The sequence below is a fragment of the Nanorana parkeri genome, unplaced genomic scaffold (genome assembly GCF_000935625.1).
Source record: "Nanorana parkeri isolate BGI_ZX_2015 unplaced genomic scaffold, ASM93562v1 scaffold1362, whole genome shotgun sequence".
Taxonomy (NCBI): Eukaryota; Metazoa; Chordata; class Amphibia; order Anura; family Dicroglossidae; genus Nanorana; species Nanorana parkeri.
The window spans coordinates 392,690-456,598 of record NW_017307630.1 but is presented as its reverse complement, the minus strand read 5'-3'; the positions used below and the strand labels follow the sequence as shown (position 1 = coordinate 456,598).

Genomic DNA, 63,909 nt, shown 5'->3' with positions numbered 1-63,909 from the left:
CACATAACATAATATGCTCCTCCCTGTTTCCTTCCCCCCACACATAAAATAATTTGCTCCCCCCTGTTCTCTGCCCCCCACACATAAAACAATATACGCCGGCCCCTGCACACACAAAAATAGAACAAGTAGCCCCCTCACCTGCTTACATTTTTGCAGGGAGGAGGCACATCCTCCCCTGGTGATCCAGTGGTGATTATTAAGGTCTAGTGCAGACCTTACTAATCCATCCTTTCGGCCAGAGCTCAGAGTTCCGGCCAAAAGGAACTGAGTGCATAGCCAGCAGCAGCTATGCCGTCTGCATCTGACAAAGATGACAACCGTGTAGCTGCTCATGCAAGTCAGATACGTGGTCCATGACTTGTCAGGTGGCTGCGAGTGACATAGTACCAGCTCGCGGGCCACAATTGGCCCGTGGGCCAGTACTTTGAGACCCCTGGTCTAGAGAAACATGGGTGGAAGTTGCTAAAATAATATGCAAGGTATGCCTCTGCAGATTGACATTGTAACTTACAATTACAATTGTAGGTATTAGACATGTGCACTGGCAAAAAATTAGTTTAGTTTCGTTTTGATTCGCGTTATTTTGTTTTTCGGGATTCTGGTGCGAAATTCAATTCGTTTCGGGATTCGGACAAAATTTGTTAGCGGTAGTCTGGATGAAATTTTGTTTGTTGGACAAAATTTCGTTGCTGCAAAATTACATTAGAATAAAAAACATTTTTTTTTTTTCTGCAGAAGAGGGGGAAAAAAAGCTTGAGGTTCCCCCCAATTCATACCAGGCCCTTTGCGTCTGATAGGAATGTTAGGAGGGACCCCCCCCCCCAAATTGAAAAAAAAATAACAGAAAAAAAGTGCGTGGGGTTCCCCCAAAATACATAACAGGCCCTTTCACCCGCCGACCCGCCTAAATAAAAAAAGTTCCTCCGCACGACGACCGTCCTGCGCGAAAGTAAACAGATGGGCGGAGAGAGCCGTGACGTCACGACTCGCTCTGCCCATTTGACATTTTCAGCTGTCCAATACTATAGCATTCGGGAACTCCCGATTGCTATTCGTGAGTTTCTGAATGCCATTCGGGTCTGTGAGCCAACGTGTCATAATACTTTTGATATGACACCTCGGCTCACAGACCCGAATGGCATTCGGAAACTCACAAATAGCATTTGGGTGTTCCCGAATGCTATACAGTATTTGACAGCTGAGATCTGTGTACTTTCGAGCAGGAATGTAATTTTGCGGCGAGTTTTCGTTGGGTTTGGACGGTCGTTGTGCGGTGGGACTTTTTTTATTTCGGCTGGCGTAGTGCATCGTGATTGACGCTGGATTACATCGATGGAGCCATTTTTTTTTTATTAAAGGAATAGTAAAACATTGGCTCTTTGTTTTTTTTAATTAAAGATTTTATCAAAAGTCTGGACTTTTTAATAACTATTTGATTTAACCCTTTAGTGAATGGGTAGGGGTACAAGTACCCCTTACTCATTCACAAGGGGGGGCGGAATCTGGGTGCCCCCTTAAAGGAGTACCCCGATGCAAATAAGCCCCCTTGCCCGCAGGCCCCCACAACCACCGGGTCAGGGTTGTTGGGAATAGGCCCTTGTCCCCATCGGCATGGGGACACCCTCCCAATGCTGAGGGCACGTGGCCTGGTAAGGCACAAGGAGGGGGGGCGCTCTATCTCCCCCCCCTTTTCTGCCCTGCCGGGCCAGTGCTCGGATCAAGGGTCTGGTAGGAATGTTAGGGGGACCCCACATTTTATTTTCCCATTTTTGGGGGCTGGGGTTCTCCCTTAAAATTCCTACCAGACCTAAAGCGCCGGGTATGGATTTTGGGGGAACCCAACGCACTTTTTTTTGTTTTAACTTGGGGGAGGGTCCCTCCTAACATTCCTACCAGACCTAAAGGATCTGGTATGAATTGGGGGAAACCTCACACTTTTTCATCTTCTCCAGACTAAAAAAAATTAAAATGTTTCTAATGTCATTTTGCTGTAACAAAAATTCGTCCAACAAACTAAATGTAGTCCTGACTACCACTAACGAATTTCAGAATCGGAAATTCGGATTCCGTGCATTCGTTATATCTGTAATTCGGAATTCGGATACATCCAAATGTCCGAATTTCCGAAATTTCGTCCGAATTTCGATTCTGAGCTAAACTAATCACACATGTCTAGTAGGTATATAAAATATAAATGTAGAGGGTTATTGACTATTGAGCCGAAGGATCCATCCATAGCTTCAGCTGATCTTTCGGCTCTCTTTGGCCGCCGGAGTCCTTCAGTTCAGTTGAATCGAAGGGCTGCTGTACAGGCTATTCACAATAGCCAATATCCCAGTTGTAATGACAGATCAGTGTCCCCAAATGACCTGGGAACGCTGATCTGTCATTAAACAATAACAACTGGGCGGAGCATGCGGTGACGTCATGGCCGGCTCCGCCCAGTTGCTATTTATTGCTGGCCAATAGGAAACAGTTGGGCTGAGCTAGCTGTCACTGATAGCTCCGCCAAATCGTTTTTCTTTTTTTCATTTTTTTTAAATATCTTTATTTTTTTTGTAATTTTACTATTTGTTTACATTTTTTAAATATTTTTTCAACCTTTTTTTTTTTCTTCACTCTTTTTTCACTTATTTGCTATTTTGCTTGGTACCACGGAGGTACCAAGCAGAATAGACGAGCCGAATGCCGTGAATGGCATAGCCGAGAATAGGGGCGAACTGCAGAAAGTGAACTGCCGTAGCTTCGGCTCAGCTGATCCAGATGTTGTGATTGTAATGTCTGCCCTATATTGTAAAGCGCTGCGCAAACTGTCGGCGCTATGTAAATCCTGTATAATAATAATGTTGGACCGGCTGAGTTGAAGTCCCTCTGCACTTCGGCTCAGGTGAACATGCAGAGCATGTTCGGCTGACCGAAGGCAGCTGCACAGAGCTGATGTATGGCTGATTTCAGCCGATGTATTTCAGCCGCACAGAGCTGGAGTGAATAGGCGAACCTTGTTCGGCTCTGTTCACTTTGGCTTGGTTATGCACTCGGCTGCCTTCAGCAGCTTTGTGAATAACCCGGATAGTTTTCATGTGTGATTACAAATGTTACTGTTTGTGAACTTTATGAGTTATTCAGCCTTATCATAAGACCCTGCAATAAAGGACTGTAGTGAACTAATTTTACACCACATTCTTCTACACTGCTTTTTCAGTATAGTTTTTTCGCACAAAAAGTTTACATTAGTTTTGATTGACTGTAATAGACATAATGGTAAGAAATAGCACTTACGGTAGGTTCTTTGAGTCTTTTGAAGTCTATATGAAGATATGCACTAATGCCTTTAGAAGAGCCAGGCAGTGTTATGCCACGAATGAGAAGAACAAAAAGTACCACATATGGTAGCGTTGCAGTTATCCACACAACCTAAAATGTAAAATTACTGGATAATAAAAGTCATAAAATTACAAAAATAAATAACAGTAATGAATTTTGACATGACCATGGAAAACATTTGGTTGGCAAATAAAAGTATACATGCTAAAAACTGTTTCTGTGTCACAAATGGTCCATTTTATAGTATATTGCTTAGTAAGGTTCTCACATGGATGTTTATGAACTGTTGACAATTATCTTTATATCTTTATTGTACAGATTGCATTGTATACCTAACAATTGCATTACCATGTATCTAATAAAAAATGCAATTTATTGCAGCTTACCAGTTCTTAGATGTGATGGCTGCATTAGTTTTTTCCTGCTCTTTTTCCCTTTACTTTGACCTGGTTATTCTACCGGTAACATATTTCAAGTCCTAGGATGAGAACACTCACTCACCCTTCTGTATTAATACAGCAGAAACAAGATAGGACAACACAATCCTGCCCTTGTTCTATTGTCCATTACATTGAGGGGAGTGGTTCTGTAGTCCTCAGAACTAATTTTAAACACTGTAACTAATTAGAGTCAGCACAGGCAGAGAACACAAAGTATGGTATGTTTAACAGAACAAAAGAGACAAAATAAGAGAAGTTTATTGTTAGGGTTTAGATATACTTTAACACTTTCACTGCCACAGCTAAAAGCAACAGGCCTATAGAACACAATGATGGCAATTGTAATTTTTCATGTTGTATGGTGTTAGTGCAACCATTTATTGAATCTGTATTTTTAAAATTTAAAAAAGACACAAATGAATTTAAGTGCCTACAAACACAAGTGATTAACTAGACCACAAATGTAAATGTTAAACCTCATAATTGAGTGTGTCTGAGGAACAGTGGAAAACTACAGTACCCAGAATTGTCCAAAAAGCCTTTCCAGCTCATCAATTTTGAGTTAACCATAAATGTCGGCCCTTGTTCCTCCTATTCCAGCATATGTAGTAATACCTATATGTGTTGCGCATAAATGGTGTATGTGTGTAAGCCACAAGATCGCATTAAATTGCATTTGCATAAAAACATAATCCCTTTATGAACATTGTGTACTCACTTTACCTAATGGTCACTAATAGGAAGACATTGTGACTATGGCTTATGTTTAAAAATAAAGTGGCAAAAATATAATTGAAAAATGTAAAAAAATAAATAAAAGAATTGCAGTAGGTGTAAAAAAATAAAAGATCTTTGTTCTATCACATCAAGCAAGATTAGTGATTAAATTTAAATTTTTTAAAACCTGTAAACCCACATTTCTTGTCAGAGAAAATGTATTTACTGTATAGTTGAATTTAAACATATAATTTATGTTAAACTGACATTTTAATGTCTCTGAAAAAAGAATTTGTATGTTTTCAATGCCCATGCTAGGCTGCCCCTCCAATTATAAGAGTGCAAATAGTTTTATGCTAGTATGTTACACAACATGCACATTTTTTTCTCCCAGAATGATTTTTTTTTTTTTAAATAATAAGGCTAAACTATAGACAAATACAATGTTTACTAATGTAAAGTATTATTGCTTTCACTGGATAATGGAATGGTGTTTTATTTCCAGTGTTATATTAATAAAGATCTACATAACATGAAAGAATAACTTCAGGAAAAAAACTAAGAGGGTTATTCACAAAGGAGCCAAAGGATCTAGACGTAGCTTTGACTGATCCTTCGGCTCACTTCGGCCGCTGGAGCCCTTCGGTTTAGTCGAACCGAATGGCTGCTGTAAATTTTAAAGGAGAACTATGGGGTCAGTGTTTTTCCCCATAGTTCTCCTTAGGGTAACGGGAGGACACAAACTAGCGTCCTCCCGTCACCCTAAGCTCAGTATACTGAGACGCCGCACCTGGAGCGGATCCCGACTTAGATGACGGGATCCGCCCAGCTGCGTGAGTGACAGCTGACTCTGCCTATCTAGAGGCAGAGCCAGCTGTACCCGCCCCCTCCCCCGTCCGTTCCGCCAGTCAGCGCTGGCAGATCAGAGCGGGGAGAGGGGAATCCAGCCCCTCCCCCTGTCACGGCAGAGAGCCGTGATAGTATCGAGAGGTGAGGGAACCCGGTATGTTTTCCCTCACCTCCCGATCTACTTAGCCGACCTGTGACAGTCTCATTGTCACAGGTCGGCTTAGAACTATGACGTGAGTGGAAATCACTCATGTCATAGTTCTCCTTTAATTAAAGGGGTACCCTAATGAAAATAAGCCTACATGCCTGTAGACCCCCACAACCAACACCCCAGGGCTTGTGAGGAAGAGGCCATTGTCCCCATCGGCATGGGGACCAAGTGCCAAGGGCATGTGACCAAGTGCCAAGGGCATGTGGCCTGGTATGGCAGGGAGGGGGGCCTCCCTCGCCCTCCCCCTTTCCTGCCCTGCCAGGTCTGTGCCTGGATCAAGAGTTTTCCCCATTTTTGGGGTGAGGTTCCTCCTTAAAATTCCTACCAGACCTAAAGGGCCTGGTAGAACATTTGGGGGGAACTCCACACATTTTTTTTAATAGGGGTCCCTCCTATCTTTCCTACCAGACCGGGATTGGGAAGGAGACCCCGCACTGTTTTTTTTTTTTCTTTCGTTTACATTTTGTAATTACTTCTTTAACATTTTGTTTTTATTTTTTTGACATTTATTTAAATAATTTTTCAAAATTTTTTCCAGATGTTGGATCAGCTGAGTCGAACGGCTTCTGCACTTCGGCTCAGATGAACATGCAGAGCATGTTTTGGCTGACCGAAGCCAGCCGAAGCCAGCCGATGTACAGCTGATTTTAGCTGATGTACGGCTGAAATCAGCCATACAGAGCCAAATTGAGTAGCCGAAAGCCGTTCGACTCAGTTCACTTTGGCTCGGTTATTCACTTGGCTAAGTTTTAAAAATCTGCTGTCTTAAGTGTTAAGTGCAAGGAGGTTATGCCACTGCCTCTCTCTCTCTCTCTCATTTGTATACAATTTACTGGTTCAATGAGCGCTAATTGTATAGCTTACACCCCGCTCTGACAGGAGAGCTATATGTCACCTACACTTCAGGCGCACTGCAGACTCTTCCCATATTTATATAAATAATTAGATTAGAATTAGATATAATTAGAAGTGCGTAATGCTGTATATTACAGTTGCTGGGTTCTAAGTAGTTTCTGACTATTTTATGATGTTCATGTAGGAGAAGACAAAGTGTTAGCTCTTTTGTCCATATTCTGTTTAATTTTTTAAAGATGATCCTTTATGTGTGTCTGTAAAAGTCTCACCTCAGATTTAATTTTGAAAATCTGGTAACTTTATTACAGCTTGCAAATAATTTTGTGATACAAATACTGTTAAATAGTTGTATTGCCTTCTTGAAGTTCAGCGTTCCATATATTTATTACAATAATAAATGAGGTAGTAAACAAAATAATCAGGTAATTAAGTCAGTGGCCAAGATAAATACTGCTATACTAACTTAAAATATGAACTCACCAAAAATCCTCTCCACTTTGCTTTTAACAAATAATACAAAAAAATTTACTCACTTTTCCTGATGTCTTTACTCCTTTCCATAAGCTGAAAAACAGGACTATAAGAACAGCAAAAAGGCACAGAGTTAACTGCCATCGTGGGAGACCAAGGTCATGAATTCCAGCACTTTCATGCAGATGCAGCACTCCACGTCTATGGTAAAAGATAAATAGTTGTAACTCTAAGATTTCCTGAAAAACAGCCTTTTCTTATTACCGAAACAACAGCTGGAACTAATAAAAAGAAATCACACACAATCTGTGCTTCACATTTTAATGATTATTTTTACAAAGCAAAAACAAAAAACAATTAAAATACATTTTTAGAGAATACATTACAACTTTACATATATTGACAAGATTTAAAGGACTGGTGCAAACAATATTGATAGTTTACTAGTATACTAGGTTGAACTACCCACTGGCTTCTTACACTGTATCAGGACGTCCCAGGCTTTTTCTGTCCCCCCTGAAGTTGTACATGTTCTTGCCACCTATTGTTTAATTATTCATAATAGAAAGTATATTGAAATTGCCTTAAGAACTCTGGGAACAAAACTCTGAGAACACTGTCAATATGATCTTCCCATCAGAGTCCCTAACTATTTTAATTCTATAGCACTTGACAAAAACTGAAATGTCAGTTTTAGCTGTACTTGCCCTTTAACTCTGAGAACAGGATGTTCCTGACATACTTGCAGCAGTGTATGTCAACAGACACAAAATTGTACATCTCTATGCATTTTTTGCCTACTAGAGGACAACATGAGGGCTGGTGGAGGATAATGGCTATGCTATTGTCCACCATCACGTGGGTCTCTTTGTCTTCGTTGTTCTGCACTTAGTTTATTGAGTTTGAGATTGTTTGCTGATGTTTGAGATTGTTTGCTGATGTTATCTGGACTGAACATGTGACTAGGATGGAATTCTGATTTATACACTCTGTTTTAATAAATGGAGTAAGTGCTGTTTCTTTTATCTCTTTTTTGTATTTTTTTACTATCAATTCCTTTTTAAGGGACATACATATGAGACCCTATCTGGGGAGGGGCAGATGCTACGTGTAATTGCGTCTTCACACAGTTACATGCAGACCCAAACCTGCATATCCATACGGGTACAGGTGCCCATACTTGGATGCACACTGTCTGTATCCAAGTGCGGGGACACCCAGACCCACAGTTAGGTGCAGGTTTGGGTCTGCATGTAACCATGTGTAACTGCGTGCAGCTGCATCCACCCACAGAAGGTACAGGCTGCTGTACGAAATTATAAGCAGGACTGGTCCCTGATAGAATTGGGCCTTTGCCCAGACGTGCACGCTGTACAGACATGCGCTCCCCCATGTGAATGAGCCCTTATAGTCCAAACTAACCACAATATCAAAAGTAAGAAATTCACTTCATTGTTTTCAAGGCCATCTCATGCACATACCCCCTTGCAATACATCATCTAATGACAAACTAAAAAGCCACAAAATTCTGCCAGTTCTCACTGAGGTGCATGGCAATAAGGACCCATTCACACCAGATGCATTAGTGTTCTCTGCCCAGCACAGTCCAAATGCATAGACAAGGCAAGACTTATTTACAATGGAGTCAGTTCACACCACCGCATTGCAGTGATGCGCGATGAAAAAAAGTACTGCATGCATATTGCAACATAGTACACTACATCACAATGTGGTGCAGTAAATAGAACTGAATGACATGTCATTTTGTGACATTTCAATACCATTAAAAAAAAAAAAAAAAAGTTAGTGTGATTCACTATTTTGAGTGCATAAGCCTCACTTCTCACATGCCACAAGTGGCTGCTGTCCAACACAGATGCCAGCATGAACAAACCCTAAAGCACTGAAAACAGGAACAGAGTGGCTTTATTAACCTGATATGTTACCTTATACTGTACACTGTATATGAATAATACTAAGCAAAGCACAGAGGCTTCCCATGTAACTTTGTTATTCAGTGAGACTTAACCAAACTTCCATACGTTATGTTTATGCCTGTGTATCTTTTCTTTGTAAGTCATCTGTTCATACCAGGTTTGGAATGGTGATATGATATAAAGTTAAGTTGATTACTTAAAGTGACACTAAACTCAGGAGTTAAAATCTTAAAATGCATTCAAGTACCTTACCTAGTAAAAAAATGTAGCTTACCGTATATACTCGAGTATAAGCCGTCCCGAGTATAAGCCGAGGTACCTACTTTTACCCAAAAAAACTGGGAAAAAGTATTGACCCGAATATAAGCCGAGGGTGGGAAATGAGGCAGCTACTTATCACTTGGCTTCAGATACTCAAATCATCTCTAAATCCATGCTGACATTGTCCTTTCTTCTGGAGGGTGGCTTTACGGTCCCTGTGTTTGTCGTAAGGTAGCAACCGCTCCAAGCTCACTCCCGTGATGGACTACAATCTCACGTTTAATTTACTTTGACTGGTAGCTACCTTAAAACACACACAGGGATCATGAGTAACAAAGATAGCCAACCTCCATAAGGCAGGAGAGAATCAGCACAAATTCAGAAATGATTTGAAGATCTACAGCTAAATGACGCACAAATAAACTACATTTGTGTTAATAGTTAAGGTACTTGAGTGCATTTTTAAGTTTTAGCGTCTGAGTTTAGAGTCAGTTTAAACATTTTATCATATTGTACAAAATGCTTGGTTTGTGCTAAATGGCAAAAAAGGAATAGCAGTATAGACTGCCAGTGATGATCACTATTAAAGTGCAGAAGAGTTTAACTCATTAAGAATACTTACTCATAAAATTGTGCAGCTGGAGTTAATTTGTACTTTGAATATTTTGTTCCATTTTCAAAAAGAGAAGCATTGAGAAGACTTGGGTCAGTGCAATTTGCAGTGTTCCACACATTTCCACATGTGGTCCAAGGAAGCTCAGAGGTGAAGGAAGATGCCAAATAGTATAATGACCATGCAATGATGACATTGTAGTAGAAGCCCACATAAAGTGCTATTAATATCACAGTGTAGCCAACACCTAGTGAATAAAATAAGATCTGTAAGACAAACTTGCGCTACATGTACAACACAAAATTCCCTAATATTAACCATCAGAATAACTTTACACATGTTTTGTATACTTAATTCTCTCTTATAACTTCTCTCTTATAAGCAACAGCAGATATATTGTCTTGTAGGTTATCTTGCTTTTAAAGGTAGTAATCTTGGACTTTGCTGTCTCATGGGGCACATAAGCCCATAGGGAGTTTGTGCAGGTATCAAGAATCCACACAACAGCGCGGGTTGCAAACAGGCCGCAATTAACTTTATTACATGTGTACATGAAATGGGCATATGCAGTTGATGTACATGAAAACAGAAACTTACATTTTTGTTAGCTTTCCTCATTATATCCACATGGAATTTTCTGCCTCTGTGCTGTGCAAGCAGTGTGAAAATATCCCCACTTCCCTGGACAGTGTAAAGGCAGAGCTAGTGTTTGCTGATCATGTTACAATGGGTGACAGGGAGAGGGGGCAGCTGATTATAGCCTAATTACCATCTGATCCTGGTGTCTAACTGAAGTTCCTTTGGAGAAAATTTTAAATTTTTAGACTTCAGGCCTAATAAAATCTTCATAAAAAATGAAGAAAGTCTGCAATGTGAGTCATGAAAATGTGTACATGTATACATCATCACTGCACCTCTTTATTACTACAATAAATGCTAATCACTTACAAAAGGTGGAAATGCACGTTAAACCTAGCTCTACAAAATATAAACTTTTGTGCTCACAAGCAAGCATACCCTAGTTCCTCCCTAGGGGCCACAGCACATAATGTATATGGCAAACCAAGTACCCTAGACCAGGGATGGCCAAACTCCGGCCCTCCAGCTGTGGTGAAACTACAAATCCCATGAAGCATCTGTCTCCGGAAGTCATGTATGTGGCTGTGAGAATCTTGCAAAGCCTCATGGGATTCGTAGTTCCACCACAGCTGGAGGGCCGCATTTTGGCCATCCCTGCCCTAGACAATGCACTTACATTTCCTATTTGGAACACAGGTCCAGCTTCAGCAGAAAATTAAATCCTGTATTGGTGGGGGGGGGGGCGTGGCCGACCATGGAGGAGTGAAGACGCACGGATTTGAGCTCTGCCGATCCGGGGCTATTACTCAGTAGACTGTTCAGCTCAGGTATTACCTTTTGCCCTATGCCCGGTGCCCAGACCTCGCCCGAGACTCCTTCCACTTCCTGGACCTGGGACATCGCCTCTTATTTCAGGCACAGCACGATCGAGACCACATCACAGGCCGGCCGCACCATGGCACCAAAAGCCGTCCCGCCTAAGGCCGCGGCTGCGCCCGCTCCCGCATCCACTCAGGGGCTCCGTTCCTCCACCTGACCCTCGGGACCGAAGGCCCTGGGCCCCACGTTATCCCCCACCCAGCCATCCTCTCCGGTCTCAGTGGCCTCACAGGCGCCGTGTAAGGAACCAGGACCCTGATGTTTCCCCCACTGAATGTGAGACACTACCAGCCTCTCTAGAGGACCGTGAGTCACAGCCACCTGCGGTGCCCCTGGACCCAGATCACACTACAGGGGAGGTACGTGAACTGTTTACAGCCTTTAGAGCTGACTTTGATTCCTGGGCCCTGAGGTTAGAAAGCACCCTGAGGGGTGAGGTGAGAGAGCTCCGCCAGAGGGTGACTACCGCAGACACTAACATCTCGGCCCTATCAGACTCGGTGACATCCCATGACGCCCGCCTGGGGGCACTAGAGGCTGCCCAGGCGTCTCATCGCACCCAACTCCAACAGCTGCAACTGAGAGTGGAAGATGGTGAGAATCGCAGTAGACGCAATAATATTCGCCTGCGGGGGATCCCTGAGGCTACTGACGGCCCCAATCTACACGCTCCCATCACCGCTATCCTCAATCTGGCCCTAGGTAAACCTTCCACCACCTTCATCGAACTGGACAGGGTTCACCGTGTATCCGGTGCCACTCCGGGACCCCTGAACCGTGTTAGGGATGTCCTATGTCGGGTACACTTCTACGCTATTAAAGAGGAGATCCTTCGCTCAGTTTGGAGAACAGGTCCTATAGACTTTGACGGCGCCTCCATCCAACTTCTCCCAGACCCCTCCCGCCTAACCCTGGCAATGTGCAGGACCGTGAGACCTCTGCTAGATGTTCTCCGTCAGGTGGGAGCTACCTATCGCTGGGGTCACCCTTTCAGCATTCAAATTCGTAAGAGCTCCGGGTCCTTCCATCTCCGCTCCCCAATACAGCTGCCTGAACTTTTTGAATTCTTGGAGACAGACCCGATCCTGGTGCCGGACTGGCTGGACTTGCCTTTCACTTGAGTGAATTCCCGGCCTTTTGACGCCTTACCTCATCGCCGCAGCAGGGCCCGTTCGAGATCGTCCCGTAGAAACCGGGGACCGGTTGGGGCCGGGGCCCCGTCAGCAAATGAGGGTTAAACTACTGTGTCCGGCATACCCTCGGCTGTATCCTCTGTCAGGCGCCTTGTTATTCGTTTACCTGAAATGACTTTGTCTTGTACTATATTGCCTTCACTAACCATTTCTCTTTCATAGGCTTACAGGGGCTGCGGCTGGTCCATCTTGCTCCTGGCGGGCTTCGGATGTGGATCGGTTCCTCATGGCGACCCCCTTCCACCTTTAGCGGTTTGGGGGCGCTGTGGGGGGCTGCTGGACTCCTGGGATTTACCTGGCCCACTCGAACAACCGGAGGGCGGGGGGCCCTTGGACGACCCCTGATCCCGTGGCACACCGGATGGGTGTCTACTGGCTCACGGGTCAGCTCACCCCCCGTCATATATACTAGGCCGTGCCGTATATTACATTGTGTTTTTTGTCATCATAATGCTGATCCCCCGAGGAACGAATACATGCCTTATGTCTCAGGGGCCTGTCCTATTGCCTTTATCCCATATTGTTGCCCGGGACCCCACCCAACCAACTTTTCCTTCCAGGTCATTGTAAGCCGCGGTTGACCTGGGCCGTCTGGGGGTGAGCTGACTGTTCCCATTCCCTCTTGGCCTTTCGGGACTAGCGGGGGGGCTCCGGTGGACACCCCCATGCTGCCTGACCGACGGCGAGGTATTCTGAATGACCCCCTGACCTGGAGGGCTCCTTACAAGGCTCCCACCAGCTCACGGGTTGCCTCATAGTATATTCAGGGTTTTGCTATGCCCTGGCCTATGCCTTTCATTTTCCGGTAGGCATACTGTTTGACCTGTTTTTACTGTTGTGTGGTATTACTGTTTATGCTCTTTGTGGTTGTGGGGTGGGGGCTGGCATGGGTAGATCAACTTGACGATCCCCCCTACCCTGAACAGAGGTGGGAGGGGTCCGCTCTCCTCTTGTTGGCACTCTTCCCGATTGTGGGGGGGGGTCGCGGACGTGGGGACAGAGAACACCGGAATGACTACCTGCCCACTTGCCGCAGGAAGTCTGTTGGGATGGAATTGATGTTATGCTTAGTTCTAGTGGGTGTCGAGACCAGTTGCAGTATTTTATGTCATTTTCATAATTGGGCCCTGGTAGGCACCTTGTTCCTTCATTCTCGACCACTTCTCCCCACATAGGTATTACGTCTCCTATTGGAGACTGTTGTATTCTAGCTTTGACTAGACGCTTATCCTTCCCGTAGCGGCTCCGGCTGCGCTTTTAGTTTTGTATTTTTTTCCGTCCCTTTCCTGTGTCGCTTATCTTACTTTTCTCACCTATCCCCCCTACCTCCTCACCTCCCCCTCTAGTTCTATTTCAGCTTTTTCTTTTTCTATTCCTCCATTATATCCTTTATACCCATCTAAGGTTCCTCCTGTCTCTGCCCCCTGTGGCCCTGTCTCCTCTACCCTCGAACTCTGATTTGTTTCTTTTTTCCCCTTTTCCCACACTCTCTGCCATGGCCACGCCTGTAGTTGCCCCCGCAGAGCTGCGCCTATGTACCTATAACGCCAGGGGTCTGAATGTCCCATCCAAAAGTGGGCAGATCCTGTACCACATGCACAAGTCCCAGGTGCAAGTTGCCCTGTTTCAGGAAACACATTTCCAGACTGACCACGCTCCATTGTGTGCCAAAAGGTATTTCACGTCCTGGTACCATAGTACCAATGCCATCCAAAAGTCGCGGGGGGTCTCTATTGCTATCCACAAATCTCTTCCAGTAGTGGTTCTCGACCATAAGGCAGACGAATTTGGACGATACCAATGGCTCAAACTGTCACTTTGGGGTCGGACCTACACCATCGCTAACTTCTATCTCCCTAATACTGACCAGACTGCATCCGCGCTCCGGCTTCTGAAGGAGCTGGAGGCTTTTGCGGAGGGCATGGTGATAGTGGGGGGGGATTTCAACTTGGCCTTGGAACCCAGTCTCAACCCGTCCACGGGACGGGCTGCCCTTTCCTTTGCCAAACTTCATAGGGTCTGGGTTCAACTCTCTCGCCTACACCTGATTGACACTTGGAGAGTCTTACACCCTCAAACTCGGAACTACACTCACTTCTCCGCACCGCATCACTCCTATAGTAGAATAGACTATTTGTTCACCTCCCATCCACTGTTGGACTGGGCTGTCTCCTGCGACATTGGCCCAATGATTTGGTCAGACCATGCTGCAGTTACACTGTCCTTGCAAATCCCGCTGGCTCCCGCCCAGGAATGGACATGGAGGCTGAATGAATCCTTGCTGTCTGACCCGAGTTGTGTCGCTGCTCTACAGGAGGGTATTGCCCAATTCCTAGATGTCCATGCTTCTGACCCCACTCTTCTTCCTCTTCAGTGGGAGGCACTGAAAGCGGTCCTGAGGGGCACACTGATTCAGCAGGGTTCTAGATTGAAGAAGGAACGGTCTAGGAAGATTAGTGAGGCCATTCAACACCTCACTGACCTAGAGACTCTGGCGAGCTCCCCCTCGCCAGAGCTCATGCTGCGCACCTCTAAGCCTCGTCTGCACCTACTTAGTCTCCTTGATTTGTCGACGCGTACATACCAGGGTAAACTTGAGACCAGGGCTTATGAGAAACGGAACAAGTGCGGAAGAGCTCTGGCTAAGATGCTGCACCCAAGAGCTACACATACCTATATTCCCCATGTTCGTTCCCCGGAGGGGACCCTAAGGCACTCGCCTACAGAGATCCAGGGTGCGTTCGTGGAATTTTACACATCCTTGTATAATCTTACGGGATCGGAGGCTTCATCCTCCAACCATGACGCACGGGTGTCGGCTTATGTTCATGACACTGCCCTCCCTGTGTTGGCGGACTCTGAGGCTGAGGCATTGGAGTCACCTTTCACCATAGAAGAGTTACTTGCGGCCCTCAAATCCGCACCCACCGGCAAGTCTCCCGGCCCCGACGGCTACACGGTGAAATTCTACAAACATTTTAGGGACTCGCTTGCCCCCTTCATGCTTCGGGTCTTTCACTCCGTGTCCCAGGGTGCATCGTTCCCACAACAGGCGTTGGAGGCGCACATCTCCTTGCTCCCTAAGCCTGACAAGGATCACACTCTTTGCACATATTTTAGGCCGATCTCTTTAATCAATGTCGATGTGAAACTGTTTGCCAAGATGATTGCTACCCGACTGAAGCCTCTTCTTCCAGGAGTGATCCACCCTGACCAGATGGGCTTTGTCCAGGGCCGAGAGGCCAGGGACAACACTATTCGGACCCTACTCCTGATGCACTATCCCCAAACGTCTCACACCCCTCTGTGCCTCCTATCTGTGGAGGCTGATAAGGCGTTTGACCACGTGGATTGGACCTTCCTCAGACACTCCCTGTTACAGTTGGATGTGCGCTCCACTATGCTGAGTAACATCATGGCCCTGTACTCGCACCCATCGGCATGGGTTCGTGTCAATGGCTCCCTGTCTCCCACCTTCCGGATTGCTAATGGCACCCGACAGGGCTGCCCCTTGTCCCCTCTCCTTTACGTTATCACCATGGAGCACCTGGCAGTAGCCCTCCATCAAAATTCAGCTTTTCAAGGCTTGCTTGTAGGCCCCCATAGATCTAAACTTGCTTTGTTTGCGGATGACCTTTTGCTCTATGTAACTCAGCCCCATGTTACTATGCCCACCAGACTGCTGATCCTGAACAACACAGACGGTGGGATTTTCTGCAACAATCCCCGGTTACCTCCCACCTGTTCACCTGTTTGGTGATTGCGAGACAGCATGTGGGGCCATAATCCCTAATGGTTCAATTCAATTCCTATGCTTTAAACATTCTGAGGGAATTTGAACGGTTTGGGGATCTGAGTAATTTTCGAGTTAATATCTCTAAATCAGAGATCCTTAATGTGTCTCTGGAGGACGACGATATTCGCCTCCTTACCAACAACTTCTCCTTCCGCTTATGCCCCGTTTCCTTGAAATATCTGGGAATCCGTCTCCCTAGGAACCTGGCTGATCTATACTCCCTGAACTTCTTCCCCATGCTTGCGGGAATATCCCGAGACCTGACGGCATATGACCGTAAATTCTTATCTTGGCTGGGCCGGATCAACGTGCTGAAAATGGACATTGTCCTGAAGTTCCTTTACCTATTCCAGACGCTACCCATCGCCCTCCCTACTATATATTTGAGACGTGTTCAACAGACATTCACAAAATTTGTGTGGGGCTCTTCTCGACCCAGGCTCAGCTACAAAACACTGGCTCTGCCGAAACGCAGGGGGGGGAGCCGGTGCACCAGACGTCTTCCTCTATTATGCCTTGGCGGTGTTGGTCCGCATTGTGGACTGGTTCCACCATGCTGGAGACAAACAATGGGTACATCTGGAGGCAACCCTTACAGCTGCTTACCTGTTGGCCTTGCCTTGGATACCACCTGGCTCCAGGGTCAGGTCCCCAACCTTTCCTCTTTTGACCTCACACACCCTGAGGTTGTGGGATCGATATGTCGCTCGCTTGGGCATCTCATCTTATTTAGGCCCAATGACGCCACTCTTCGGTAACCCGGCATTCCCTCCGGCATTGACAGAGTCTGTGCTGGGTCGATAGGACAGAACAACACACCATCGCCTGACCTCAGCCCTGAGGGCCCAGCCCAAGGACTCCAATGCGTCCTCAGGCACATCCCGGGGAACTTGGTTGGCGGAGGGGCAGTTCCGCTCATTTGTCGCCTCCTTCCCCACGACGGAATGCTTCCGGGCGGATCCCACTGCCTTTGACTCTTTATTATTGGCCTCCTTGCCTCCAACACATTCGGTTTCTCTTATCTACTCTGTCCTCTCCGCTGCGACTTCCCCTACTCTACCGACCTACACATCTGTGTGGGAACGGGAGATGGGGGTCTCCGTGACGGACGCTGAGTGGGATCGGTCATTCGTACTTACCGATTCCCTATCTATTGCCAGTAAAGCTCACGAGAAGAACTATCTGTACCATCTAGTTAGGAAAATCCTAACTAGATGGTACAGATGCCCGGCAGTCCTCCACCATATTTATCCGGCTACCCCACATTCCTGTTGGCGTTGTGGGGAACCCCTGGTACACATGACGCACATCTGGTGGAGCTGACCTATGCTTCAGGAGTTTTGGCGGGGGATTCTGGGGATCTACCTCAGAGTGACAGGTACTGCAATAGCTAATGATCCTAAGATACTGCTACTCTCGATGCTCCCTGGGTCCCTGAAGTCAGCAAAAAGAGGCCTCCTGCGACACTTTCTAACGGCTGCTCGGGCAGTTATCCCACGACATTGGTGTACACCGGTGGTCCCCACTCTCACTGAATGGGCTGTAGAGATGGACCACATAGCTGATCTGGAGGGCCTCTTGGCAGAGGAGCATGGGAATGGCCCTGGATATGTGCACACCTGGTCTGCCTGGCTCTTATTTAGGGAATCGGCTGCTTTTCCGGAGGCTGTCTCCTCTTGACTCCCTGGTGTTCTGAGGTAGCTGGATTCCGTGACAGAGAGTGGGCCCTTTCTTTTACTCGCCTTCTCAACCCCATCCTCCCTCTTATGCTTCTCTTATGCCTAGTCTATTCCTCTCACTCCCCTGTTTTCCCATTTTCTTATACCCTTCCTCCCATTAGGGGCTCCACCCTGGTTGACTCATGCCTCCTGTCCGACACCCATATCTTTTGTCCTGCTGCATATGAACCTCCTACTCGAGATATCTCACTATAGTGGGAATTCCGGTTGGCTGTCATATATACATGGCCTTAGAGCTCTCGAGTGGGGGCACCTGAGTAGTGTACCTTGATGACAGGCTCGCCCCATGACTATAATGCCGTTTGCTTTACATGCCTAGCTATCTACAGCTACTGACTCTGGGGCCTGCACTCTTGCTCCCTGTCTGGGTCGGATAAGAGAAGAGCCTTCTCTGCACTGTGATATCCCTATCCGGGAGTACCCCTTCACCTCCCCTTTTGTATTTGTTGTTATACTTATAACTGTTTCATCATAAGTATGATTGTTTTCCTTGATTTGTACTGAAAATTTCTAATAAAATCTGATTGAACCAAATCCTGTATTGGTGGGAACTATCTGTTTTTCTTGCGGTATAATTTGAGGTATAATAATAGTTTATAAACCAGTTGGGTCCAGATTAGTTTCTTATGTCTGATATGGTCCCATACAAAAAAATGTGCCTGAAATATGCGAGTGTCCTCATATTACTGAATGAAATTATAATAAACCACAGGGGCAGATGACATGCCAAACATCAGTCAATTGTAATAAAAGAGACATTTATGGCTAACAAATGAACTAATGACCCTTTAAGCTGGGGTCATCCTGTATGCTGAGGTTGGTTTACACCTAAATGAAAGGGGTCTGTTGTGCTGTGGCTGTTCAGAAATAAAGGGTGCCAAACAAACAGGTGAAAGAGTCCAAAAGTACCTTCAATTGTTCACAATTCAGTCAAACAAAAGACAGCCAACAGGTTTTGGGTATAACAACACTCCCCTTGCATCAGGGCTTGGAATGGGATAAGGATCTGATTGGAATATACTATATACTATCCCCTTTAGGGCTGGAGTTGTAATTGGCAGCAGCAGATATGCTGTGAAATGAAAGCTTTTTTGGAAGGCTGAAGGAGTTTTTAAACTAGCATTGAAAGGTAGAAAGTAATGGGGCAGATAGATCAGACTCTACTGGACGAGAAACTACAAGATAGGGGAAGGGCTGCAGCAGATAAAAAGGAGAGCCCTCCTCAAAAATTGATGAATACAATCCTAATTGTGAAATAAACATTATTTAGTAAACTTAAGTACAAAATGTATCGATGATTACAAAATGTAATGATGTTTGAATATATTCTGGGGCAGAGAGCTGAATACTTTATGTAACGCCTAGCCAAATATGTTGGATTAAACAATCAATTGATTACTTTGCTATATGTAAATTATTAATAGGGTTATTCACTAAGCTGCCGAAGGCAGCCGAGTGAATAACTGAGCCGAAGTGAACAGGGCCGAACGACGTTCGGCTATTCACTCCGGCTCAGATCGGCTGATTTCAGCCGTACATCAGCTGAAATCAGCCGTACATCAGCTGCCTTCGGTAATCCGAACATGCTCTGCCAATCCAACATCTGGATCAGCTGAGCCGAAGCTCTGGCAGCTCACTGGCTGCTGTTCGCCCCTATTTACACAGGGGCGAACGGCAGTGAGTGAATAGCAGAATGCCGCCGAGCGGCATTCGGCTTGGCTATTCTGCTTGGTAGCTTTGTGGTACCGAGCAGAATAGAAAATCTGTGAAAATAGTAGAAAAAAAAATATTTTAAAAATATTCTAAAGATGGGGGCGTGGCTTGGCAATGGCCGTTTGAGGCAGCAGACTCCTATAGCTCCGGACACAGCTTCTTCTTTACTGGCACCCTGAGCCACTTCATCGCCTGCCTGCAGCATGTCAAAGAAGGGCAAGCAGAAGGGGCGCAAGTCGACCCCAAAATCGGCTTTCCACCGCCAGTTCGCTGGGGCCCCTTCCTCGGGGGAGAGGAGGCCTCCATCCCACCACTCCACAGTACAGAGAGGGCCGCTGGATACCACTCAGTGTCAGGCGGATTTAGCTCCTCCCACTCCGCTTCGGGAGACTCGCCAGTCAAAGAAAGCGGAGGGGTCGGAGCTCCGACACCTAGAGAGCCCCCACTGGACCCAGCAGCAGGACCTGCGGACATCCCTAACATGAGCACGGGACCCGGAGGAGAGGAGGCCGTCGCCTCCTGTTGACCGGGCCGCAGGACGCCACCCCGCAAGGGACAGACTTGGCTCCTCCTACCCCGACTCCTGGAGCGGGCCGAGACGGGGAACTGGAGGACATGGACTCACAGCGGACGGAGGGGGACGACTGGGCCCAACAGCAAAACCCACAGCTGATCCCCCCCACTACCTGGGAATTGCCATCCATGAGGCACTGGCGGCCCTCTTCGCCTCACACAGAGGTAAGCTCCTCCCCTGTATTCACTCGGGCACAGGCCGGAGAAGCCCCGGCCTCAATTTCTATGCTACCCAGGGGGGAACCCACTATGGCACAGTTCCCATCTCCAAACATGGAGACCAGCCCTAGCCATGGGCTATCCCCACTGCCGCCTCGCACAGGCTTCCAACGGGCCCAGACACCCCCAGCCTCCTCAGTACGCCAAGATGCATGGGCTATACCCCCTATCGTGTCTGGGGAAGAGGGCTCATCGAGCTCCTGGCGCTCGGCTTCCCCTAAACTGCTGCCGACGGGGGATTCCCACTGGCCTGCGCTGGGTTCGCAGATGGAACCTCAAGTGGAAGCTGACCTTAGAGCCTTGCTTCAAGCCCTGCCGACAAAGGTTGACATTGCAGCACTCATTCCCACTAAAGCAGACTTTGAGGCTTTCACGGCCCGCATTGAATCCATATACAAACAAGACTTCGCTGAAATCAGACAGGAGATCACGACCTTTACATCTAAGCTTACGGATGTTGAACGATCCCATTCGGATCTATCAGAGAGAGTCGCCCTATTGGAGCGAACACAGACGTGCCACCAACAACAGACGTTTCATGTCCTGCTTTCCACCGACGACCAAGACAACTGGGGTCAGCGGAATAATATCCGCATCCGAGGCATTCCGGAATCCACTGCCGCAACTGACCTCAAGCAGACTGTTTGTGAGATTCTCAATCTGTATCGTGACAGCCCCCATGGATCCCCGATCGAACTGGATGGGTTCATAGATCACTGGGACCCCGCTCCACGGATGTAGCCCGCCCCAGGGATGTCATATGCAGAGTACACTACTATACTAAAAAAGAAGACATAATGACCCACGCTTGGAGGAAAGGTACGCTGGATTTTGATGGTGCCCAAATTCGCCTGTATCCAGATGTCTCCAGACATACGTTACTGATGAGATGCATTCTCCGTCCTCTCCTGGAGAAGATCCGTGACTGTGGTGCGACCTATAAATGGGGTTACCCGTTTTACCTTATTGTCCAAAAGACAATCCTCCACCTGTACCTCCCGGCGCTCTTCTCCTTTCTGCAAACGGACCCCATCCCTGTGCCTAATTGGCTGCAAGATCTTTTGGATCCTGGCAGCAGACCCGATGGGACCCGCGCCGCTGGACGCTCATCCTGTGTCCCGATCTCCAATCGATACCATCCATCGGATCGGTCAGCTAGACGACCCCTACAGATACCCAGGGAACGGGGTCCCCAACACCTGGCCCCATCACATAATGAACCATAGACGGAATGCAGTCGCATGGGCGGAAACCAGGTCATCACACCCGGGAACTCTGGGATGGTGACTTTGCGATTGCGTTTTTTTTTTCACCCACGAACCTGAACGTGGCAATTGACCGAGGGCATACCACTGTTAACTGTGCTCAATGTCTAACATCTCGGGGTTGTGTTCCTCGAGAGCCGTTTTTCCTTGCATTAGGGCAGTTGTTTTAGATACGCTTGTAAGAGAAGTGATTTACATGACTACCTCTCGCATTAACTTGTTTGTGCTGGTCCTCCCTGGGGATCTCCCCGGGCCCCTTGCTGGCCTCCGCCTGTACGGGGGGGCCTGTGGGGGGGCCCGGGGTATCCCCGGGAGGGGGGTCCCTGTGGGGACCTGGTGCCTAGTATCCTCAGGTCATATTCCTATGCCATGTTATATGCCTATTACCTTGGGAGTGCTTATTCTTGCTTCAGGGCAGTCCCTCTACATATGCCTGTAGGATAGAGATTTACATGATTGCCTTTTACATTAAGCGTGTTCCATGTCCAGCATCTCTTGGATGTATTCCTCGAGAGGAGGTATACTTGATCTAGGGCATTTATTCTAGGTACATATGTGGGATAGAGATTTATATGTATACCCTTAGCATTCCCTTGTTTATACTGGACCTCTCGGGGGCTCTCTCCGGGCTCCTTGCCGCCCTCCGCCTATATGGGGGCATTTGCGGGGGGGCCTGGAGAGATACCCGGGCGGGGAGTCCCTGTGGGGACTTATGGCCTAGTATCCTCAAGTCATATCCCTATGCCATGTTTTATGCCGATTTCCTTGAGAGCATTCATTCTAGCTCAGTGGTTCTCAACCTGTGGGTCGGGACCCCCGCGGGGGTCAAATTACAATTTGCCAGGGGTCGCCTAGTGGCTCTCGGCCGCCGGGAGATAAACACTTTCTCCCGGAAAGGTCGGGACCTTTCTCTGCTCTGTTTTTTTTTTTAGCCAATCACTATCAGTGACAGTACTGCGGAGTATGTACCTCATATGTTATATAGCCACACACTTTAAATCCAATCCTTCTAGTTCCAGCTGCAGAGCCCAGTCCCGTCTTGGCCTATAGCAGTGGTTCTCAACCTGTGGGTCGCTGTGCAAGGTGAGAGTCCTCCTCAGCTCTCTTCTAGCGCAGCAGTGTCAGTTCTCCTGCCACGCCTCCAGATGTCGCTGCAGCAGCCGCGTCATCCCTAAATTTTACCTTTGGGGGTCTGCAAGGTTTGATTGGGAGGCGGGCGCCCTCCTCTCCCGGCGAGGGGCAATCCCGTGGAGCTTTCGGGTGTGGGTTGGCCACCCTTCCCCGACTACACATGATACTCTGACAGACATGTATATATTTTGTATGTTTAAACTGCTCAGGTGCCAATCATTTACCTGTATTTACTCTCAACTGAAGCTGTGAACCCGGAGCTGGTTGGGACTTAACCTCTCCGAGACCCATTGCCAAGCCTATTCGTTTTTCGTTTTTGTTTTTCCCCCCTTAGGCCAGGCAATCCCTGGACCCCACGGTCTGGAGTTTTTGCCACTGAGGGTTAGACCTCCCATAGACAACCCCCTGTTCTGCTGATCTAGCAGGCTTTGCCCAACCCCTGTTGCCTTCCCCTCCCACATTCTCCTCCCGTCCCCTCTCTGCTTCATCCTCTTCTTCTTTCCTTTCTTCTCTCTCATACCTCCCCCCTCTCTCTTTCTCTTCTCTCTTCCCCTCCGCCTCTCTTCCTCATCCCTCCTGGTCGCCCTATACTACTGTCCTCCATTCACTTACTGCTCCCTCTAATCGCCAGGACATGGAGGAGCTGAAGCTGGTCACCATTAATGCCAAGGGCCTTAATACCCCTGAAAAAAGGAAAACGCTGCTGCACGACCTCGGGAGATGGGGATCCCATTTGGCTTTCATACAGGAGACCCACTTTAGAGCTGACGCTACTTCTTCGCTTAAAGATTTCCGTTACCCATTCTCCTACCACTCTTGCAACGAGTCTTCCAAATCCAGAGGGGTTTCTATAGTGCTTTCTAGACAGGTACCTTGGACGTTCACGGACTGTCAGACAGATGCTGAGTGACGGTATTTGCTTTTGAAGGGCAAAATTGGTCTCAAGGCGGTCATGTTCGCAGCAATCTCTCCCTTCTGACCTTGCTCCTCAGGGCACCTTACAAGGTAAGATCGCCTCTTACCTATCCTCGAGCGCTCTGTCCTCTCTGGCTGCACAGGGTAGGGAGGCTCCCATAACCTCGGATGAATTCAGCGCGGCTCTCAAAGCCACCAAGACAGGGAAGTAACCGGGCCTGATGGCTTCACGACCCACTATTATAAGGTTTTGTCCGCAGATCTGGCAGGCCGCTTTACGAACGCATTCAATGCCCTGTCCTCTTCTTCGCGGCTTACTCGAGACTCTCTCTCTGCTCATATCTCAGTTATCCCAAAAGAAGGCAAGGATCCCTCTTCTTGTGGCAGTTACCGCCCTATATCTCTCCTAAACACCGACCTGAAGCTATTTACCAAAATATTGGCGACTAGACTGAGCCCCCACATGCCTGCCTTGATACACTATGACCAAGTTGGGTTCATTCCAGCAAGGGAAGCTCGTGATAACACCATTAAGACCTGTCATCTTGTCCATTACGCGGCGAGATCCAAACTGCCTTGTCTCTTCCTCTCTACCGATGCTGAAAAGGCCTTTGATCGGGTCTCATGGGACTTCATGTTTGCTACTCTGAAGCACATTGGTCTGGGAGAACACATGTTATCCTGGATTTCAGCGGTGTACTCCATCCCAACAGCATGTGCCAAGGTGAATGGCGTTCAGACCCTTTTCCAATCACGAATGGCACCAGGCAGGGCTGCCCCCTTTCACCACTCCTATTCGCCCTCTCTCTGGAGTCATTCTTGGGCCACATTAGGTCCAATGTGGACGTGACTGGGGTTAAAATGGGATCAAAGGAGTACAAAGTATCTGCCTATGCGGATGACATGATGTTCTCTCTGACCAACCCGGTAATCTCCCTACCTAATCTTATGCTGAAATTTGCGGTGTATGGTGAGCTGTCCAACCTGAAGATCAACTTCAGCAAATCCACTGCCATGGGAATCTCTCTCCCACCTCTGCTCACTCGCTCTCTGCAGAATAATTTTCATTTCCAGTGGACAACCCGAGCGCTGAAATACCTGGGCACGTTCGTACCTCCGGACGTGAAAGATATCTTCACTTACAATTTCCCACCTCTTCTGGCACAGGTACGCGTGCTACTCTCCAACTGGCAGAAGGGCTTCTTTTCCTGGTTTAGGCGGTGCAACGCTATCAAAATTACTATTTTGCCTAAATTTCTGTATCTCTTTCAAGCACTTCCCATAGCGATCCCGGATAGGTACTTTCGGCAGGTTACCTCATTACTGATGAAATTTGTATGGGCTAACCGCCACCCTCGCTTGAGCCACTCCCTCCTGACTTTACCCAAAGACTCGGGGGGTCTAGCCCTTCCTGATTTACGAAAATACTATATAGCTAGCCATTTGGTTCGCTTAGTTGACTGGTGCAGACATTCCTCTACCAAACAATGGGTGCCCTTGGAGCAATCCATGTCGCCCTATCTCCTGCCTATGATGGCATGGTGTCCCTCGACTCTTCCCCCCTCGCTTAAGGCCCACCCCCTGATCGGGGCGACTCTGGCAGTAAGCTCAAAGGCACTTAACAGGTGTCGTCTGATTTCCGAGGCTTCCCCGCTTTACCCAATTATGGGTAACCCGGCCTTTCCGCCAGTTAACTTGTCTGGTCCTTTCCGACTCTTGCTCGCCAAAAACCTGTTTCAAGCATCTCATTTTCTAAGCAGAGGTACATGGCCCTCCATGCAAACCCTTACTGATGCCGACGGAGTCTTTGGCTTAGATCAATGGAAAGCTTACCAACTGAGACACTTCTTACTTACCTTACCGCCAGCGGCATGTTTTGGAAATACGCCTTTTGAAAGATTATGCGATTCTAGGGGACCGACGCGACATACTCTATCAGAGATCTATGCTACCCTTTCAGCACCAACTGACCTCGGGAAACCTGCGTTTCTGACGCACTGGGAACGAGACCTAGGGATCACCCTCTCAGAAGCCCAATGTCGGGAATATCCTTATCCTTAAGATCCTTATGAGATGGTATCGCACACCGGGGCTCTTACACAAAATATATGGTGGAGTTGCCGATGTCTGCCGGAGATGTAACGCAGATGGGGTACTCTACTTTATGTTTTTTGGCCTTGCCCTGCCTTAGCACAATTCTGGTCTACGGTCTGTGACATTGTAAAGAAGTTTCTGGAATCTGACCTCCCGTTGGACCCCTCAATCTTCCTGCTACACAACATTCCAATGTCCAGGAAAGCTTACTCCCAATCTGTGGTGCGCCACTTGCTGGATGCGGCTAAATCCTGCATCCCGAGCCTCTGGAGAAACACCTCCTCCCCTGCAATTTCTATGTGTGTGCGCCGGGTGGAGGAGATTAGTGTAATGGAGGACATGGTTCTTTCCTCCCAGGGCAGGCAGGAGCGTTACTCAAAGACGTGGTTCTACTGGCTGGAGTACATGGCATACTCTGTACGATCTGTCCCCCTTACACAACCATCGAGGGAATACCCCGTGAGTGGCCCTTTCAACAGGCTCTACCATGTCCCGGCAATCTCTACCTTCCCTTCCATGCCCCCTTGCTGGCGATGCCTTCCCTTCTTTTTGTCTGTCTACCCCTTCCCTCCTCCCTATTTTGTCCCCAAGTGGTTATTTGCCCTACCTCACTCCTCAGTCTACGGAAGCAGACTGGTGGACCCCTAGGCTTCCCCACCCCTGCCTATCAAACTTATTGCCTATTGTACTTCAGGACCTGTATGATCTACATTGCAATCACCCCAGAACGCCCAGACGCCACATATGATGTTGTACTGTTAATGTTAACTATTTGGTTACTTCAGCGAATGGGGCTGGAAGATGTTGATATACATTTGCAGTTTGTACCTGTACGTTCTAATGGCTCAACTGTTTATGTGTTGTATGTATATTGTAAAACGTTGGCTCAAAATAAAAAACGAAAGAATTAAAAAAAAATATATATATATATTTTAAAAATGTAAATACATTGTAAAATTAAAAAAGAAATAAAGATATTTAAAAAAAAGAAAAAGAACAATTGGGCGGAGTTAGCAGTGACAGCTATCTCTGCCCAACTGTGTCCTATTGACCGTCACCTGCTAGAGTCTTCTAGCAGGTCCTGGCCAATGAATAACAACTGGGCGTAGCTGGCCATGACATCAAAGCCGGCTCCGCCCAGTTATTATTGTTTAATGACAAATCAGCGTCCCCAAGTCATTTGGGGACGTGGGGCTGTAATTACAACTGGGCAGAGCCAGCTGTGAGATCATGGCTGGCTCCACCCAGCTGTCATTTGCGCGGAGAACGGCCAGCCTTTGGCAGGCTGTTCGCCCCGCTTCAGCTGTCAATTCAGCTCAGTTGAGCCGAAGCATATGCATCGGCCACCTTCTTCTGCTGTGTAGACTTTTTTTTTTTTACATTGTTTGAAATCTAAATGATTGTCTGAAATCTAATAAATATATACTTTTTTTAGCATGGAGTATAATACTTGCCTTTGAAACAGGGACAAATCTTCCACACAGTGGCTGCACCTTCTCTGTTGTATTGTCCAAGAGCCAATTCCATATAGAACAATGGCATTCCAGCAATGATAAGGAACAGTGTATATGGAATAAGAAAAGCACCTAGGAGAAAAACATAAAATACATAATGTTATGTTCTCAGACAGGGTTATAAAATACATAATTTCAGACATCAGATGTATTATAGACATGAAAGCCACATTTTTACAGCTACAAAAACAAACAATATCAATTAGGGATGCACTGATACCAAGTACAGTACTCGGTACAAGTACAAGTACGAATACTTTTCGAGCTCCAAGAAAAGTATTCTTGGAGCTCGAAAGGGAAAAAGGGGAAAAAGGGATTTGTACAAATCCTGGGATTTGTACATCTCTGTTTTAATGTATGATTTTATTTTTATAAATATAAATAAAGGGATGCACCGATACCAGTTTTGCGATTACAAGTACTGTTACTTGCCCAAGTACTTACAAGTACAAGTACTGATACATTTTTGTTTATTGTCATGTGACAGTTTTTCTAAAAGAATACAGACTAACGATTTCAGGACAGTGGTGGAGCACCAGAGCCAGGCTTAGGACATGTTTACACCACATTGCATGCTACAATGTGTGTGTGCTGATGTGCATTGTCTAGGGGCAGTGTTAGAACACATCACTTTTGTTTACTTTTTCTTTTTAAACTTTATTGAAGTGTCACAAAATTACACTTTATTTAACTCTATACACCACAGCGTGTTGCAGTGCGCTGCGGCACAGTGCAGTGACATGCTGTGCAGTAAGTTGCTGCAAAAATGCATATATTCTGAATTTTGCACAGTGCGCACCACATCTCATGTATAGTGTGAACATGTGATAGGGACATGGAATTGTTTTCTATGTGCCCTTGCATTGAGCTTGCAGTGATCTATGTAGATCAATGCAGCTCAAAGGACTTGGTGTCAGAAAATGACATGACAGACAAATATCCAGAAAATGTGAAAATTTCAGATATGGCCCTTAATTTAAAAAGGTAGCACATTGACACATGTAGATTAGCAAGACATTTTGACAATAAAGGAACAGAAATCACTCTTTAAAGTTGTTAAAGACGGATGTTAAATATATGAAACAGTTTTGTTTAGGCAATAAGAATAAAATGGTTCTATAATCAACCCAGAATATATGGGGCAGGAAATTGTATAATCTCAAATCTTGATTAACTTTACTGTTCCAGACAATGTTTTAGAGTAAGAGGATTCAGGAGAATTCAGCCGCCAAGGAGAGAAACCCCGCTGTGTCTTTTTTCTTTATTCTGACACGAGCATGTCAGAATAGAGAAAAAAAAAAAAAGTCCCATTCAAAAGCATTGGGACATTACTATTGGCTATTTCTATTGCAATAGCCAATAGTAAACTAGCATTGTACCCGCCCTCTTTTGCAGTCAATTGCCGATAGTTATCTCTCTTTTTTTTTTCCCTCCACCTGCTGCTCCCCCCGGCATAAGAAAATCCGACGTACCTGTGACATGTAAATATGTGATGATAACAGGCGTCCCGGTTCAGGGCGAATCGGAACCGGAAGTCACCACTGGGGTTTTTATATTTTACTATATTAAGGAAAAATTATTGAAATTTTTGGGAAAAAAAGTTTTTTCCCCCCATTATGTTCCATTATTACCCATATTTTTGGTAAAATATAAAAGACAGGGTCACGTCGGGTAAATAGACACCAAACAGGTCATGCTTGAAAATTGCGCGCACCCGCGAAATCGCAAAAAACTACCATACCCGAAATTGACCATAGGTGACACTTTAAAAGCTTTTACAGCTCATCAGTTTAGTGTTATCAGTGATTGATGGCCCTAGAACGATTGCTCTCATTCCGACGTTCGCGACGATATGTCACATGTGCGGCGTAATGGGCGAAATCGTCGTTTTTGCACGTATGCGCACCCGATGCCTGTTTGCATGCGTGTATGTATGGGGGGGACTTTATTAAAAAAATGTATTCTTTTTTTTATTTGTAACTTTACATTTTTTGGGGGGGACTTACATTTTTTTTCCTATTTTTTTTCACTTAACTTTATTGCGATCACATAGGGGGGTTAGAAAACCCCCTTATGTGATAGCAAAATATGTGACAGGTCCTCTTTATGGAGACATCAAGGGTCTCCAAGACCCCCAATGTCACCTAGGACCCCCCTTAAGAAGCTGATGAAGCAGAGATCTGCTGCATCAGCTTCTCTCCAGCATCGGAAGCTGGAGAGTGACACAAGAATGCCGGCGGATCGCTTGTATATTAACGGGCATCGCTGCCTGTTTCCAAACAACGGGCATCTCCCGCTCGCACGTGCCCAGCGGCGTGCACGAGGGAGCGTGGCTGAGCGAACGTCTAAAGACGCCCGCTCAGATCTAGATAGCTCCTGGCCGGCCGGGAAGTGGTTAATGAATGTGGTAAAAATTCACTTTGCAAAGAATACCCAATTACGCACAAGAAAAAAACAAACAAGTGTTTTTGCTTGCACATGATTGCATGATGGATGTCTGCAGAGCTTCACCTCATTCAAATATTTCTAAACTTAAAAAATGTAAGCACCGACTTTAGATTGAAATGGGAAGCGAATTTAAACATCTGCTCTTAAAATATGATAGGTATATTGATTAAGGAATATAACAAGAAATTAAATTGATAGATGATAATATCCAGTTAATGCAGAATGCAAGTCTGTCTTCCCACAAACTATTTGGAGAAAAGGACAGAGTTAAAAGTATATCTGGACAAGTTTAATAATAATATTATTAGTAAAATTAGATAAAATGGCATTCTGCAGTGCACAGCCTGATAAATAGAACTATCTGTATCAAAATACATTTCATAAATCAAGATATAAAAACAGACAATTTATAGATGAAGAAAAAAATCTTTCCGATGCTTCTTCTCATTTCTCCTCTTTTATTCTTTCACAGTTTGCACAAAGAGACAAATATGTCCTAGACCATTTAATTCTAACAATACCAAATTTTTGAGTTGTGAACATGGTACTATGAAAAACAATACTATGACCCGTGGAGTGGGCTCTTTAGATATTCAAGCACATAGCTGTCATTTATAGACAGGATTACAGGGAATTGGTGAATGGGGACAGCATGGACTGGGATGTACTGACTCTGAGGTACCAATAAAGGATTTAAGAAAGAAATACAAAATCCATTCCCATCATTACATACAAATCCTAACATTTCTGTCTTCCTCCAACAAACAGTCGCTCACATAGAGAAAGTATCTGATACCACTGCAAAGCAATATTTTCTTACTAAAATTCCAACAAATTTTTTAATCAAGTCCAGGCCCCTTAGACACTTGCAAAATAATGACCGTATTGTTACTAAACCCAAGGGGGGGGGCAACATTGTAACTATAAATGATGAACAATATGAAATAAGGTGCCTTAATATTAAAAAAATAGGCATTGTATAAAACATTTCTAATGCTACAGTTGAAATGTTCAACAAACACTACGGCCTACAAATCCGTTTTAATTCCTAAACACACATGGGAGTTTTTACGAGTGTCCGCATCTTATGCTCTACCAAAGACGCAAAAGCAACATAACATGCCCCCCTCCCAATAGACCCATTATTTCAGAGGTAGGCAGTCTGGCTAAGAATGCCAGCAATACTGTGGCTGCCCATTTTAGACCCCACATCTTAAACTTGCCCTCATACACCAAGGAAACTATTTATCTATTACAATTAATTGAAGGGATGTATATAACATAGGAAGCCTGGTTAGTAGCAAAAGACAAAGAGGATCTATATAGCAGCCTTCCACATGGAAAGGCCCTAGAAATGGTTATAGCATTTGTGTACCAGAGAGGTCAGGACCAATTGAGTCTCAGTAAATTTGTCTTATTACAACTGGACTTATTTTTAATGCATAATCATTTTATCTACAGTGGCCTCCACTACCGCCAGGTGTAGGGCAAAGTGATAGGCACTTGCTGTGCCCCATCCTATGCCAAACTGAATTGGGGTGGGAGCACCATATTTTCTCCAGTGAAGCCTTGCCTTTTTTCCTGTGTCATGTATTATCATGGTACAGGTACAATGTTTTCATGATATGGGATGGCAGTCTAGAGAATTTAAGATACTTTGTTGATTGTTTAAATTCTAATGTATTTATTTTGAAATTCGCCATAAACTGTAGTCAAAAAGGTGTTCCCTTTTTAAATATTCTAATTTATGTATGGGATGTTAATATTCTAGCGAGTAATTTATATTGCAAGCTCATAGAAGGAAATACAATTTTGCATGCCGGCAGTGTGAATCGGATTACTCTGATCAAAAGCATTCCATACAATCAACATTTGTGACCAAAAAGGAATTGCACAGACAACAAAGATTTCTATAATGAGGCTAACATATTAAACGAAAGATTAGTACAAAGAGGTTTTATTAAAAAAAAAAAGTGCTTAAAAAGCATTTAACAAAGCTAAGAAGCAATCTAGAGGGTCTCTCTAATCTTTAGTAAAAAAAACAGAAAACAAAGAAGTCAATTCAATGAATATAAGGGTCAATCAAAAAGTAATGCCTCCATGTCTGTAATTTGAAATCTTTTAGAGTGACTGTGAATGTTCATCTACCATGTTATAGAGGTGTCCTTACCCCACTAATGTATGCTTTTCTTTTTCAGATCGAGTGATTAGAATCACGGATCTGTGGCTAAAACAATGAGCTGTAATTGACTTCCTGGCAAAAGAGGATTGCGCACCTAAGGAAATCCATAATCTGCTAAAGAATGTTTATGGGTATGCTGTAGTGGAATTTCAATTTCTCCTTCAAAATGTTTCACCCAGTGCTGCACATTGCTGATGTCCACTGCATCATCACTGTAGAGGACAATCAGCAATGTGATCCTTGCAATCGAATGTTGTAAATATTGTAAATGTATAAGAGTGATCAAAGTGATGTCTGATTATCTGATGGTAATAATTTAATGACAAAGCATTATGTAGATTGTAAAACAGCAGGGGTGATGTATCTAACATTATGTGGCTCTTTTTTGTTGGGATAACTAAACAGCTTTTTTAGAAGCATATATATGATTATATATTTAATAGAGCATAAAATCATGTATGGTGAAATGTAAAGTCTCTAAAAGTGTATTGATGGTTGTAGACATTTGAGATGTATTGTTTTCACCTCAATGCAAATGTATGCATACCATGCTAAATAAGGTTTTGTTTTTGTCTAATCCCTTTGTTTTTGCGGTCTTTGTACTCTGCTCTAAGTATTGTCTGTAACTTATCAGGGTTGCATGGATGTAACTTGGCATTCCCCTTGGTATGCTCCTCCCCTTGCTCCCTGGTGGGTTACCTGTGGGGGTGGCTATGGTGGTGTAATATTTGGGGATTTGCCAAATTCATCTTCTGTAAGGTAATGGCTGCTTCTGCGCATGGTCCCGTTTTCCGTGTAACTGGGAAACATGCACTTGATCGTGCAAACGTGCTCACCTCGGGTGCACAGGAAGTGATGCTCCTCCTTCTAATGGATTGGCCTATATAAAGGAGCCTGCATAATCCGTAGTTGCTGGATGATCTTCAGCAAGTTCCCTGTGTGCCAGCTACTCTGTTTGATTACCTGTTTCCTGTGCCTTACCTTGATTGTTCCTGACTACCTATGATCGCTGCCTGCCTCCTGACCTCAGCCTGTTTACTGAACTTTGCCTCTGCCCCACTGTTTTCTACTTCATTGCCTAGCTGGTTTGACTCCTTGGCTGTCCTTTGACCATGCTCCTGTCTGGTACTCTGCTGCCCGCTCGACTTGACCTCGGCTTCGTTTGACCAGTTTCTGATCCTGATTCTGGACTTCCATTCCAGCACAGTTTCTGCATCATCATTGGTACTCGTGCTACTCACTGTCACTCACCTTCTGTCTCCATCTTCAGGGGGTGAGGGGCACGAGCCGCAAGGGAAGCCTGCTCATCTACTGGTCTCCAACCAGGTACGTCATATCTTCTCTCTCTTCCCCCATTACCTGTGTTTGGGTGCCTTCTTTAGTGCAACTGGGCAGGGTGGAGTATTGTTGGTGGAGTAGAGAGCTGTGTAGGCTCTGGTTGTTCACTGATGGAATGCAGTTATAAGGTGTCCTTGCTCTGTGTTAAGTTTTCAATTTTGTGGGCAGGGCCAATTCTGGGCAGTGGTTCTCAACCTTTCTAGGGTCGGGACCCCTTGCTAACATTTGCCAAGTTGTTGTGACCCCCAACGGTAACATTAAGGGCCTGTTCACATGAGATCAGGTCCTGATCAGGTCCTGATCAGGTGCTGATCAGCAGACGTGGAGCTGCTGATGTAGTGCGTTTTTGATGCGTTTTCGGTCCGGATGCTGACAGTTAATTTTTTGTCAACGTTGATGACATCATAATAAGTGGAGCAAGAATACAATTTTTTCCTTTTTTCCCCCTTAGCTGCATTGCGTTGCGTTTCTGTTCCGTTTTCGTTGCGTTTTCGTTGCGTTTCGTGCGCGTTTGCGTATCCGGACCGTTTCCGGACCTGACAAAATGTGACATGCAGTATTTTTTCTGTCGTAAGCTGAACGGACTGCGCACGTGAGAACTGGAGCCCATAAAACACATAGGGATACATTGGGATGCATTTTGAGTGCAGCAGCGTACGGAGCCGGTCAGCACACAAAACGGACGTCGTGTGAACAGGCCCTTAGGGATGACGCAGCTGCTGCAGCGACGGTCTGGCGGGAGAACTGGCACTGCTGCGCTAGGAGAGGGCTGAGGAGGACTCTCACCTAGCACAACAGAAATCACACAACGACCCACAGGTTGAGAACCACTGCTGTAGATGAACAGTCATTGAGTGAATCCATGTGCTGAAATTCTTTTTTTAATTTCCTTGTTCATGATTTAAGTGAACCCAGGTTAATTGGACTCCTTTAGAGACTCCTTTAGATTATAGCTGCTTACCAGAGATCTGCTTCCTTGCCTGCTTCCTATCTGGGGAACGTCTGCACCACAGATCCTGCATCTCCAGTGGCAACGTTACCTACTGGTACCTGTGCCACTCCCTGTCCTTGCACACCTGTTAGCTGTCATTGGGCCTTCTATGCCCATGAGCTAGAGCTATGAGACAAGGCTTCTGACCTTAAACATGTTTACGCTAGAATTACGGAGATTAAGGGGGGATATGATTCTCATGTACAAGATGTTCAATGGTGACAGCAACACTGGCAACAAACTGTTTGAGATTAACTCCATTACAAAGACTAGAGGCCACCACCTAAAGTTGGTGGAGAAAAAATTCCAGCACAATGGGCGAAGAGGGTTCTTTACAGTAAGAGCGGTTAAGGTCTGGAACTCGCTGCCATCGGCAGTGATTTCAGCCAAGAGTGTAGATTTGTGCAAGAAACTTTTGGACAATTTCTTGAGGGACTGTAATATCCAGGGATGCCAGTATCCCTAAGAATGAGATGATGAGTGGACCTATATGGGTTGGACTTGATGGACGTATGTCTTTATTCAACCCCAAATACTTTGTAACGATGTAACTATGTAACTATGTATGCCACTTGACTGCAGTTCAAAGGCTAGGAATTGCATGACTGGTAATTGTAGCTAAGAAGGGGATCAATCCCATTAGTTTTTCTTAAGCAGCAAACAACTAGAGTTTTGGATTGAACTCATAGTTGACACAAACCAGAATTTAATTCCTATTTAAATAGATTTGTTTGTGTATTGAGAAAAATTAGAATGTTATGTTATTTCTATGTATGACAGAACTTTATTTCTCCACATAGCTATGTGAATTGTTTTTTTTAGTTTCATATGGAAATGTAAATAAGTTTTTAGACAATACTTTGACACCTTAAAAGTCCAATTTTATGTTTAGATGTATTGCCATATATTCACATAAGTGGAACAGATTTTTTAAAGCAGATGCCACAGTATAATTACAAATCTAGAAACTGTAAGGTGCAGCATTGAATTCTGTAATTCTGGTAAACTAAAATAATCTTATTTTGAAATATCACTGCTTTCTTACTGCATGCAAATATCCTTTTTTCATTTTGTGTACTATGAAACTGCAGTTATGCATTTAGTTAGGTAGCTATATGCTACAGCCATTGCAGTGACAGTTTGAAAAGAGTTAACGTGTTTGTTTAACAAATCAAGATAGCCTTGCTCAAGCAATTTTTGTTTTTTTATCGTGCACAGATAGCCCATGATGACTAACAATCTGTGTCCCATGTGTTTAAAAAGATGGTGTAATGCTTTAAAATATGTAGAGGGACTACCTATAGCCTCTCCCAACCAGAGATATACATTACCCTACATCATAGAGGATTAGCAAAAGCCTTAGTTTTCACCAGTAAAGCTTTAATGTCCTGCTTTGCTCAGGAAAAACTTGAAAATATTGTACTGATAGGTCTAATTACATTGAATATTTAGAGATGTTCCAAACACCTGCCAGAGAATGCAGTAGAGAGGGATTTACCTTCATAATAAGTGTGAATGTGCTATTCACAACGGCTCAGTACGGCTGATTTAATCCGTACATTGGCTGAAATCAGCTGTCCACGGCTGCACTTCGGTCAGCCGAACATGCTCTGCATGTTCCAACATCTGGATCAGCTGAGCCGAAGCTCCAGCAGCTGATGTCACGGCCGGCTCCACCCTGTTGTCATTGTTTAATGACAGTTCAGCATCCCCAAGTTATTTGGGGACGCTGATCTGTCATTATAACTGGGCAGAGCCAGCCATGAAATCCCGGCTGGCTCTGCCCAGCTGTCATTTGAGTGGCGTTCGGCCGGCTGTACACCCCGCTCCAGCTGTAACTTCATCTCAGTGGAGCATAAGCATGTGCCTTCAGCTCAGCTGAGCCGCTCGGCCGACTTCAGGCGCTGTACAGGCTATTGTGAATAGCCCATTCAGCAGCCCTACGGTTCGACTGATCCTTCGGCTAGCTTCGGTTTCTGGAGCCCTTCAGAGCTACGGCTGATCCCTCGGCTAGCTTTGTGAATAACCCCCTAAGTGTTTTGAGGTTATAATAGTATTTATGTAGATTCTGTTTCGCAATCTCCAGGCTGCTTGACAATCAATACCCATTTACTAAAGAATCTACTATTACACCCTCTCTAACCCTATGGGTAGATGCTGTTAACAGGATTATAAGAATAGAAGAATTATTTTTTAAAAATTGAAGAATTTATTACCCAGTTGAGCATCTGGCTCCACTTCTCTACATCATCTTACCTTCAAATCACCTCCCCCCCACCCAGTTATCTGCCATTGAGCAACATTAGAAAACTCTAAACCCTCCCCTATTCCCTTCCTGGTCCGAAGTACCTTTGTCTTACCCTGTTCTCACATAGTGAGTCAGAAACAAGTTCAGTTCAACAAATAGAAAATTATTAATATTTTAATTATTAATAAATAAATTGAAAACCTGCATGAAGGATCCTATGCCCACAGCTAATCCATAGGATGGCAAAAAAATCCTTTATAAAGTGTGATCCAATTTCCTATAATTGTAAGTTAGAGACATCTTGTAAGGACTTCTTTCCTATACATAGCTTGGTGTCCACTGTAAACACAGAAATGCTTTGTTTATTCCCAAAATCTATATAATTGAAAAATAAGTTAAAAATTAAGGGTCCAAACACTGAACCTCGGGGTACACCTTTGACAACCTTAGACCATTCAGAGTATGAATCATTTATCATTACCTTCTGAATATGGCTTTTAAGCCATTTTGCTATCCATTTACAGATTGAATTTTCTAAACCTATAGACCTTACCTTACAGATTGGCCATGTGTAGGGAACTGTGTTCAGCACTTTTGCAAAGTCCAAGTATACAATATCCATAGCCAGTTTTTCCTTTCTCATAAAAATAAAGATTTTTTTTGACAATGTCATGCTTTCATTAATCTGTGCTGACTATCACTTATAATATTTTATATTTAGCAAAAACTCTTCTATATGGTCCTTTATCAACCTCCTAAATATCTTTCCAACTATAGAAGTTAAACTTACAGGTCTGCAGTTACTTGATGTGAGGTCACGTAAGCAAACACCCATGTCCGAGTATATAGTGATGTTGTTTTCACCTATAGCAGTCGCCTTTCCCTTAAGGTTAGCAACCATTCCTACTGGTACTCGGATGCCCCCAGGACTTCGACTATATACTCTGGCAGTGGATGTCGCTACAGACCCGCAGTGTAAACGTAGTGTAGGGCAGTGGAAGGTGAGAGCTGAAGTGGAATCCAGAAATGAAGCTCCATGGTCAGGGCTGGCAGCAGACAATGAGTATTTGATAAACATAGTAAGAGGTCAGGGCAAGTAACAGACAAGGAGTATCTGGTAATCATAGCAAGAGGTCAGGGCAGGTAGCAGACAAACGAGAATCGTAGAAACATAGCCAAGGTCAGCCCAGGAACAAAAACAAACAGAAGCGCACTTGATCAGCCAGGAAATGCTATCACAAGCACTAAAGGAACAGGCTGATAGTGTTTAAAAAGAGCGCCTCCATGGACACAGACCAATCCCAGCTGGGGGGCATGAGGCAGAAGCATACTCCACAGCTGAGAGGTAAACCTGCAGCCAGCACACAAGCTGAAACACACTGTGGCCAGATGAATTAACCCACAGCTGATGGCTAGAGCTGCAGCTAGCGACACAGACAGATCATCTTACATAGGCTGTCTGACACTTGATAAAGACTTTGATCCCATTTTTAATATAGGCACCACAATGGCCTTGCACCAATCCATTGGTACCAAGCCATAAACTAATCTCTAACAATTTAAAAAAAAATGGCTTCAAAGTAATAGAGTTCAACTCTTTTAGAACATATGAATGTAAGCCATTTGGTGTAGATCAAGGGCCTCAAACCTTCAGCCTCCAGCTGTGGTGGAACTACAAATCCCATGAGGCATTGCAAGATTCTCACAGCCACAGACATGACTCCCGAAGAGAGATGCATCATGGGATTTGTAGTTTCACCACAGCTGGAGGGCCTGAGGTTTGAGACCCCTGGTAGTGGTACTGTAGATAATTTGAGCTCCACCATTTTCCTTTGTATACACAGAGCTAAAAAGCTATTTAATACATTTTAATAAGTTTGCATTTTCATTGTCCCCAGTCACCAACTCTAAGTTATCTTGTAAAGGGACCTACATATTTGGATAGGAACTTTTAGCTATTAATACATTTAAAGTTTTTTGTGAGTTTGGCTCAGCCAGTTGACATCCGCGGTGTTAAACCCCCTTCCCATCCAGGCCATTTTTTCAGTATTCAGCGCTGTGGTACTTTGACTGACATTTATTCCGTCATGCAACACTGTACTGAAATGAATTTTATACCCTTTTTTGGGGACAGATAGAGCTTTCTTTTGGTGGTATTTATTCACCACTGGGGTTTTTATTTTTTACTATATTAAGGAAAAATTACTCTGGACAGGTGCAGCCAATGCTGCAGTGCCGTCCGTCCGTTTTTTTACAACGGGTGGACGGCAACTGGTTAAACTAAATTAGTATGTGAACAGACTGCACTATCCAGGGCATCCCAATACTTAAGACTTTATTGAAATTCACAGCAAATCCAGTATAACAGTGAATAAAAGTGTATAAAGCAATACCAGCACTGCACACCCCCAACCAGCTACAACCTCTCACATGTTTCACCCGTAGGCTTATTCATAGAGTTAACAAATACAGACCAGTATCTTACTTAAATGTGTTCAAAAACTCCACCCTACACAGATCCAGGAAGCAATGCTAACTGATGGATAGGTTAACTCTTAACCGGCTGGTGTATAAGGGTCAGTAGAGCACAAAGAAACTACTAATCCCATCATACATATTATAATATCCACGCTAACAATACCAAATGAAGTCAGATGTTTTAACTCAATCTCATCAAACCGCAATCTCCCTGTCAACTGTGCAGGGTATGAAACAGTGCACCAAAGAGAAATATATAAAATGTCAAACTCTCTTGAGAATACATACAAATGTATAAACAAATAAATGCACACATAATTAAGTGACTATAACAGATGAGTGGCTCCTCTCACCCGAATAGACCAAAATATCAGCCCTATAAAACACATAGCTTAGTCACCATGAAGATATATTATACATACATATTTTAGTGATGTGGCAACATTGTCAGAGGATATGCAGCCTTGCAACCCGGTACTCTGGCTATAGAATAATGCTTGTAAATGACAAGCAGTCATTGGTCAGCGCGGTTACCTGACCAAGCTGACCAATGAGAAGCACTTCTTGCTAAGAAGCATCATATCACAGTTCCTCCATTGATTGCTATGTGCTTTTCATTTGCAGCCTGCCAGTTCTTTCTATTCAGCCGTTATATCATCTCTCTCCTCTATTGCTGACAATAGGGTGGTTCCGTTCACAAGTATGGTCTCCTGAAGCACCCTTACATGAGCACTGCTGGCCACACTACATCCTAATATGCGGGCAGCGCCTAAGCCCAGCATTCAAAGCCATAGCCCTCCTCCTCTTCCAATGGCATTGGTTAAAGCGGCTGCCCCACCAGATGTTTGGGTAAGTGGCACAGAGCAAACACACCAGCTGTAAGTGTTTCTGGACTTTTCGTAAGTCTATTTTATCTCCTATGCTAAACTGACCAATACAAATGTAATTAGGATAAAAACTGTGAGGTTATATAATGGAATTTAGTATTTTCAAAATCTATACAACATTTAAGCTGATCTAAATTAAAAAGGAGCAGAGGTATCTCAGCTATATAAAAAACAAGCAAAACAATAAAAAAATCAAATTATATGATTACATATTTGGCACCAATTTTAGAGCAAACAACACAGCCTTTCCATAAGCCACATATGACAGTGTACAGTATATCCAATCATAACAGAACCACATGTTAAATTTCATGTCATTTTTTTCGGTGGAGCTGGTTGGAATCCAGATGTTAAGGTGCCCATACACCTTACGATTATCGTACGATAATCGTATGCGATCGACTTTTCGTACGACAATCGTAACGTGTGAATAGAGTGCCCGACCGATAGTACTGTACAATCGTACGACTTTTGACGGTCAAGCATGTTTGAAAACTTTGGTTGATCGTACGATGTTCGCATGGTTGGTGGCGTTTCCGTCCGTCAAAAGTCGTACGATTAACACTGCGCATGCGCAAACGAAAATAATTGCGGTCAATTACCGCAAGTCGTCCAGGTGTTTTTTTCTAACTACCGCTGATTGAACCTTGCGATAATCGGGGCAGGATGGGGCCGTCGTACGAAAATCGTACGACGGTTCGATCATCGGACGATAATCGTAAGGTGTATGGGCACCTTTAGTCTTGACATCTGTTCTGATCAGCAGGGAATACGTGCATGGATCCCCTGTGGATTGAAACTGAGGGCACCTGTCTGAAAGAGGCCTTACATTCTTCATAACACCTGTAGCAGTTCAACAAAAATTAACAGAAAGTCACAAGATATAGCAGAAACAAAGTCTTTTTACACCAAGAAATAAATGTCTTTTTTTCCTTGTAGAAATTAGAGAAATCACATATACAAACTTTAAAATACTGGATACTTTTATTGTCCATATGTTAAATCCCAAAACTAATTGTGAATCCAGATCAGTGTTTATATTTATTAGATAGATATTATTTATGCACTTATCTGCATTTCAAAATCATTTCTTGACCACCACTGCTCCTCCTCTTGTCCTTTCTCAGCAAAATATTAGATAATTGTAACCCAATCTTATGATTCCTAATGCAATATTTATATAACACTGTTTATTCCAGAAATAAATATATCAAGGGGATTACCATGCTTTTATTAAAGTATTAGCATTATTATTATACAGAATTTAAATAGTGCCAACAGTTTGCGCAGTGCTTTACAATATAAGAAAGACTTTACAGTTACAATACAAGTCAAGGTAAGATAATAAGGAGGGCCCTGCCTGTGAAAGTTTACAATCACAATTAATGAGTCTGTCCCTTTAAAAATTATTTGTCATTTGTCTAATGCATGCTTGTATTGATATATTTAATTCTGTACATGTGTTTAAAATAAAGTAGTTCTAAAGTTTCATATAAGCTGTGGCATGTCATTCTAAAACAATTCATCCCCTCACAGCTACCTCCTCATGGTTCACTTCTCCCTCCCTTTTAGATTGCACGCCCTCAGGGCAGGGCCCTCCTTACCATCTTGTCTTGAACTGTATTGTAATTGTAATGTAAAGCGCTGCGCAAACTGTTGGCACTATATAAATCCTGTATAATAATAATAATAATAATAATTCTAAATTCCATAGTTTTATATATACAGCTTATATTTACCACCTGCAGACCAACCACTATACATACTGTATATGGCAGGTTTGCTTCCCTATTGTTCCAGGAAGATATACCTGTATGCCCTCCCATTCCTGTCTGTGTGCGTGCACTTGGCATTTGTAGAAGTTGCTCCTCCCATTGTCTTTAGACAGCAGAGAGCATCGGCTTCACGTACAAAATTGATCGGCCTTGTGATTGCTGTGATTGGTTATCACAGCGATCTCATGGCAACAGTGGCGACTCTAGGAACAATATGTAAGGGGGGCTCATAAGATACCACAGTCAAAACTGGGGGGCACTAATAATTTTCACCACTAAATCATACCACTGAAATAAACAAAATAAGTATATATAAATAAGGTTACAAAATACAAGAGTAATGCGGTATGCGATGATACCTTTTTATTGTACTAACCTATTACTTAAAAGACAAACTTTTACGAGTTTTCCTTTCTTCCTCAGGTATTGCTTCAGACCTGAGAAAGAGGAAAACTCTCAAAAGCTTTTCTTTATAGTTTAAAGCAATTTCAGCAAACACCGGGGCTGTGTAAATAATCCCCAATGTTATATAGCAATGCTGAATACCACCAGCTATAAAGGACTACAAATCCCAGCAAAACATAGAGCAATGCAGAATAATAGTATATACATTTGCTACATACTCTGTGCTGCCACTCTACTCCGGGGTGCCAGCCTGATGTCTTGGGCAGAGGGTGTCAGGAGGGGTGTCGAGGGTCTTAGTAAGGGGAGATGTGCGGGTGGCAGAAGAGCTGTGAGCAGGCATCGCATAGCTCCCCAGAAAGCTGCCACAAGGTCCCCAGCAAGCGCCAGACCTAAAACACCTGAGTCAATTTGTCAAAATGTAAGTACTGGCATCTGTTTTTAGTATTGGGTCAAAGGTCAGTTATAGCGCAGAGTACAGAGGTCAGCGGTGTAACGCAGAGTGTGGAGGTCAATAATGTAGCGCAGAGTGTGGAGATCAGTAATGTAACGCAGAGTGCGGAGGTCAGCTGTGCATGTAACGCAGAGTGCGGGGGTCAGCGTTACATGTAACACAGAGTGCGAGGTCAGTGGTGCGTGTAACACTGAGTGGGAGGTCAGCGCTGCATGTAACACAGATAGAAAAGGGGACTTACAGTGCTGATGTGAAATTCATGTTCTCTGTCCTCATGCCCTCTAGACTTGTGCGCCGTCAAAAAATTTGTTTCGTTTTGGAATATCCGTTATTTCGTATTTTGTAATTCGTGTCCGAAACTCAATTCGCATTCGTACGAAATATGAATTTTCGTTAGTTTCGGCACATTTTCGTAACTTTACGAACCTTCGTTATGATGAAGTTAAAAAGCAAAAATACCTTTGTTAATATTGGAGTCGATGTGGTAGTTGTTTTTTTTAATCCGAAATACAAATTCCGTTAACGGATTCCGGATCCGAATTTCGTATTTCGTATTAAAAAAAAAACTACCATCAACTCCAATATATTAACAAAGGTATTTTGCTTTTTAACTTCAATATAACGAATGTTGGTAACGGAACGAAATTCCGTTAATGGAATGTCGTATTTCCTGCCTGTATTCATTGTAATGCAACTCTCAGCAGCAAAAGAGAAAACCTCTGATTGGTCTACCAAACGAAATACGAATTCCATTAACAGATTTCGGATCCGAATTTCGTATTTCGTATTTAAAAAAAACTACCATCAACCCCAATATATTAACACAGGTATTTTGCTTTTTAACTTCAATATAACGAATGTTCATAACAGAACGAAATTCCGTTAATGGAATTTCGTATTTCCTGCCTGTATTCATTGTAATGCAACTCTCAGCAGCAGAAGAGAAAACCTCTGATTGGTCGACCAAACGAAATACGAATTCTGTTAACGGATTCCAGGTCCGAATTTCGTATTTCGGATTAAAAAAAAAACTACCATCAACTCCAATATATTAACAAAGGTATTTTGCTTTTTAACTTCAATATAACGAATGTTTGTAACGGAACGAAATTCCATTAATGGAATTTCGTATTTTCTGCCTGTATTGTAATGCAACTCTCAGCAGCAGAAGAGAAAACCTCTGATTGGTCAACCAAACGAAATACAAATTCCATTAACGGATTCCGGATTCGAATTTTGTATCAACTCCAATATTAACAAAGGTATTTTGCTTTTTAACTTCAATATAACGAATGTTCGTAACGGAACGATAACGGAATTTCGTATTTCCTATGTGTATTGTAATGCAACCCTCAGCAGCAGCGGATCCGTATTTCGGATTTAAAAAAAATCTTGTCATGTTGTTCAACTTCAAATTTCGTATTTCGGATCTAATTCGGAAACTGCCATTCGGATTTCGGATGCTTCCGAATTTCAGGAAAATTTGTACGAATTTCGATTCGTTACGAAACGAATCACACATGTCTAATGCCCTCTTCTTCCTCTCCGGGTGGTGGCGGGGGGAGGGGGAGCAAAGATGTTTCCTGGAGGAAAATGCCCAAGCAGCCGTGATGTGATTATTTGCCTTTGCAGGTCCCGCTCTGCTGAAGTACACAGGCAGCCAATGGCAGTGCTGCATTCTCCCTCCCAGCCAATAGCAGCTGAGGTGAACGGGGGAAGATTCAGGTGGCTGCCGTCTGCTGTTTACTTTCACTTCAGCAGAGCTGTCAAAAAGCTACTAGCAGTACCACAAGTTAAAAAATAAAAGGAAAAAACAATTTTAAAAAGGAAACTAATCCAGCCACCATATCTAAGAGCTGTTAAGCTGCAGAGCCAAAGGAAATATCACTGCTCCAATTCCTTAGCCACCATTAGGACTCCCCAGGTGCTGGTCTAATAGATGTGTCTCCACCTTAGAATGCAGCAGTATACGAACAGACAGCACTAATCAGAGAATTTCAATACTGCAGACTTTATTGAAATTATTGAAATTCACAGCAAATCCAGTATATCAGTGAATAAAAGTGTATAAAGTAACAAATGCCAGCACTGCACACCCCCAACCAGCTACAGCTCTCGGCGGGGTGACACTCGGTTACCGCTCCGGGTGTCACCCAGCCTCGGGACGCCCCTGCTCATTAGTTAAAGGTAAAACCAAAATTGATATGATAACACATGTAAATACATAAATCAAAAGTGTATGTAAAAAAAACTGCATCCAGAGTTATAAAAAGTGTAAGTACACGTTAAAAACAATATAAATATAAAATCGGAAAAAATAATCACGAACTAACCTCTTGATCAATCTACAATGATAATGTATTATCCATACATGAAATATCCAATGTAAAGAACATTCTCAATCTACAATATTATATATCCTACATTAAATATTCTAAATAAAGTATTGAGACGTCTCCTTAATGGATATACATTGATCATTAGCATAATCTCCTAAAAATACTATCAATTAAGTAACAGATGATTACTAAAAATCTTTCTTATCATAAAGGTCTTATAATAAAATATAAATAATCAAAATTTTGAATATCATAATATATGCTCTAAGGACATCAAATATGATAGATATTATCTGGAAACTACACTACTAAGGCTTGTTAGGCAAACAGAGAAACCCATAAAAAGTAGCTGAATGGTCCTAGGTTTATTTAAAATACTATATTCTAAGAACCATCAAGAAAAAGATCTTCCAAACACAGGTGTCCTAGGCAATTGCCCAGAACCTCAATATTTCAGAAAATGTCAAAAGCACAAATGTATTATCAAGTGATAAAGAAGACCAGAATCCATCAAAACTCATAACTGTTCAGATCAATCATAATAATATGTAACATCCCACTCAAAGTTTAAACCTTCAGGGATGCGAGTGTCTAGCTTGAAAATCCCAAAAAACGTCCCTTTTTGTCAAAAGGGAACCTCGATCCCCTCCTCTTAAAGGTGTATCAACTCATTCTATAATCTGTACCTTCATACTTTTAATATTACTATTATTATAGTGACAAAAATGTTTAGCTACGTTAGTATTCTTAGAGGATCTAATATTGGATAAATGATCTTTCATGCGGTCACACAGTCGTCTTGTGGTCTTACCTATATACTGTTTGTGACAGATGGTACAAGAAATTATATGTATAACAAATCGGGTCTGACAATTGGCTAGCTGGTTAATGTTAAATGTTGTCCCATTAGAATAAGAAAAGAAAAGCTGTTAAGCTGCAATACATAACATATTTGTTTTTGGGTTAAGAGCGGTATGCTTTAACTACAGTAGAGAAAGGTTTGGCTACAAGCCTGGCAGTACTGTTTTCTTCTCAAGAATGGCAGAAATACAAATCTTTTGGCAGGTAAAGTAGCTTTATAATGTTCCAACTGTATGTTTAGCTGTTTGCCCAGCATTACATTGTATCCAACCCTAATTTACAAATTTGGGAATGTGATTCCTTTGTCTGCAATAATACACTTAAGGCTTCATTTATAAAACTTCTGGCAGCTGCTGCTTGTATGGCGCTAGCCCCCTAGATGGTGCTGACAAGTTTAGGAAGTTTTATAAATTAAGCCCTTAATGAGTCCTTTTTATGCCCAAAAATACATTGCCAGTCCCATTCATCCTGTTTCCTTCAGACCATGTTAGGCAGAAAAGCAGATCCAACCTAGCATGATCAGTTGGTGTCTGTGCCTTCTGAATGGGAACTACAGGATGGCAAGCCAATATACACAGCCTGCCTGTAGGCCTGTGGTCAAACTGCTGTTGACATGCCCCCTGCCCTGTCTTCTGCTTGGGAGCTACAGAATGCTGAGTGTGCCTCAGTGGTCAGACGTCTGTGGACACAAAATGTTTGTCTTAGAATGGTATGCTACATGATTTAAACATTTTGGACAGACAGGGCTCACTACAATTTAAGCTTTATGATGCTTTTTTTTATTAGTGTTACTTACGTGCTATGCCTATGTTATGTTATTTCTATATTCATGAACAGCTGTTCCAGATATTTTGAGGGATTTGTACAAAATGTAATGTTTAAAGGTAGTTACACTTTAAATCCCCTCCTAAGTGTTAATTCTTATATGTACAAATATCAATATTTATTTTTCTTTTCTTTGATTATTAAAGTCTAACTCTAAGCTCTGAAGTATAACTCCTAAATCTATGTATAACTATAAAGAAAAAATGCTGCCATCAGTTACACTTTAAAGAAAACCAGTATTGAGAGAAATATGCAGCTGCCATTGCCATCCTACTCCTTACAATGGTAGCTGTCTAGCCGTTCCTGACTTCAATATTTTCTGAATCACTGACTTATGCAAATTAGAAAGTCAAGTGAAGTCAGAACTCTGATCTGATCTGCATACTTTGTTGCTGGTCAGTGACCCACAACTTCATGCAATTGGATCAGCATCACAGCCAGGCAGCTAACATTTTTACATAGTAATTACATAGTATTTGAGGTTGAATAAAGACATTAGTCCATCAAGTCCAACCTATTAGGATCTCATTCTAGGAGTACCCGTACCCCTGTATATTACGGTCCCTTAAGAAATCGTCCAAAAGTTTCTTGAACAATTCCACATTATTCTATCCACGTACACACCACCTCATCTATGCCCATAGCCCTCAGCTTGTGTAGCAAGCGTTTGTGTGGTACCGTATCAAAAGCCTTTGAGAAATCCAGATATACCACATCCACCGGCTTACCTCCGTCCATATCTCTACTTAAATTTATAAGGTTTTTTTATCACAATGTGTGCATTGAGGAATAGTAAAAAACAAAAACATTTGTAGTAGTTTTTCTTTTGCTGTTTGTGCCTTCCTGTTCTGCTGACACCGAGAGGCACTGCTTCTTGCACAGGTATCACACAGAAATAAAGCTGAATCTATCTTATAAATACCATTTAGGGTATGTCTATTCCAGATCTGGAGAAGATCTGCAAACACAGTGCAATGCATTCTTGCTGCATTTTTACTGCAATTTTGCCTGTTTTTTTAGCTTAAAATTGACTTTTAGGTGTAGTCTAGTGTGTTCTAGTGTGTTTGCATGTGTTCGTATGCATTATTGATGCATTTCCATGCATTCCAGGGCATTCCAGACCTTAGATCTTGGTCCATAAAACGCAAAATTTTCCTTGGCATCATTCGTGACTCTTTGTATAATAAAAGCACTACCTATAAGTCTACTTGTGTAAGGTACCCAGGTTACACAGGTTTAAGATTTTACTACCCACTTAGCTGTGTTGACTTTTTTACAGCTATTAATGGCATTCAGCAGATCCCTATCTATCACAGAGATAAACAGAAGTTATACCACATTACAGTACAGCTCACACCAACAAACCAAAATTTCAGCATACTGTATATAGCATGCAACAGGTGTGTATATATATCTTACCGCCTCCGTTTTTATAGCAGAGATAAGGGAATCTCCAGACATTGGCCAGATCCACTGAAAAACCAACAACTGATAGAAGAAAGTCAATTTTCTTGCCCCAGTGCTCCCTTTCTGGCTCTTCAATCACTGGTACCTCATATTTCTGAGAAGTATCTGGGGCGATAACTGCGTTATTTGTATACTGGATACCATTCTGTTCCTTGACTAAAATCAGTTCAACTTCTTTCTTTTCTGGGGAAAACTCATTGAAAGGAACCACAGCTGATAATCTATGGTCAGAATGAGCCTTAATGAAGAGCTTAGATTTCGGCATCGGAAAAGTGTTAGCCGTGCAACAAGATATGTATAAGATTTTTGAGAAAAGTAAACAGAGTGCAGTCTTCAATCTTTTTTTTCTTCAACTTTTCTTGCTGAAAGAGTAAGATAAACAATCAGTAAACATATTTTTTCCATCTGGGTATTAAAATATTTTATACAACTTGTGTTGCTGGATTTAGTAATTAAATAAGCTTTATAAACAAATTGGTCTAGTTTTCTATATTAAGCTAGGCTCCTTAATATAGCTGCTAACAGTCCCTGATTTCCAGAAACAGTCTGAGATTTTTTGTGACATATCCCTGGATATGTGTTTGATTTCCAGTATTTAATGATTTCACCAAAAAACTCCTGTTCTCTATGCTAGAACTAAGATTTAAAATCTGCCAAATGTATGCTTTTAAAATGACTTTTATAACCTAAAGCATTATTTTAAAAATTCCAATTTCATAAGATGTGTTTAAGAGTTAACATCCTGTGGTCCTCAGAGATGTTGGGGTGGAAGACAAGGCAACTTTTCCATGAAACTGAAGTCTGATATACAAATTACACTCACAGTTCAGTAACACTTCCCCTCTTCCCAAACAACCAAAAATGTTTCACATATAGATTTACATCATAGCAGAGATGTTGGTAAAACTGTTGCAGTTGGCTGTCCAAGATTTAAGGCACAGGGTGTGCAAACACAAACACACATACAACTGGATTTCTCTAATAATAATGACATCTAGATTTAGGATAGATAGGAGACTAAAAAATGTTTGGCTGGATACTTTTTCATTTGCCCCCACTTAGTAGTGACTCTACACACTATTTTACCAATTATATTTACATTTAGATCATAACTATGAAATGAGTGATTACTAAACAATGCTGTACTGAAATTTTTTTTCTAGTGTTTATAAAGCATTCCCATGTTACACAGCTCTTTGACAGAGTCCCTGTCCTCTGAAGAGGCTTACAAATAAATCCCTACCTCTCTTATACTAAAGCTTCCACAATAGCCATAATATTGTCATGCTACTTGCTAATGTATATATATACTGGATTTTAAGAAAAGTGCAAAGACTTACCAGCTTGCAGCAAGTAGAGTCATGGGTTCAACATCAATAAGTCTTTCAGTGAATTCATATGGAACAACATGAAGACCACTATTTCTATCCTTGACCTCTTCAAGTGAAAACTCTGTGATACTTCTGTTATGAGGAAACTGTAAAGAATAGAAAGATGCCAGCTTTTTAAACCATGATGCACTCTATGCACGTGCTGTTTGTTAAATCAATACACCCACTGTAGACACTGGAAACTCAGCAGCACCACCTATGGATACTACAGCATATAATAACCAGCAATCTGCAAAGAATACTTGTGTTTACACTGGGAATGAGAGTTTTTGGATTTTTTTTTTTTTAAAGCCAAAAGCAAGTTTATTAAGCAAATTATTATATATCTCTTAAACATCATGCATTACAAGGACATATAAGCAATCTGAAATGTGTAAATTAGCATGCCCTTAGGTTGAGCTGCAGAAAATGTACGAGAGGGATTATCTGGATCACATCAAATGTAATTTATATTGATGTCCCCACAGGAGCATAACAGAAAGTAAGAATTAACCTGTTGGCTACTCATTTTTTTTTTAGATTTCTACAGCAATTGATTTATTATCCAAACTGTAAAAGCTATTTAGTAAATATTAGTTATGCTTCCTTGTGAAAATACATCGGCCATATGTGCAAAGCAGTTTTTAGACTTATTAGTTTCAACAGGTAAAGAAATATGCTTCAATTAAAAAAAATGGAACAGATCCTTGTGTAGAGATCGCTTGACAAATTAGTGTACCTTTTGTTTTTATATTTGTTTTTACATAACGTTTTCTTCAGTTATTGTTTTTTGCTTCCTAAATCTCCAATGAGTTTTTCTGGGAAAACACAAGTGCTGTTCTTTGTTTTAGTTTAATCACTTTTGGTTAATCTAAGCACACTTAATATAGGATATTATAGTATTAACATATGACAAAATTATGTTTTAAAACTGCAGTTTAGCTTCTCTGTTCTTACTAGAGTCGACTATCACTTAATATTGTAAGCTGTGAAAGCCATAGATAACTCATAACAAAGATACTGTAAATACACTGATCAACCATAACATTATGGCCATCTGCCTAATATTCAGTAGGTCCTCTATTTACTACCAAAATACAGCCCTGACATGTTGATGCATGGACTCCACTAAACCTCTGAAGGTATGCTGTGGTATATGGCACCGAGCCATCAATTGCAGATCCTTTAAGTCCTGTAAGTTGCAAAGTGGGGCCTCGTTAGATCGGACCTGTTTTTCCAGCACACCTCACAGAGGCTCCATTGGATTGAGATATGGAGAATTTGGAGGTCAAGTCCATACCTCACACTTGTTGTGTTCCTCAAACCATTCTTGAACCATTTTTGCAGTGTGGCAGGGTGCATTACCCTGCTGAAAGGGGCCACAGTCATCAGGGAATACCATTTCCATGAAAGGGTGTACTTGATCAGCAACAATGTTTAAGTAGGTGGTATGTGTCAAAGTAACATCCACATGAATAGCAGGACCCAAGGTTTCCCGGGAGAACATTGCCCAAAGCAAATCTTCACATAGTGCATCCTGGTGTAATCTCTTCCATCGCTCTGTGGTCCAGTTCTGATACTTGCATGCCTGTTGTAGGTGCTTTTAGTGGTGGGCACAGTTCAGCAAGGGTGACAGTGATCGCTCTGAAGCTACACAGCCCCATACACAACAAACTGCAATGCACTATGTGTTCAGACACTTTTTTTAGTAGAACCAGCATTAACTTTTTCAGCAATTTGAGCTCTCCTACTGAATTGGACGTACATTAATGTGCTTTGGCCAACCATGACCATGTTGCTGGTTCACCGACTGGTTTTCCTTCCTTGGACCACTTTTGGTAGGTCCTGACCACTGCAGACCAGGAACATCCCACAAGAGCTGTAGTTTTGAAGTTTCTCTGACCCAGTTGTCTAGCCATCATTTGGCCCTTGTCAAAGTTGCTCAATTCCTTATGACTGCCCATTTTTTCTGCTTCCAACACATCAACTTCCGAAAAATGTTCACTTGCTGCCTAATATATACCACCCATTGCCAGGTGACATTGTATCATGTAATGAAAGTTATTCGGTTAAACTGTCAGTTTTCATAATGTTATGGCCGATCGGATTTAACGGAAAATTGAATACTTGCCTATCGGTAATTTTTCTTTCCTGACGCCAATACACAGCAGCAAACACATGGGTATAACTCCGCTCCAATGTCATTACTAACTGAATGGCATTTAGTTTGCTAAAGAACTGTGAATCATAAACAACTGCTTTTACTACTACTATTTTTTTTTAAAAATACATTGTTTATTGTTTCACAACATAGCAGACATCAGTGTATCGTACAGTGACAGAAAAAGTTATTCCAATACTGTTATGGTCACTAACATAATCTACTGGCATCAAGCTAACATCGTCCGGAACATATAAGCTTATTGCAATTCGTCTCATATCCAGTTGAAGTCATATGTCAATTTGAAAGGAATATTCACGCTTCCCCTCTCCGGTGGGGCCCATCAAACTGGAATTACATTCCTACTCCTGCAGGCCGCCCAAGTGGATCAGCCCCGTCCCACCGGGTTACGGCTGAGCCGGAAAATAATCCGCCTGTACGGAATGAGTAAAGTTATGCACACTGCAATTTCAGAACATAGTCAACTAAATAAGTCAATTTGGCATCATAACCGAACAACATAAATACGAAAGTGGGGCACGCCCCGCTCCCCTGAACTGCCACCAGGACATGAACCTTTGCACATATGTAATGGGGAACTTTTTAAGAGAGCGTGGGGCGGCCCACTATTGCGTGGTTGCTCTCGTGTTGTATCTCATCACCGAGCTGTAGAACAAAAGGAAGGAGGTCAGAGAAAGAGAGGGTATAAAAGAGAGAGGGAAAAAAAGGAGACAGACAGTGCGCCAGCCACATCTCAGTGGCCGTCATATACCCTAATCAGGAATCGTCTTCCTCACCCATCACTCCACTGTGTTGCTGGAATCTCTCATGTCTCAGCCACGTACGCAGCGGAATGTGTGAAATGTAGCCAGGCATCCAGGTGGACCTGAAGCGTTCCTCCTCATTTCGCAAGGAGGCCGTTAGGTCCTCCATACGGTATATGTCATCCATGATACCTAGCCAGAGTTGTACCGTGGGGGGGTTAGGCAGTCTCCACAACAAGGGTATGCAAGACCTGGCCACGTTCAGCATGTGCACAGTCAGAGACTTTTTGTATTAGTTTGATTTTGGTGGATGTCAGGTGTAGGAGAAATACCCCCGGGTCATCTGGTAGGGCCTCGATCACTAGCAATACAGTATGCATAGGTGAGCCCGTGTATACACCTGCATATAATCATGCACACATATGTGCCTAAATGTCAATATAAATCTTAGCTACCTCACGTAATCGGGGGACAACCCTCCTACCCCAGGTACTGAAACCAGAAAATGTCGAAGCTGGTATGCACTCCACACTTATAGAGGAGGATCCAGCAAATTCCGGATGGCATCAAGGGACATCCACATACTGTCCACGATAAAATCACAGAGCCTGAATTTTCCAATTACCAACAAGCGTCGTAGCGGGCCACTGCCCAGCCCCGGGGGGAAGTCTGGGTCACCCAATACCGGAGTCATGGGAGAGGGGTGCGGGGAGAGTTCCGTGGACTGTAGCGTCGCCCTTGTGGAAGTCAATGTCGGGGCAATTAGAGGATGAGTAGTCAACTCTGGGGGCAGTGGAGAGGAGAGCCGCGCTAGGCCTGTAAGTGGTACCTCAGATTCGAGCACGTCCATCCCCACCCACCGTTTCTGACTGTAATCTAGAGAGATGGGTCACCCTATGGTAAAGCCAAATGTCCGGGAGGCCTACCCCTCCTCTATCCTTGGGTAGGATCAATAGGCGGTATGCCAACCTCGGTCTCTGTCGCGCCCAGATGAAGGATACAAACAGCCGTCTCATCTGGGTGAAAAAATTGGGGGGGGGGGGGGGGGACGGATCGGCAATGTCTGGAGCAGATACAAGATCCTCGGGAGAGTAGTCATTTTAAGGGAGGCACAGCGACTGAACCAAGTGAGAGTCAGTTCCTGCCACCTGGTCAGATCCTGTTTGACAGTGCCTAGCAATGGGACAAAGTTTTCCTTGTATAGTCTGTCAGGGTCTGCTGTAATCTGCACTCCTAGATAGTTAAGATAAGTTGGCACCCACCGAAACTGGAATGAGGCCCTCACCTGGTCCAGGTCCCGGGTGGGGAGAGATATGTCAAGTGCCTCCGACTTCGACGGATTAATCAAAAAGTTGGACAGGTCGCCATAAAGGTCAAAGGCCCGTACGAAGCTGGGTAGAGAAGTCATGGGGCGGGTCACGAAAAATATGAGGTCGTCCGCATATGCTGCCACCTTGGTGGGATTCAGCAGGACTCAATAGCCCCCCAACATCCTCGTCCGCCCTGATGGAGCATAGGAAAGGTTCTAATGTGAGGATAAAAATAAGTGGGGATAGTGGGCATCCCTGCCTGGTGCCATTGGTGATTGAAAAGTACCTGGAACGGGTCTCGTTAACCCTAACCGCGGCAGACAGGGACATGTAGAGGGCCATGATCCAGGATTTCATATGGGATCCCAACCCCACATGATGTAGCATGGAGTCTATAAATTGCCAATCCACCCTGTCAAAAGCTTTTTCAGCGTCGATTGACAACATCATGAGGGAGTGTGGGCCCTTGCGCGCAGAGTGAATTACATTTAGGACCCTAGATGGAACAAAGCCCACCTGGTCGAAGTGAACCAGGTGGCCAATGTGAGGGAGGAGCCTGTTTGCCAGCATTTTGGCAAACAGTTTGAGATCCGCGTTGAGGAGTGCTATGGGGCGGTAGCTGCCACATTGGGAGGGATCCTTGTCCGGCTTCGGGGTCACTGTGATGTGGGCCCTCAATGCGTCAGTGGGCAGGGTACCACCAGTGGCCAAAGCATTGAAGGCTCTCAGGTAATGTGAGAATAGGATGGGCCTAAACGTTTGGTAATACCACAACGTGAACCCATCAGGGCCCGGTGCCTTCTTAGGTTTTGATTGTTTTTATTGGCTAAGCCCCATTCCTCCTCCGTCAGTGGGGACTCTAAGACATCCGTCAACTGTGGGTCAAGGGATGGCATTCCCGACTGATCCAAGTAAGAGGCTATGCGGGTTTTTACGGTCTGCCTGGACTGAGGGGGAAATGACCAGGCGCAAATTATACAGGCGTGTATAGAAGTCTTCGAATGCCCCTGCAATGTCCTTAGACATGTGGGATATAAGTCCCTAATCTAGCTCCCCCAAGAGCCTGCCTGGCTTATTAGAAAATTCATAAAACGTTCGCCTGCAAGTCACTAGCTTCTGCTTGGTCTTCTGGTATAGCAGGGCATTTAGTTCCTCTCTGGTTTGGCAGAGGGCAGTCTGGGAAGCCAACGTTATAGAGCGCTTGTGGCTAGATTCTAAGCTCTGGATTCGGGAGAGTAGTTGGGAGATCTTGTCCATCTGCTCACGTTTGTGTCTCGCTCCGAGCCGAATGAGTACTCCCCTGATTACACACTTGTGTGCCTCCACACAGGAAATATCTGCCTTAATCACTGGGTCTTGGAGAAGGGATTCGTTTAGGCGCCAAGATGACAGCACAGAGCGAGGCGGTAAAACCGCCAACTCCAAGTGTATAGGTGCGTGGTCGGACAGGAGAATATTATCTTTGGAAGCCGTTGTCAGGGACGGGAGGGTCGGGTGGCCAACAAAGAATAGGTCAATGCGAAAGTATGTCTGGTGTACTGCCGAAAAGAAAGTGTAATACCTGACCCCGGGGTGCAAGAATCGCCAAGAGTCCACTACCCGTAGCAAATGGAGCTCCGCCCGTAACTTTTTAAGGTAGGCGAACGCAAGAAGCGACGTCCCTTTGGAAACATCCATTAGCGGTTCCATGGCAAAATTAAAGTCACCCCCTAGGATCAGTGTGCCCTCTGAGAACTCGAGCAGTAGGGACATCACCTGGCGTAAAAAGGTCCGTTGATCGGAGTTGGGTAGGTACACATTAGCAAAAGTGAATAATGTCTCCCCCAGCCGGCCCTTGTTAAAATATACCTGCCGCCTGGGTCTTGCCTGAGGTCCATCAGTTCCCACGGCACCGATTTGGCCAATAGTATACTGACACCCTTTGATTTGGAAATAGGTGAGGATGAATGATAGACAACCGGGAAATCCCTGTTATGTAAACGGGGAATTGTCAGGGCCGGTATCAGGTCCTTAATAGTATTGCAGATCTTTAGGATCTCAGCTGCGGAACTAGTTCTTCTTGATGGTATGAAGGGGTGATTCAGTGGACGGTCGCCTAATGCACCAAGTGCGGTAGGGAGCCGGAACACATCATATACCCCTGAGTATGGTGTTGCAAGGTGTACGGGTGCCGAGCAGGACAGCCGTACAGCGAATCAGAGGACTATAGGCAGTATATACTATTACCCAAGGACTGATGGGATTTGTAGTTTCCCAAGCAGATATAGGTAGGAGGCAGTCTAGACTATTATTCAAGGGCTGATGGGATTTGTAGTTCCCCAAGCAGATATAGGTAGGAGCACACAATTTGGGATCTCCACTCAGAAGTAGTGAAGTAGCTGCTAAAGTCCAAGAGAGACGTCCCCAAGTACTTAACTCTGATGATGTTATCCAGCTACAAACTATAAGCTTATAGTGTCATCAACTAAGACTAAAGTCCTTCCACAAGTGTGAGCAATTTATATATGTACAGTCTTTCCACAATAGTAGGCAGTTATATAGCTACAGTCCTTCCACAATAATAGGCAGTTATATAGATACAGTCCTTCCACAGTAGTGACAGTAGATGAAGCTTATAGTAAATGGTAAAGTTTTCCTCAATAGAGGGATCTCATTCTGGGATAGGAGGCGGCCACTATGGCATGGGGAGTTATCCCCTGGTTACTTGCGGTTCTGGCGTGGATGACTAGCGATGACTACTCCTGCTGATGCTAGTTTAGGAGCCCACTGCTGCCGAAGCTGTGCTGCCGTCCCTTGGAGTCAACTGCGGCTGAGGCTGCTGTAAGACAGGCTGCTATGGCCGATGCGGTACACGGGGTCCTCGCTCGACGTTCCACAACGATAGAACGCCGAGTGAGTGACTCACCTGTGAATTTGAGGAGGAGTTGCGGACAGTGGGAGGAGCCCGGTGTGACGGCGCGCCGCTGGAACGAAGGGACGCGCTGGATGAATCTGTGACAGGAATCTGTTGAGTCTTAAAATGTGTCTCTTGCAAAAATACTGGGGACCTCATGCCTCTCAGATCCACCAGGAGCCGTGAACGCTTCTCGGGGATGTTCAGACCTTTTACGTTCAGTGAGGTGAATCTGCCTCGTGCCGGGACAGCCAGACCTCGTCATGTTGATAGGGCCGGAATGCGGAACACTGGGGAGGAATGGTTCGAAGACAGCAGTTAAAGAGAGTATTGCGCACCGGGAGAGAGCAAAAACAGCTCTGCAATACATATACAACAAAGACAAAAATAGTGTCTACACTTGTAAGCGAGAGAACCACCTGCTCGACCTAACTATAGGACGACGGACGGTACCAAAAAAAATCTCCACACCTCCGAGGAGGATAGGAGAAACCATAGTGGGGGATCACAGAATAGGAATTCTGTGGAACTCCTGTATGGTTGCCTTAGCAGTTCAATAAAACAGAAATGTATGACCAATAAACCTTAAAATCACAAGCAATCAAAATTTAAAAAGTTAGCTTTGGTATACGTTGGAATATACATTGGAGGTGCGCCATGAGGGACCGGGACGGCCCAAAAGAGACCCCTTGGGTACTCGACAACCCAAAGCATGGGGGGGTCCCTTCCTTGGCCCCTATTACCCGTATAACGTATACCTCCCCAATTGTCCTCCATATGTGGTATAAGAGCATACCATCACACCTTGGGCAACATCCCCCCTTATTAATGAAGTTAGAAGCCCACCACATCTCCCAGAGTGTGAGTACCTCGCCAGGGATGAGGCATCCCGACCCCCCTTAAACAAACATATAAAAACAGGTTCCCGGGGATTCATAACCTTACTCCCCTATCTCGGGGTGAGCAAGTAACAAGAAGGGCACTTCAGTCCCCACACCCTTTGAGTCACTGGGCATACATGGGGGGACCTCTACTCAAGAAGACCTCTTCCACTGAGTCCGGCGCCATACTTGCGAGTCTGTCTTTTGCGGAATAAGTGGAGAGGCAACGAGGGCCAGAGGGCGCCCTGTCAGTACAGGAGAAGAAGGGGATGAAGGACGCTCCAAACAGATTCACACAATCATATGGGCAGTAGAGGGTAGATTCATCATATGGTAAGCTCAGAGTTCCCTTGCCTCCCTGCTTCTGGAGGGAGTGCCACGTAGGAAGGAGCGCTGGCGAGGCCTCGACCTCCTTGCAAGCCTCAGGGTGGATGGGTCCGGAACAGGACGATCCATGGAGAAGTCGAGCCAGTTTGGAATGAGTATCGCCTCTACTTCCAGAAACGTGAAAAGGTCAGGTAATTGTTCCGGCGGTTACGGTTTTCACTGTCATCCACCTGTAGATATATGGCTGTGATATGCCTCTAATGTGCGGCCTGACCCGCCTCTAAGGCCTCCACCCGGTCCTGCATGGAGGCCGTGGTCGTTTCCACAACGTCTACCCGACCCTCCAGCGTGGATAGATGCTGTCGGACCTCATGAAGTTCTAGACATAAGGCATCCACTATTTTCGTGGCCATACTGTCTAGGTCCTTTTTCGTAGGCAATAGTGAGATGCAGGCCCGCCAATCATCCGAGTCTTCCCGCCTGGGGCCTACACCGCCGGATACTGGGCCGGTAAGTGAGTCCCCGTCATGGAGAAGGGGGGTGCAGAAGGGCGAGGGAGGAGGGCTAGGGAGTCTGTTTGGGGTACTCACGGGCATTTGCAGTGACTTAAGGGCCTTCTTTGAGGACGCTGAGCTCGAGGCGGCCTCACGCGTAGTCACCAAGTTGGATTCCGGCTGATGTACACTGTCTCGTGCACGTGAAGATCTCTAAGAGATCTGTCTGCCGGTGTTCTCTGCCTGTGCCTTGGGGTTGTCGCTCCCTTGACATGGGGTAAAAAGTTGCTGATTCCGTTAACTAGTCTGCCGTTCCGGGCTAACGACACAGAGCTCCAAGAAAGTGCTGCCTCACGCCGCCATGTCCAGGCCACACCCCCTACTACTATTTTTTTAAATAAAATAAAATCTTTACATTTTTTAAAAATAAAATAGTGGTTTCCACCCTTTTTCATTCTTTGTTTCTGCAGGATCTTTGTAGTTACTTCCTGTCTGCATGCTTGCACTCCAGCGATAGCTGCAAAGCATTGCACAATATCCATTTTTAATCAATAGTATCAACAGTGCATGTGTATTGTGTGTTTAAATAGTCACAATTAGTCTCTATTAGACATACCGTTGTTACCCTATAACAGGAAGTGCCTGAACAAGGACCTTTGTAGCATGATCACCAGGTATTATTTTACTGAAAACTGTAGCTTTCCAAATAATGAAAAACTCTTTTGAAATTACATTAGCATGTCAAACTTATATCAAATTTTAGCTATGGAATTTACATATACTTAAACCATTCTCCATCCTGGTGCACTACATAGTCTGCAGCTCTGAGACCCAATGTATTTGATCCCTTGCCCTTTGTGGTGCCAAACGCATACCCTGGAAAAGCTCACACGGAGCTCAGAGCAAGATGGTAGCAAGCATGCACAGCATGTCAGTAGCAATGAAGAAGTTGAGCTTCTTCAGGACACACAAGACCTATCTGCAAAAAACAAGGAGAGAAGCGCTACTACCCTGCATGTAGGTGATAAGGAATAAGGATCGCATATATTACATAAAAATCATGTATGAAAGAAAAGACTCACTGTTAGATGGAGCTGATAGGTGAGTCTGTGATCACTGAGGAGGGAATGGTGGCGAAGATCTGCTCAGAGAGCTGTGCACGAGGAGAGTAGCCGTTGGCTGGGGACAGCGTAAAGCTGCCGCAGCTGTGGCCATGATAAGGTACTGGATGTAACTGTCGAGTATTTTTAGGGATCAGCTGGCCAGGCTGAGCCCTAGCGGCTGTAGGCAAAGAAAGTCAGAGAAGCCGCTCTGACTGAGGTCCGTGGGAGAAGCGGGTACGGCACTGGGTAGTAGTGGAGTACAGTCTCGCTGGTGGTCGGGCGGCTACGTGTTTTCGAGGCAGTGCCTCTTTATCAAGCCAGAAGATAGAAACAAGACTCTTGCGTGCCCTACACGGTTCTCCGACGGACCTCAGTCACTCACTGCTCACCTGACAGCGCAGCAACCGCAGCCGAGCGGTTTCTCCGACTTTCTCTGCCTACAGCCGCTAGGGCTCAGCTTGGCCAGCTGATCCCTAAAAATACTCGAAAGTCACATCCAGTCTTACGCTGTCCCCAGCCAACAGCTACTCTCCTCGTGCACAGCTCTCTGAGCAGATCTTCGCCACCATTCCCTCCTCAGTGATCACAGACTCACCTATCAGCTCCATCAAACAGTGAGTCTTTTCTTTCATACATGATTTGTATGTAATATATGCAATCCTTATTAGGGATGGGCTGCACGTTCGAGTCGAACCTATGTTCGACTCGAAGATAGCATGTTCTAACGTTCGCCGAACGCGAACATTATGGGATATCCGCGGTCTGTTCGACCGCGGGACATCCCACAATGCACTGCGCCGTCCGAAACGGTAATTGGCTACAGTCTTGCACCTGACCGCAGGTCAGGTGCAAGACTGTGCCAATCAGGGCTCAGTACAAATATAGAGCCATGATTGGGCAAAGTCACGATGACTCTGCCCAATCATGTCTCACAGCTAAGTCCCTGCAGCACACTATATAAGGCTGCTGACACCGCGGCCCTATGTAGTGTGTTGTCCCCAGGGCAGTACCCGGATCCCCATACACTTCTTATGGCCAATTAATTGCATATAAGGCTTCAAAATGGGGACATTTAATTTTCTGAGTTCTACCCCCATAGACTTGCATTGAGTTCTAAGTTCGAATTAGAACTTTTTCCATGTTCGAAAGTTCGAGTTAGAATCGAACACAGGGGTGTTCGGCTCATCCCTAATCCTTATTCCTTATCCCCTACATGCAGGGTAGTAGCGCTTCTTTCCTTGTTTTTTGTTCATTATCTAACCAGGGTTCCTCTCCCTGTTTAAGGAGCCAGCACACCCAATTCCATCAATCAAATTTAATCAATCACATTTCATTTATTTGACTCATTTTCTAAGTAGTGCGCTTACCATATTTTTTGCTTTTCACATTTTCAGTCTGCAGCCTACCCCTATAGTAATAATCTTTCCTGATGCTGCTGACTCCTCTATATCACTGAGGATGGGGTAATGTCATATCTTTTTACACTGGTATATCCTTTCAAGACATCAGGGGTTGCCAGGGGAAAGTTGAACCATACCTCGGATAATCTCTCAGATATAAAAAAAAGGACTGTACATCTTCTCTAACATTGCATATTGATGCTGCCAGAATTGCTTTCTTAAAGATCTGCAGATTCTCCAACAGAACAGATATCACGGACAAAACACAGGATTACAGTTCTAGAGAATTTGGTACATCCTATGGGAAAAAATAAGAGGGATAAACTTAAACTGATTTTCTACCTTTGAAGTAAAATCTGAGAACCCTTCATGTTTGTTATATGTAGTGATGGGCCGAACACCCCCATGATCAGTTCGATTTCGAACTTTAGAACAATGAAAAAGTTTGAATTCAGACTCAAACTCAATACCAGTCTATGGGGCTAGAACTTTGAAAAACAATTTTTGAAGGCTTATATGCAAGATATTTGTCATAAAAAGTGTATGGGGATCCGTGTACTGCCCTGGGGGACATGTATGAATGATTTTTTTATTTTTTTTTTAAATAGAGTTTTTAAAGGAGCAGTGATTTTAACATTACTTAAAGTGAAACAATAAAAATTAAAATTTCCTTTAAATATTGTGCCTGGGGGGTCCCCTTAAACTGCCTGTAAAGTGGCACATCTGTACAATGTATAGAATCTGCTGCAGCAAAAATGACATTTAAAAAGAAAAAAATGACATTTAAAAAGAAAAAAATGACATTTAAAAAGAAAAAAATAAAGCATGCGGTTCCCCCTCCCAAACAATACCGGATGGGCGAGGGAGCTTTAACTGACCTGCCAGTTCCTATAAGACCTACACTAACCTCTCCCCTCCCCTTCAAAACCTGGCCACATGCCCTCAGAATTGGGAGGGTGCTTTTCCAGGGGCAACCCTGGAGAATGATTTTTGAATGATTCAATACTCTCTGCTGATATTACTGCTTGTGGAAGAGAGTTACAAAATGTAACCGCTCTAACTGTAGTCGACTCTGACCCCAAATCTTTTTCCATTTCTGACTTCCCTAGTGGAGTACCCACTAATGTGTATTCTGCTTGCCTATTTTTAACCCCACAATGCATTACTTTACAATCTGAAACATGTATCCCTTATGGTCAAATATGTGTATTCACTAATGCTTTTTACTTTAAATTAACATATATTCCAACATAAAAGATGATAGGTGATTCAGAGCAACTGGTAAGGATGGGATGCAAAGTTCAAAAATTTCCTATTCAGGTAAGAATTTGCTCTTGTAGCTGTGAAATTTTTGGACTTTCTCAGGGCAATCTCGTTTGATGCTCCAGCAGTAGTGTACCATCATATTTTTGTTCCATCTCACTTGATAGCGATGTTCTATTGTCATGAGGTCTTAATGGAAGCGCTCTCTCTGTTCATCACTAACAGCCCCAAGGTTCTCAGGGAATTGACCAAGATGACTATTCAGGAAATGGAGCTTGACACTCATGTTGCACGCAAGATCGCGAAAAGCCAACAGAATTATAGTAACAAGAACCTCATAGATATCTGCCTTTTTGTTACCAAGAAAGTTTTGTATAACTGCCAAAAAGACAGCCATGCCTTTCCCTTGTCATTCATTTTACTGACAAATTCCTCATCACATACAAGGGCACTAATTTGAGGTCCATCAAACACACCTGCTTTGCTTGATCTTCTCGAAAGTCAAATCAGGAAAAGCAGAAACTATATGTTGAAAACATTCACCATCAGTACTTAATGCCTTCACAAGCTATTTCATCAAAAAAAATCAAGTGAACCAGATAAATCTCTCACACTCTGGAGCCACCCAGGCCATTACCTTTCCCTTAGGTTATATGGAAGAGCTTAGCCAAATAATAAAGAAAAAATAAAAATATATACATAATTATACATAAATCTTAAAATAAAAATTGCAAACAAACTTAACAAATTGAGCTGGGAATTTCCTACTCTGCAGCCACACAGGCCAAGAACCTTCTATTAGATTTTATGGGAGGAGTTGTAGTGAAAAGAACTTCAACAAGCCAAAAGCTGTGGTGCATATTGTGCAATTTCCGGCTAGTGGCCAAGCCTGGACACCCAATAATCCATAGGGTCATTACATCTGAGGGTGTCTACATCAACCCTGGACCTGATGTAGTCAGCAATCATGTGGTTTAGGACATACATGTGGTTTAGGAGCTAGCAGCTACCCATAGATCCCTGGATATGTTTATTCAATCTTACAAAAGAACCGACTAGCACATACAGAAAATCTTTTGTCCCTTATATGTTAAATGCGGCAAAGTCATTGATCCCGAGAAACTGGGGTACAGCTCAAATACCCCCTATATCTGAGTGGTTAATGAGAATAGATTCAATCATGTTCCTTGAATTGCAATATATAAAGATTAAAGTGGATTAATAATGAGCGGGAATACATTTTAGAAGACGGTAGTAAAGGTAATGCAACTGCTGGGAGGACCTTTGGTCTCTTAATGGTGAATAGATAAGTAAAGAGGTATTACATTAGGTAAATTATACTGAAATTAAACTACACAATAACCAGAGCTTGTCTGTTCGTTTGTTTTCATGTTGCTGGTTTGGCTTTCTTTTTTTTATCTGTTAATTAGTTTCCTCATGGGAAGTGGAGGAACGGTGCACTATGGAGATTGAGTGAAATGGAGAGTAGATATAGAGTTATTGCTGGGTGGGGTGTAGACAGGAGAGAGTTGGTTTAGTTTGGTTTTTTTGAGATGGGAGGGGAAGGGAGGGAGAGATAGGTTAGATTTTGGGGAGAGCACTAAGAAAAGGGGAGACATCCTGCATAAGTTAAGCAGAATCACTGATAGACAAGATACATTTAAATTAAGGTCATTTAATTTTTGGTAAATAATAACAGACAAGAATGCATAAAATCTCCCAATTTATAGTGGAGAAGAAATAAAATTGACAGGTATATTATGACTAACCTCTTGCCGTCTGCCCGTTAAGAAAAACCCGAAAGGACGGCAGACTCGCATCAGCGGGTTGCCGTCTCGAGACGGCATTTTTTTCCTGCACGCACGCACGGGCAGGAAAGACCCGCTCGTTTCTACAGCCATTAACGGCTGTTTCACATACAATGGCCCATCTGCGGCCCGGGACCGGCTCGGGAGGG

General features: G+C 44.0%; 1 protein-coding gene across 1 annotated transcript; it reads right to left on the bottom strand.

Annotated features, from left to right (window-relative positions):
- Positions 1-3,282: 3,282 nt before the first annotated feature.
- Positions 3,283-48,347, bottom strand: LOC108797886 (sodium-dependent noradrenaline transporter-like; the record flags this gene model as incomplete). Its single annotated transcript, XM_018569582.1, has 5 exons — positions 47,939-48,347; positions 27,232-27,363; positions 9,691-9,928; positions 6,933-7,071; positions 3,283-3,417 (listed from the first exon to the last, which is right to left on the bottom strand). Coding segments are annotated over exons 1-5 (957 nt in total), but the record flags the coding sequence as incomplete, so codon positions are not given.
- Positions 48,348-63,909: the final 15,562 nt, after the last annotated feature.